Genomic DNA, 50,766 nt, shown 5'->3' on the forward strand with positions numbered 1-50,766 from the left:
ATCAATACTCATGTTAAATTATATAAATGAATTAAGTTTATGATTATATAAACTTGACATGTCGTTAATAACTTATCTTTGTAAGTATATAAAATAGAAACATTAATATTGTCTAAAGAAATATACTAAATATTTTAAATTAAAAATTCATCTGTAAGATATTAATTTAAATATTATTTAATATTTAATTTTATCTTCAAACATGAAAATGTTTATTAAAATATAAAATAATAAATTTTAAAAACTTTGATAATAATAATAATAAAACAATCAATTTATAAATAGTTTTAAAAAAAATTTCACGATTGAAACTTACATAAAGAGATTTGTTTTATTCTTGTAATAAAATTTTCATTATTCTAAAACATAAAAAATAAAATTAAAATATATATTTAATTTCTATTATTGAGACTCTTTTATAAATTAATTTACTTCAAAAACTTAAATTTTAATCCTTATACAAAAATTTTCTACGTTTTTGGTAAACGTAAAGCAAAAACCAGTTGGATGGACAGGGAAATCGTTTTTTTGGTGAACTCGGTTGAAACTGCGAGTCTACCGCCGAGTTTACGAGTCAGCGTTACCTCCCAAGTTATGCTGAACGACAGCGTTTCAACTCACCAATTAGGGTTACCCTTTTCGTGTGCAGGTCAAAACTCCCTCGAGTCCCTGGGACGTTCTGAACCTCCAAGCTTCGACTAGTTTGTGGGGAACATAGAGCTTACGAACAGAGCCTCCATTGTCTTCCTCGCATCCCAGATGAACAAACAGATCGCATCCCCTTCAGTGCCAGATTCAGTGCACAAACTGCGAGCATCAGCGCCATGGCCAGAAACCTTCTGCAAGCAAAACCTCCAAGCTTCAACTAGTTTGTGTGAAAACAGAGCTTCCTGTGGCAATGAATTTTTGCAAATAAAAACGACAACGTTTCACCTTCCAAATTGCAGTAGATTGTGCAATAGGGTCCTAACAGAACTCCTTTTCCTTATATAAAGATTTGGTAATACGTCCTACGTGGATTTTAAACTTCGTTATTATGTTTTGCTTAGTTATTTTGATTTTTTTAAAAATATTTTTTTTTACGAGTTTACAGGCCTTTCAGGAGTTTATTTATATTTTCAAGTTTAACGAACTTCATTATAACACTGTTAATAACCGAATAAGAATTAGAACATAATTTTTAAAAAAATATATATTTTAACGCATTATAATTTTTTTAAATAAATAAAACATTATATTTAGTTAAAAAAATTATCTTCATAGCATATTTGATTATTGATTAATAAATATTTTTATTTTTTTGCTATTATATTTTTATTTATTTTATATTTTTATCTTTTATCTTACAAATAAATGAATAAATTATCAATGTTAATATTTTTATTATGATTTTTTATAAGTAATTATATATATAATACACTTTCTTATATAATATATTAATTTTTTAAAAAGAATTATTTTCTAAAAGATAAAATATTTATTATCTTTAATACAAAAAAATTACTACTCAAAATTTTATTAGACTAACTTTATAATATTTGCTTATTAATTAAATTTTTATTTATAAAATAATTATTTAGATATATCTTATATTTTTTTTAACTATAGTATAAAGTCTATGATATATGTAAACTTTTTTTAATAATTTACTAATTATTATTATTATTATTATTATTATTATTATTAATTTATTTATTCATGAAATTAATAATAGTTCTATACGTTAATATATATGATTTTGGACAATAAATAATGAATTTTAAAATTTAAATATATATTTGTGTGGTTTCTTAAAAATTTATGTTTTTAATGTTTCATTTTTAATTTTTTTGTAGAAGTACAAATTTTTTTATTTATGATTAAAAAATATATTAAATTTTTTATAATTAACACTTATTTACTTTTTATCCATATTATCATAACACCATTAATAATAAAAATTAAAAATGTAACAGACTTAAATACTAAAATATAAATATTTTAAATATAATAAATAATTTATATATGAATATGAATTATAATAACATTTTAAAAAGTGCTTAAATAATATTTTAGTCCCAAAAATATTATATTTTTTAATTTTAAATCTTTAAAAATACAAAAAAAATATATTATTACAGTCCTTAACGAGAGACTAAAATTATGTATTTTTATTAAATATAAAACTAAAAAATTAATAAAATTTTATAGAGACTAAAATTTAAAACCATGATAATTTTTTAATTAAATTATTATTTAATTCTTAAAAAAAATTAAGGAATTTAAAACTCTTGGAAGTAAAAGATGAAATAGAGCTGCGAAAGAGTTTTTTGTGGTTTTTTCGTATTTGTGGAATGATATAAAGAAAAGCAGTCTTACTCCTATCCAAATTCCGAAGCTGTTCACTTCCTCGATTTCTCTTCTCTCTTCTTCCCCCCCCTCTCTCTCTCTCTCTCTCTCTCTCTCCCTCAGATACCTCACACGCTTACACAAGCTTTGGCTACTGCAACACTCGTGTTACTTCACAGACACTCTCCTCTGCTCCACTGAATCCAACATCACAATGGTAACAGCATAGCACGAGACAAAGCTTCATTTGGAACAAAAAATGGTGGTGGAAGAGCACAGCAATGTCAATGGGTGGCCACCGATTGGGGCTCCACTTAACGTCCACAAAGACGAGCATTGGACCAACTTCGACAGCTCCGTCAATGCTGTCTCCTTTGGCTTCGTCGCCACCGCCATTCTCATCTCCATGTTCCTCGTAATGGCCATTTTTGAGAGGTTTCTCAGACCCACTTCGCCGCCGCTATCGCCGTCCGGTCGCCGGAGCCCTCCGGACGCCGAGGCCCAGATCGGTTTCACGGGCAAGCTCGGTCACCCGTCACCCAAAGTGAGTAAATATTTAATAAAAAAGTTGTTTTTTCTATCATGGGTTTTGCCCTCATTTGCATTCCATTTTTAAAGCCTTTAACTTTTTGCTCTAAATATTGTTCTTTTTGTGTGTTTGTGTGTTTTACTTTTGGATTATTTCTCCTATCTTAATGGGGAATGCAGAGTGTTCTCTATTTTTTCCTTTTTGCTTCAAACCATGTTTTTTCACTTGTTTTTTGTTTTAATTTCTGAGAAAGTGATGATCATTTTACTCACATTAAAAAGTTTTGTTGCTTAATTTTGTTGTTTCTAGGTTGCTTCCCTGTTTTCAGTTTTGTTTTTTGCATGTGTTAAATATCATTCACATAAATTGCTTTTTCTGCTTGATCTCAGAATGCTTGTCATTACTACTAGTCTTGTTCATTTTTCTGATTAATCTCTGGGTTGTTTTATTCATGGTGTTTTTTGTGCTTATCTTTATCACCATCATCTGCAATATTTTCCTTATTTCCTTTAGAGTCTTTCTGGTATTGGCCTTCCGTTAGAGGTTTTCCTTGTGACTCTTCACTTCTTCAATTGTCCAAACTTTCAAATGTTTATGCATTTTCTTGATTTGGTAAAGTTATGTAATAATAGCTTGTTGTGGTTGTTAATCCCCCACTTCCCTTTTGAATAAAAGTCTGAATTTACACAGGCAAATCCAATTTTCTCTTTAATGGAAATTTAACTTAATAGCTCGAATTCAACCCCACCAGTGTTTTTCATTTGCACGTTCTGTCAATTATCTTAGTTATGATTTATGAGTGATCTGTATTGTCTCCTAAGTTTTATTAGGAGATGGCCCTCCATGGAAGCTTTCTACTGAACACTTGGTCCCTATTCATGAGCCTTAAATTTTATATGTACATATTTGTTATTAAAGTTGAGTCCCACATTGTCCTTGTTGTTCATCAGCTCCAGCACCTCCAATCTTTGATGACAAGGTGTGTGGCTGGTGTTTGTGATCTAAGACTGAGACATATGGTCAACGTTTATATGTTAATAGAGAAATAAAGTGACCACATGATATATTGTATTTTTATTCTACATATATATTCTCTTCTTGGCTCATACCACTTTAATGTAGTATCCTATGATGGACCAGTACCATGTAACAATTGTGTTGTCTACCTTGTGCCTTTCCTTTGGTGTAACACCCTGGGCCCACCTTCTTATCCAATCTCAGTTTAGTAGGAGGCCACAACTTGATTGGGACACTGTCTACATTGGATTTGTTTCTTTCACCTTTTTGAAAATTATTAATGATTCTCTAGCATTAGCCAATTAGGTTTAGAAGACAAAAGCTCCGTGATCAACTAATCCAGAATTTAATAGCGTATTTGTTTGGCATTTATATCACATTAAGGAATCTCAGTACGGTGTTAATGGAATATAGATGCAGAATATGGACTTGGAGAAAATGCTCCACACACTTTGGCTTCTGACAGGGATTCTTTTGATTGTTTATGGTAATGACAGTAGCCAGAGACCATGTTGGAATTTTCTTCTCTATTTCTCATTACCCAAATTATGAGATGTATATAAGTCAGCTTGACAGTTCTGTAACAAATCATGCCCGTAAGGAAATTGGATAAGAAAAGAATTTAACAGAAGGGTAGAAATATAACACGTGATTCTTGAATTATTAATCTAGTAGTAGTGACTTCAAGGTAAACTTTATGAGGTAAGGCTAACCTTTTAAAATTTAATTGTAAGTAAATTGTGAAAACTCTCAATATGCTCTATATGGGCAGAACATTGACTTTCAAGTTCAAAGGCATATATTATGCTTCATTTTCTGCGGATCCACGTATCTTGAAGTATGTTTATATCTAAGTGGTTGTCTTGCGTAAAATATATTATAGTCAAATATATGATATAAATGTTTTTGTTTTTTCATCTCTTTATTTCATTTAATCTGATATAGAGGTGACTGCCACTAGGAGTTTAGGAAAAGATTCCTTCTACCTTGTGAATCTTATACAGTGAATTCTAATCACTATGGAGACTGATGGGGTGTTTTCACTAGCTAGATCTTGGTTTGTAAGTTTAGTATCAGATGCAAAAAACTTCACACTAAAACTCTGTTCAATGATTGATTCTCTCAACAATGATAGTCAATTTGGGTGTCTCTTTGGTGTTTTACCTACAATTATTTTAGCCCCCCTTTGTTTTAGAGAAAAAGATTGTGGATGATACTGGTCAATCCACTTTCCCTGTGTGGACGCATCTTAGATCCATAACTGCTTACTCTGTCTGACATAGCGTGAAATGCTATTTGTAACTGATAGCGTCCTTTTCTTTCCATCGCACAGCTGTCATCAATTCATAACTAAATAATCTGATTGTTTCTTCAGCTAAAAATCAGTGATAATAGAGAGTATTTATCAATTTCTTTCTCCTTTCTGATATTTTACTGTCTTGCAACTTTTGGATGAGGTTCTCTTGATGAATTTGCTTTTTCTGTTGTAAAACCAAACTAGAAAATAGTAATGCAGCTGTTGCATTACTGGTTTTGTATACATAATGTGCATGAACTCGAGTTAGATGATTGCATACTCTACATTGCTTAGCCCTGAAAGATTTTGTGTTCATCAACAATATATTTTATTCTATCATGTGTAAGTTTGTCTCATGATGCTAAATGTAATGGTTGAGGGGCTTGAAAGTACTTACACAGAACTTATGGAATTTATAAAAATAATTTATGACTTCTACAAACTCTTTTTAACTTGTTTCAATAAATTTCGTAACCAAATTTATTATATAAGCTATCATATGATAAGAAGTTGTTGAATATGCATTATTTAAGCTATTTACCTATATGCATCAATAGACATAGAGCAAAGAAGAAGCATTCGTTGTCAAACATGTTTTAGTTTGATTTCTGGTCCATTTTCGTTGTAACAGTAGTGCAACTCTTTCAATCATCTTAGGTATGTTGAATCCCAGAATTTGATTAATCTATTGCAGACAGGAGATAACTTCATTTTTATTTAAATTATATATGATTTTCATCCTGGTTTTGTAATTTTTGCAGATGAGTGTATATGCCAGTGGGGTTTCAGTTCTGATGCCTGGAGATGAGATTCCTACATTCATTGCGCACCATGCGCCGTGTTGTCCAGAACGGATGTCATGGCCTTCTCATCAGCATGACACGTTACCTTGTTCCACTTCCAACACCATTCCTAACATCAATGAAGTCTGAGAGATCTTAATTCAGACCAAGTTATGCATAATTGCATTGCATCAAGGGCTTGATTCATTTTCTGTGAAGAATAGACTGTTTCTTGGGTTTGCTTTGCATCCATTTTTACCAAGAGGAATTCTCTTTAGTCTCTATAGTTTATATAACATGTAAATTAGGATTTAGTTTAGGCCAACCGGGTTGGCAATTAGATATCCTTCTTTGAAGTAAAAGGTCAATTTCTGTCCATATGTGCCTTCCTAATTCTTGTCCATGAAAAATGAGCTTTTGGGGAGGTTTTCTTGTGTAAATCAATTATCAATAGATTGAATATTGAGCCCATCAACTGGGTAAATCTTCTTTGAGCCTCCTCTAGCACATAATTTTTCTTTAATCTCCATATTATTGGTAAGATAGGATCATATCTCATTATGATTGATTATAGAAAGTAAGAAGCTGAAGAAAAACTATCCAATTCAATTAGGTAATATGTTACAAAGTGCGTTTAATGCACATTAAGGTGCCGGACAACTTCATATTCTCTCTCGTTTGGTGGTTAACATATAATTTAAAATAGAGTTATGATACATAATTATTTGTTATTAATTTTGATGAATTAATTTTTTTTATGAGTGCAATTGGAAGTTACGGTTTGATGTGTATAAGTAATAGATAGAATAATGTAAATTTTTTTTATAATCACGTATTGTAGAATGGTAGTTGTGACAGATAGAAGGATAATAATAACGAAAATAATAATTGAATAAAAAGATGTTCTGACTAATAAATGCTTTAAATTTTTTTCTCCTTTTTTTTTTTTGGTTTTTGTTTAATAACCACTGTCAAATTTAAATAAAGAACAATAATTTTTTTAGTTGTTTAGTCCTACATCGTTTGACAAATAAAATCAACATTAAGAACGAGTTTCAATATAAAAAAAGATTTTATATTGTGATTCAACAATGCAATTGTAATATCATTTTATAGAGTATGTAATAATACTTTTTCGGTAAATATATTTTTGATAGATTTAATAACATGAAATTATTTGATAATATATATATATATATATATATATATTTTTTAAATATATAATGTATAAAAACTAAATTTCATTAATTAAGGTTTTGAATGGTTGAAAAAGAACGTGTATATATCGTTATACCAAACTACTCGTGTCGGAACTTGAATCCCATTCAAAAATTGTTGAGAAAGAGAAAGTTAATACCATCCCAACTATAAAAACCTTTAAGATTTTGCGGGGGGAAAAAAAAAAGGATAAGAGTGTGTTAAATTTATTTATTTTTATTTGAAATTAAAGTTCTTAAAATTTTGTGGGTATTAAATTATGGGTTACGCTAACCTTTTTTTTTTTCTTGCAAGTATTGGTTAAAGAATAATCTTAAAATTTGAAGTAAAGTATATTTATAATTTTTTTAACCTTACGGCTCAATCCTTACCATTAAACTTAAGCATTTAAAAGTAATAATTTTAATTAAAAAATATACTATTATAATAAAAATATAAAAGTACAAGTTCATAACATTTTATTATTATTGATTACTTAATCCTAAAAATAATTAAGATTAATAATTTTTATAATTTTTAATTAATATCTTATGAATATTTATTAACAATTTTCTTAAATTATTAGGCAATTGTGCTGGACCTAACTTTCTTTAATCTGATAGAAAATTAGGAAAAAGGTGCATTAATAAAAAAAATTATTTTTCAGAAAGATTACACAATTAACTAATTTAAGTTAATGAATTAATACTACACTAGTTTAGTAGTTTTATTTAAAAATAAATTAACATATTTTAATAATTAAAAAAATAAATTTTATATATTTTAAATATTTATATATAAAATAAAAGTATTTTAAACAAAAAATTTTAAAAAATTATTTTGAGTTAATTTTAGCAATTACAAATATTATATATTAAAATGATAAAAATTAATAAAATTAAATAATTTTAAAATAATTGTTTTATTGTATAGTGTCAAATTTTTAAAGTTAAATATCAATAATCAATATATATTAATAATAATAAATTTAAGAAACAAGGTTTTAAAAAATAAAGATAAATTTATAAATATAAAAACAAGTATTCACAAAAAATTTAAAATTTATATAATATAATACGAAAAGATTAAACAAAAACTTTAATTTTTAAAATTTAAAATAAAATTAACAAAAATTTAAAAAAAAAAGGTAAAATAATTACAATAAAATTAATTTCATGAATGTTTCACTGTCTAAATAATATCTTATCAAAAAACTTTGTTGTTGCTTATTTGACTATATAAAAATTTAAAATAATATTAATTGTCATTATTTTATTAATATTTTTCTTTCATATAAAATATTGAAAAATGTTACTTAAGATTAATTATAAATAATAAATGATTAATTTTTTTATTAAAAATATAAATATTTATTGTATTTTTATATTTTACATTAGTGAATGATTTTTTTTCTTTACAAAATATATCACTTTTAAATGCTTAAAGTTAGTATTAAAAAATAATATTAACAAAATCTTAAAATATTTATACTATTTTTTGTTACTAAACATTTGTACTAGTTAGTTGGGTAATTTAAAAGTAAACAAAAATCTACCAACAAAGGGTAAATTATTAAGTTTAACAATTAATTTTAACAAAATATTATATTTCTTGATTTGTGTAAATTGTTTCTTAATGAACAAATAAAAAAAACAAAAATAGTTTTTCCTCATATTTTTTATAAATAACAGATAATTAATTTATTAATATTGATAAAAAGTAATTATGTATTATTAAATTAGTAGAATTCTCTTTGTTTATTGGATAATCCATTAATAGAAAGAAAGATACATCCATTTTGTAAGTCTCACAAACACTATGAGACGTGCAAATTTAAAGTGTATTTTTCTTTCTAATTGAAGATTTAATAAATGAAAAAGAATTTTTTTCTCTAGTATTAAATAGTTAAGTTAGTTAAACGACTAAGTATACTCACTTATATAATAAAGTTTTGTTAATCTCAATTTTTGATGGAATAATTTAAATATTTAAAAGCAAAATATTATTATAAAAATATATTTATTATATAAGCTATAAAATTATAATGAGTATTTTTTTCAATAATTTTTTTTTATTCTTAATTGTTGAATATCAGTCCTTGAAGTCAAATATAATATTTTTTTAGGTTAAATTAACCTGTTAGTCCTTATATTTTCTTTAAAATTTTAATTTGGTCTTAATAATTTATAATTTTTTAATTAAGTCCTTACAGTTTTAAAAAATTTTAATTACATTTTAATACAATTTTAATATTTAAAAGAACGCATACAAATTTTGAAAAAAATAGTTCTATTAATATTTGACTTCTCAAACATAATACTTTATAGAATAGAGGTCAATTTACTAATAAAAAATAACGATATTAATTACTACAAATTTAATTAAAAAAATAAACTACAATAATTGAATTAAAATATAAAAACTATAAAAACTAACAGATTAATTTAAACTTTTATATTAATTAATATTTTCATATTAATAAGGGATGAATACGTTATTAACCACGAACTTATAATAGACAAGAATATAAAAAATTATATATTGATGCACTTAATTATTTAATAAAAAAAAAACACCTGAGGAAGAATACATTAATGGATATGGAAAGGTATGTTATTCACTTATTCCTCTTCCACTACATTTCAATTTTCAAGAGTGACCCTTTTGAATTTCAGTGGAGGCAGATATTGACGAATCCCCAAAGCTCTGAAAAAGTGTTAAAATATGAATTCATTGTCCATCACACAGCCACTCTTCTATCAACATAACCATGATTGATAGTACATTAATTATTTGTCTCTTGCACTTTAGAAGAAGAAAAAACCATAAGAATGAGTCCAAAATGGCACCATAAACTATATTATCAGCATTACATTTCAATTGAAAACCATACAAAATGAGGACCACTGTCACTCATGTCACTATGTAAGACCACCCTTCCAACATGGCTTTTCCCTCCATTCTAAAATCAAATTCCATTCTATATGCTTTTCTTAACCATTCATTAAGAATACTAATAAGAATAGAAATAAAAATTAAAATAATTAACACTTATGAATTTTAAAATTAAAATAGATATTTTTTGCTGATAAATTATGCTATCAAAGTGGCGCATTGGGGCTAGCTAGCAGGCCTCGAGATGCAAAATCCATGTGCAATAGCATTACACTTGCTTTTATAAAAATAATTAAAAACAAAAACACTCGCTTTAGTTTTGTGCGGAACCCACAGACCAGGGAATAAAGTTTAGGAGGAAACCGGCGTGGAAAAAAAAAAGGGTAAAAAAATTAAAAATATCCCACCATAAATATGTTATTCGTATTTTAAAAGCATCAATAAAAAATATTAAATATATCTTATTAATATTTTTATTTTTTTTAAATATAATAAAAAATTATCAACAGAAATTAATTTAAGTAATCAAAGGTTCAATATTATTTCAGCAGAATTTTAAATTTTAATTTTTGTATATGTAAAAAAAATTTAATAATAAATTTACTAATTATATTTAAGTGCACGAGTTGAATCAGATTAAATTGAATAAAAAATTATTTTTTGATATTTTTTTAAATTTTTTTTTATACTTTCTTCTAATTTTTTATTTTAATAATTATAAAATTAAGTTGCTTTAAAATAAATAATAAGAATATCAAGCGTCAATCAAAGAATAATTTTATCTCATGATTGATTTTTCTGAGATTTTACGATAGTTGTTGATTTTATTGATTTTTCTATGGCATTCTGAAACAATTAGTGTTTCATCAGATAGACAATAGTAATATTTAAAAAATAATTTTGTTGACATTGATATTTAAGTTTGACTTTTAATAATTAAAAATGATTTTTTTCATTTTAAAAATATTTATTATATTTGATTGTGAATCAAATATAAATTATTTTTCATGTTAGCACAACTATTAAAAGAATTACCTTGTAGAAAATTCGATCTCGCAATCAACCAAAATATTTACGGTGCCACCAGCATAATTCATCATTTATGTGAGTTAATTTATAAAATCTTTATTTAAATTTTTATTATCATTTGAAGATGTCAAAATAAAACTAAATATATTTTAATTTTTTGTGAAAAACAAATAAATAAAGTTCACTTAGTATATAATATATTGCCTACTAAATAACAATAGATAAATTTTAAATTATATATATATATATATTTTTAAATTTAATATATTACATATATATATTATGAAATTGGGTGAGCCAAATTACTAAATTAAGTAACTTAAGTCAGGTTAATATTTTTTTATTAAGCACAAAAGTAATTTAACTTTATTTAATGCATGTTTAAATAGTAAAATAAGCAAGGACGCACATTTTAGACCGTACAAGACACTCTCGGTTGCTTCCAAACACGCACGTCAACTCCTTATGCTACTGTTATGAGCCTTATGACTAATTTTGACATTGCCATGAAAAATGTAACACTTATTTTTAATCATTTGAGATTTGACTACGCATTGATTAAAAAAAACCATCCCTATCATACACAAGGTTTCCAGCATTGCAGCTAAGTGTATATATATTCTTCTGTTATTTCAGTTTGTTAACCTGTTAAGTTAAATACGTGGTTTCTCTTCTATTTTAATATTTATATTTTTTTAGTGTTTTACTTTTTTAAGCATTAAATAGGTTGAAAAAAAGAAAAACAATATATGTTTGTGGTAATATATTTATTTTTAAAATGATTATATTCTTATGATCTAAATACAATAAAAACGTTGTATGTAATGTGATACATTCAACCAACATGTTAAGGATTTGAAAATTTTTTCTTTTTTAATTAGATATTGTCATATTAAAGTTAAAAATTAGATACATTGCTCTTTCAACAATGAAAATTCCATAAATAATATTTGTTCTTGTACTGTACGGGAAGGTACTTAGATGTATTACTGTTACCGTAGAGAGTGAATAAGTCATGTTCAGAGGAAACGCAATCTTTCCCAACCTACCAACTCATTATTCAGTGCGGTACAAGAAATCAATTTGCAGAATAGAGTGATCCAGGTACTCTCAAATTTAATTTTTTATTATTTATTTTTAAGAGTATATTAAATTTCAGTTTTCTAATAGTTTTTATCATTGCATTTATGCATCGTAATATCCACAAATTTATACTTTTTTATATTGTCTACGATTGAACTCTTTATAGGCATGTGTCTAAGTAATTACAAATCTTCTTCCCTTTTATTTTTATAAATTCACTTTATAAATATATTTTATGCTTTTAAGATTAAAAAAAATATGAAGTTAATTCAAATGCACTAATAAACTAAGTTTTTTTATAGTGTCAAGCAATCATAAATTGTTATATTAAAAAATATTAAATTATGAAATAGTTAATATAAAAAACTTATCTATGATATATTTTTATTAGTTAACAGTATAATTTTTTTATATTGATAATATGTTAAATTAAACTAAAATATATATATTAAGAGAATAAATTAAAAAAAGATAACTAGCACAAAAAAAATTTCAACTAAAAGTAGCCTCAAAGCTCTTATAGAAACATTGACTTGTAATATTTACACCCGAAGTGCATTAAGTCATTCTCAGATTGAAGAAAGTCCATTAATAATAATGAGTTATTAGTACTATGACTTGTCACTAAGCTCACCTATTCCACGGTGGCGCCACAAACCGCCACCACCAACCACCAACCACCCACCCACCCACCCAGCCCAACATTTTAAAAATCCTAGATAAAGATGAAGCATTCCAATGACACAAGTGGATTTTCCAGTGTCTCCCTAACAAAAGGCCATTTCCCCTCTCTCGCCTGAATTTCCTTTTTCCGGCCACCATTCTCCGGCGGGCCGGTTCTGACCCATGCAGGTGACTGGATGGTTTTTCTTGCAGATGGGCTCCGACCCAAGACAGACCTAGCTGCTCCCGTTCCGACACCGGTGGTCAGTGACCTTGTCCGCCGGAAGGAATTCTCGCCGGAAGCTCTCCGGCGACGAGTTCCAACACTGTCTATTTTCTGACCCATTTGGTCCCTGCACTGAACAAACTTCATAGACCCAACATTCTTTGTTCCATAGACCATTCTCTCTCTTCTGCTGCCATTTTCACTGGGAAAGGAGCGATTTTTCTGCATTTTGGCATGAGATTTTTCGATCCTTTTGCGGATTTTTTCTCTCTCTTCTCTCTTGTTGGTGATTGAAGTAGCTGTGGACATGGTTTCGCTCAAGCTCCAAGCTTTATCTTCAGCTTTGTAAATAGACAATATCTTCTTATCAACCTTGCCCAATTCTCTGAACTTCTCAAAGGTCGTGTTCTGGAATGGTTTTTGAGGTTTCGATTTGGCGATGGTTGTTGGGTTCCATTTGGGAGTTTCCGAGAGTACTTCCTTCACTTTCTCTTTTTCTATTGCTCTGTTGCAAGGTTTTGGATTATCTCGAGAAGTGAGAGGTTTTGGTGAATCATGGGATTTTCTTGACGATGGAAGTGAGGAATTTGAGGTAGTGTTGGTGCTCACACAACAACCCATAACCGTGTTGGAGTTTTTACACAATCTGAGAAACTTAGTGTTTGGTTTCCTTCAAAGAACTAACATTGTTGAAGGCGTGTTCAAAGGGCGTTGGGTGTCCTCAATGAGGTAGCTTTCCATTACAGAAATTGCACAGCAAATGTTAGTTAAGGAAGAGAGTGAATTGCTGGGGTCAAATGGTGTGCATTTATTGTGAGATCTCCACTGGTCACACGAGCAAATGTTAGGGACAAGTTAAACATTTTAATATGGATATAATATAATTTTTATACCAAAACCCTTTTTATCTCTATGTGACATTACTTATCTTATTATTGATTTTTTTAATTTTTTTAATTATAACAAAATTATATAATTCTCACGTACAAATAATATTTCTCTTTTAATACAAAAGACAAGAAAGAGTGAGGAAAAGTTAATTAAAATGCACATGAATTTGGATGGATGGATTCAGCCAAAAATTAATGGGACTTATTTTTTTAATGGATCTGGTAGGGGTGGCAACTGTGTTGTTTTATTTTGGTCCATGCTTTCGTAAAAGTGAATATACATATTGAAAAAAAATAATTAAAAATACCTGCTGTGGGTGATTGTTATATGGGGATTTGTGAACTATCACCTATGCCCCATCTGTCTTGTCTTGCCAGTTTTTATCAGGTAAGGCGAACGATCGGTCCAGTAATCCTGTATGTTAAATAACATTAATAATACGCGCATTTGAATATACTTTTTTTTTTAACAACTTTTTCTTATATATGATTGATAAACATTTTAAAATAATTAAATTAACTTAAGAAATAAATTTACAAAAAAAATAAATTTTTAAAAATATTAACTAGTTACAACTATATACAAAATTTATTATTTATTTAATGTGAATATCTAATTTTATCCAAATTTCATCTAAAATAATAAATACATAAATAATAAAAATACAATAAAAATTAGATGAGATTTTAAATTTTAAATCCATAAGTTGTTAAAATTTTAAATATGTAGATATGATTAATGGGTAGATTTTAAGAAAGGTGAATGAGATGTTTAAAAAAAGTGTCAGAGGTAGCCATTAGAAAAATAGAAAGATAAAATCTGTTTTTAAAAAATAAAAAATAAATAAATAATCTTATTAAATAGGACTTAAGGTTAAAATATTTGGCTATAAATAAAAAGTTTAAGGCTTTTGAAGATTGAATTTACACTTGTTTTTTTTTTTTTTATGAAAATTCAATATAAAGAATCAAACTTTCCTAGAGATTGAGACAAAGAGAAGAAAGTAGAAAGAATTTGAAAAACAAAAAGGAAGAGAATTTAAGGGAGCATAACGAGACAAAGAAGGAAAGAAAATAGAGAGAATTTGAGAGACAAAAAGAAAGAGAATTCAAAGGAGCATAACGAGACAAAGAGGAGAGGAAAAAAAGGAACTCACATAATCAATAACACTTTAAAGATTGAAGAAAGGAGCTTCACCCTAAACAACCACAGCTGATAAAAACAAGTAAGGACTTATTCATCATTTTTTATATTTTCGTATGCTTTTTCAATGTTTTCTTTGTAAGATTTCCATCTCTTTCGTTTTCTTCTTGCCTTCACCCTAGTTTTTATAAAACCTAAAAAAAATCCAAAAAAACCTATTGTAGGAAGTTAAATTTCAAAAATAAATTTTAAAATTAAATTAAATATAATAATTCAATTTTGTAGGAGGTTAAAAAATAAAAAAAATATAAAATTTAAATTTAAATTCAAATATTCAATTTTTAAAATTTAAAATATGATTTAAAAATTGTCAAAGTAGTTTCTAAATTTTTAGGAGAGAAAATAAAAAAGAAAAAAAAAATTGATTATTGATTATCAAAAAATAAGGGATCATAGAAAGTTAGATCCTTTATTAAAATAAAAATAAATAAACAAATAAATAATACGATCTAGAGTTTCAAAAAATGCCTATAGATAGGAAGTTTAAGTCTTCAGAAAGCGGAACACTTTTTTATGATGAAACAAAAGGAGAGAGAACTGATACCTTTTAGAAAGCACGAGAAAATTAAGAGTTTAGGAAATGAAGTGAGGGAAAAAAACTAAGAGAGAGAATTGAGAAAATTTGAGAATTCAAGAAAGGGAATATGACGAGATTAAGAGGAGAAATAAGAAAGTTACAAAAAAAAATATTCGAAGAAAACTAAGGATTCTCAAAACTCATGGAATCAATAATACGTTAGAGGTTGAAAGGAAGAGTTCCAACAAAAGAACCATAAGCTATCACGAGAGAGCCTATCACGAGAGAGCCGACAAAATAATTAAGGACTTATTTTATTTTTTTAATTCTTTTTCTTTTTGTATTGTGTTTCTTTTTTCTCTTCTTCTTACATTTTTATCCTCACTCGTCCATACAAAATTTATTTAAAAAAAATATAATCTCGTGAAACCCTAAAAATATTTTTCTTTTTTGCCTTTCCTTTTACTAAAAATATAATTTTATCAAACCCTAAAAAAGCTAATTTGTAAAAAACCCTCCCTTCTTTTTGTCCTAAAAATCATAAGGTTTATTTTTAATGCTAAAAAATCAATTTTTTTGCAAACCCAAAAAAGGAACGAATAATTTTTTTCTCCAAAAATTCCTGTTTCCAATGATAAACCCTAAAAATTTCTAACCCTAAAAAACTCTAATTTTTCTCCTAAAATTCATTATTTTGACCCAAAACATCCTAATTTCCTCCAATATCCTTTCTTTTTTTTAAAAAAAAGTCATCCTTTTTGTGAAACCCTAAAAAACTCTAATTTTTTTCTCAAAATCCTTTTTTTATCTTAAAAATCCCTTTTTGGCAAACCATAAAAAACTTAATCTTTTTTTGCTAACTTAGAAAAACCCTTTGAAAAATCCTAATTTTTTTTAAAACCCTTAATATTATTTTTTCACAATAAAAAAACAATTTCTTTATAATTCCCATAAAAAAAATAATTTCTAAATCAAGAAAGAGTTATTTTTCATTACGTCTATTTGCATTTATCCTTACTCTTTTTCATTTATTCCATATGTTATTCTTTATTTTCTCTTTGCATGTAAAAATTAAACTTTTGTTATAAAAAAAATATTTTAAATCTACGCAACGGTCAAATAATTTTGATAGAACAGTGAATTTACCTATCAAAATCTATTAAAATTGCTTGGTCATTGCGTGGATTTAAAATATTTTTCTACAATAAAGATTCAGTTTTTATATGCAAAGAGGACATAAAGAATAACATATGGAATAAATGAAAAAAAGCAAGGACAAATGCAAATAAAAGTAACAAAAAATAACTCATTCTTGATTTAGTTTTATTTTTTTTGTAGGATTTACAAAGCAATTGTGTCCTTTTTTTTTGTGAAAAATAATGATTTTTAAGGACTTTTAAAAAATTAGGGTTTAGGGTTTCTCAAAATGTTTTTTAAAAGGGATTTTTAAGAGTGAAAAAAAAATAGAGGATATTGGGAGAAAATTAGGGTTTGTTGGGGTTTTTTAAAAATAATGAATTTTAGGAGAGAAACTAGGATTTTTTAGGGTTTATCATTGAAAAAAGGAATTTTTGGAGAAGAAAAATTATGCCTTCCTTTTTTGGGTTTGCAAAAAGAATGACCTTTTAGTATTAAATAAAAAAACCTTATGATTTTTAGAACAAAAAGAATGGAGGATTTTTTACAAATTAGGTTTTTTAACGTTTGATAAAATTAAATTTTTATTAAAAGAAAAGAAAAAAAAAGTTTTAGGATTTTACGAGATTAATTTTTTTTTTTTTACTTTGTATGGATGAGTGAGAATAAAAAAGGCAAAAAGAAAAAAAGAAAGAAAGAAAGAAAGCATAAAGAAGAATTAAAAAAAGATAAGATAAGTCCATATTTGTTTTGCCAACTCTCTCGTGGTGGTTTAGGGTTCTGTTTTGGAGCTTTCTCTTTCAACTTATAACGTATTATCGACTCTGTGAGATTTGAAGATCCTTATTACTTTCTGAATATTTGTTTCTCTATAACTTTTTCCTTTTTTTTTTGGTCTCATTGTGCTCCATTTCTTGATTTTTCGCTCATTTTCTTATCTCCAAAATTCTCTCAATTCTCTCTCTCTCTTTTTTTTTTCTTTCTATTCATTTTTTAAACTCTTAATTTTTTTGTGCTCTCGAAAATGTGTCAATTCTCTTCTTGTTTCATCGTAAAAAAATATTTACTCTATGATGACTTAAGCTTTCTATTTATAGGTATTTTTTAAAATTCTACATCCTATTATTTATTTATTGTATATTTATTTTAATAAAGACTCTAACTTACTATGACCACTTATTTTTTGATAATTAATAATCAATTTTTTTTCATTCACTCTCTTAAAAATCTACAAACTATTTTGATTATTTCTAAATCAGATTTTAAATTTTAAAAATTGAAGATTTGAATTTGAATTTGAATTTGAATTTATTATTTTTATCTATTTTCTTAACTTCTTATAAAATTAAATCATTATATTTAATTTTTAATTTTATTTTTAAAAAGAATAAGATAAAATTAAGTATTTATAAATACTTTCATATTGTCTATCAACATAGTCTTAGCATCGACGTATAGATTTAAACAACATTTTAATTAAACGATGTTTAATTATTAATTTAAATAAAAAAACTGTATGTTTGAGTTTAAACAGCACAATTTCAGAAATTGTTCATTTAGCGTTTGGTAAACATAGCTGTTTTATCCTTAAAATGTATTTTGAAAGTTCAATAAAGTATATATTTATAAAATAGTTTTATTATACTCATCATTTTAAGAAAACGACTTTCAGAGCTGGAAAGGAGTAAAAGGACATAGCCACGCCTAATAATATTAAGTTTTAAAGATTTCAAATGAGAAAAACAACTACGTACGAATTCTCATACATAGTTATTTCATGGATTCTAATTTCTCGATTCGGTATTTTTGAGTTATAGAATTTCAAGAAGCTAAATATCATTTAAAATTTACCAGCGTCCACCAGAGTTAGAAACTTGTATTCCAAAATACTCATCAACACCCATTTGTTGGGCCAAAATTTCAAAGATAAAGGAGAATCAAGGGTTGGGTTGGGTGACAAATGAGGCTGAATAGGGTAGCTCATGGTAATCAAGTGATGTTCAAAGGGTTGTATTTTTGTTGGAAATATTCTAATACTCAAATTAATACAAATTTAATCAAAATAAGAATATAAGGTTTGAGCTAAAGCATTCCTTTTATATATATATATATACACACACACACACAAAAACACAATCCTTTGAATATCACTTAATTACCATGTGTCCTTAATACTATGACTGTTTAGTATAGTAGCGCGTCAAATACGTGTACAATAAATATGTATGATACATGTAATAAAATTGATAATGTACTAAAATGTTAAAATTGTCAAATAATAGAAAAATGCTTGTGTAACTATGGGTGTTTAGGGTTGTGCCTTAATCTTAGGTAAGCCTAGACTGTATTTTTTTTAAGATAGACAAATGACTTGTGACTCATATAGGGTTTTATGATCGTAGTTAGTATTAATCAAATATGAATAAAAACAATTAACTTATGACATAAAAATAGACAAATGCCCTGTGACTAAAAAATATTAAATGAAAATAAAATTAACCAAATATAAATTCAAATTAATAAGACATAAACAAGAACGATAATAAGTTTACTCATGTTTTCGAGGACAATTTCTCTCACAAAATTTGTATTTTTTTTCTTTATATTATATGTATTATTGCTTTACAAATTTATAAATACAGGTGTTGCTCCAAAACTTTAAAAATTCTAAGTTTATTACTGGTTAAGAAGTCTCACAATATCACAATTTTAATATTTGTATCCATTATATATATATATTCATACATTATCTACATTTAAATAGACTTAGAATATGATTTACTATTATGCATTTGTTTGGAAAATAAATAAAATATGAACATTATATAACACTAATATTAATGGTAAAAAAATAGTAACTTAGATAAATAAAACATTTTAAAAGAATTTCACGTTTTAGATATAAAATATGATAAATACAGGATACAGATATGGAACTTTTTTTATAAGGGAAAAAATTGAAAAATACTAAAATATGATATTTTGGATAAAATTACGAAAAATATAAAAATTGAGCTGAAAAACTGTCATAAGTGATTTTTGGTCTTTTAAATTTTTTATTATTTTTTAAAAAATTTCATTAGAAATTTTTTTAGTTTTTATATATTTTTTGAAAAATTATTATTGACAATGTTTGATGTATTATAATTTTTTATATTTAATCTCTAAATTTCTATACCTACACTAAAAATTATTATCAGATTTTTGAATCCCATATTTTTATATATTATAAAAAAAATTGATACTTTAATATATATTATTTTTAAATATCATATTTAAATAAAAAAAGCCATATGGACTCAGTTTAGTAATATTCTATCTATATATGCAAAAACTTACAAGTAATTTTTCATACCCAGACTCAGACTTATTTAACAAGTAAATTTCTTATTTATTATAAATAATTTTTTTGATGATTCATTAAGTTTGAATCTAATTACAAAAGCGAACCATATAGTTATAATAATAAAAGAGTCGTTCCCATTTTTCCTTTGATGAGTTGGAATATTACAAAATATAAAAACTAAACATGCAGCAAAATGAGCTATTCAACAAACGATAATTATTTTAATTTTTTCATTTTACTGACTTTTATATATAAAAAAATAACAAGAGGGAATAGTGTTATATGAGACACAAAAGAAAGAAAAAAGCAATGAAAACTTTTAAAATTAGAAACATTCGACAATGTAATCTCTTCACTAATTTGGAACTTTATTCTGTATTAAAGTATGGAAAGCAAGGATCACCGGTGAGTGTCCACCATAAAAGAAACCGTCGCGGTACAAGGTTGGTGGACCCCATTATTCTTCTTTGTCTTAATTTAAAAATATTCTCGTACTTTCAAATATAAAAATACATATTTTAAAAAATAAAAATAATTTATGCTGCTTCATCATATTTAAATATTTAAAACTAAATTCATAATATTAATTTTAGCTAATTTTAAATTAAATGGACACTTATTGAATAGAGAAATTGAACCAACGTTCATATTAGAAACAGTGCTGTTGTTGCTGTAGTAGTTGTTAGCTCTTGCTTTTGGAAAGAGAGTCAGAACAAAGCAGGACAGAGGGTGTGACTTTGGACCATTGCATTGCAATCATCTCTTCTTTTTCACTCTCACCACTTCATTTCAAGTTTATTTGCCTCTGACCGCTAAAGGGTATGTTTCTTCTCTCACAATTACCCTCATTCTTGTCAAAGTTTATGCCTTTGTCTTTCCCTGTTGCTTCAGTTTTCAATTTTGAGCTTAGTAGCGTTGTTTTGAGGCTTCTTCTCTGTCTGCCATCCTCAGAAGGCATTGGAAAAGGTGCTGAGTTGAAAAAAGATTCTTTGGAAGAAATGGGTTGTGCGAATTTGGAGTTGCATTTGCAAATTTCCATCGTGTCAGTGTTGATTTTTACTGGAACATTCTGTGTTGGTGACACTGACCCTCTTGATGGTACAGTTCAGGGTTCTCATTCTCCAGTTTTACTTCTAATTTTATGATGCTCTGGTTAATGTGTTATGTAAAAGCTTTCTGTTAATGTGTTTATGGTTCACACTTCACAGTTGCAGCAATCAATAGTTTGTATGTGGCTCTCGGCTCACCATCTCTTCAGGGGTGGAAATCAACAGGTGGTGATCCATGTTTGGAAGAGTGGCAAGGTGTGAGTTGTGTCTTCTCCAACATAACTGCATTGTATGCCCCTTTCACTCTCTTAAACTATTGTTATTGTTTAATCATGTCTTGTGTTGTTGATTTGTTGTTTTCCATTTTCTTAAAAAAGTGTGATGTTTGTTTGGTTTTTCTTAGGTTATTTAATTGATGAAGCTGAATGTGATTTTCTAAAATTTATATTTCGCTTGGCAGACGACTCGGAGGCATGAATTTAAGTGGAGAGCTGGGAAGTAATTTGGATTTCCCATCCATCATAGAATTGTAAGTGTTGTTTTTTCAAGATAAAGGGTAAATGTCATTAGCATGTCTTTCTTAACCTGAATTCAATATTATCTTTTGGAATATTTCTTTTGTAAATTAGATTGAATTAGTATATAATATTACATTTTTTTTTTCCTATTTGTCCAAATTCATCGGTGAATAGAGGAGTCAAATTTGTTTTGCTTATTAGGGGATATTATGGCCAAGTTTGGATAAGTTTATGGAGAAGTTCTTATAAGAGAAGAAATTAATATGAAAATGAAAAAAAAACTTCTCGAATAAGTTAAGAGCAATTTATACTCCTCAAGTTTTACAGAAGTTAAATGAAAGAACTTCTAAAAACTAGAGAAATATAGGTATTTTTAAGTTTTGGAAGGAACTTTATTTATTTTACTACTTAATTTTTTACTCCTATAAGTACTTATTGAAAAATTTATCCAAATTGAGCCTATAGCTCTTGACCAATAGAAGAAATAATATGCTTAGTTGTTATGGTTCCATTATTGTGTTATTATTTGCATGAAGCCTCATGGAGCTTTGTATTCTCCAATTGGGCAGGGATCTTAGCGACAACCACATTGGAGGGACCATTCCATCCACTTTGTCTCCTACCTTGAGGAACTTGTATGTTTTCTTGATCATCACTGATTTCATGTTTTGTTTAAATGTATTGACTAAATCATTTGTCCTATCCATAAATAGAAGCATCCTTATGAAAGTTTATGTTCTCTATTTACAAATGTAGGTCACTTTCAGCTAATCAGTTAACTGGAAGCATTCCAGATGCCTTGTCCTCATTAACTCAATTGTCAGACTTGTGAGTTTATAACATTTCCTCTTCTCAATACGAAGTTGTTACATTTTTCATAATCTGTTTCTTCATTTTGAAAGCGAATTTGTTGCCACCCTTAGGTCATTACAAAATAACCTTCTGAATGGACAAATCCCAAATGCGTTTCTACAGCTCACTGGTTTGATGAATATGTAAGAAAATTTTGTTAAATCACATTTATATCTAAGTGTCTTTATTTCATCCAATAAGACACAAATTCTGCACTTTGCTGTAGGGATTTGTCTGGCAACAACTTAAGTAGTCAACTTCCTCCCTCAATGGGGAACTTGTCATCCCTTACCACATTGTGAGTAAAACTTATAGTAACTAAGAGATTATATTTGCTTACTTGTTCAATTAATGCATGTTTTTATTTATTTTGCAGACACTTGCAAAACAATCACCTTGCTGGGACTCTTTTTGTCTTGGAGGACCTCCCTCTTCAGGATCTGTATATTTCTCTAAAACTATACACTCTTTACAAATGTAGAAATGAGTCAATGAACTATTGTCTCTACCTTGCAACAATTTAGGCATAGGAAATTTAGAGTTTGTTTTTAAGTTAAACTGTGAATTTATAATAATGTAGGAATATAGAGAACAACATATTCTCTGGGCCAATTCCTCCGAAGTTGTTGAGTATCCCTAATTTCAGGTAAGTTTTTAACTTTCTTGTTCTGTTCTAACGTAGTTTTTCTTTCTCTCTCTGGCTTAGTAAAAACTTTGCTCATTTCGAGGAGAAGTTACACTAAAAGTTTTTCTATTGTAGTTTACAAGAATTAGCAATAAAATACAGTGTAATGTATTACGATTATCCTTTTCCAGATTATCTTAGCATTTTTTTTTTTTGCTTTTTTTTTTTTTTTGGCATATAGCTTTCAGGTAAAATAAATTCATTCATAGCATCATTACCAGATCTCTCATGCAAGTTAGTTACAGTAGCATTTATTTTGCAGAAAAGATGGGAATCCATTCAATACTACTATTATTCCATCACCTCCAGCTGCTTCCCCTGCACCTGCTGCTATGGCTCCTTCTCCAGAAGAATCACCAGCAAAAGTGGCAAACAGTCCTTCTGCTACCATGAAAGCACCAATGTCTGCAATTTCTCGGAGGCCTTTCAAAGTTAAGAGAATAGTTTGGATTGGTGGTGCAGGATTTTTAATATTTATTGCATTAGTAGTTAGTCTTCTAATGTTGTGGTTCTATAAGATCCGGCCAGAGAACAAAAAGTATAAGAAACGTAACATGGGTGTGTACACAAGATCTTCACATAAACATACATTTAGTGACTCTCCTTTTGAAGCAACTAACGACGAAGAGAAAGGTAAATATGATCCATTATAGATATAGCCCTTATTGCTTTATAATGTAACTTTTTAAATATTTGCAATTTGAAATGACAAATCTGAGTAACCATCATTTGTATATGGAGTACCTAATACAAGAACGAATTTGATTCCAAAGTTGCCGGATGAACAAGAAATACATGTAAAATGAGTATCTGAAATTTCATAATGCAATAATGTTTGTGAATTAAACAATGCAGGATGGAGTTCCAAACTTCCACCCTTGCAGCCAGCACCACCACATCAGCTCCCAATCATTCCTGGAGAGAAGTTCATTCATCCAACTTTATCTACCAAAGTAACTGATAGACAATTTATAACAAGTTCTATCAAAATTTATACTATTGCATCACTTCAGCAGTACACAAATAGTTTTTCTCGTGAAAATTATATTGGGGAAGGGACACTCGGCCCTGTTTACACGGCTGAGCTCCCTGATGGAAAGGTATCATTCTTCTAGTCTATTTGTTTTTTTGGTTTTCTTAATATTTATTTCAGCTTAGTATGCAATGTTCATTACTTCGAAATTAGGTTCGGGCCACTCTAACTAGGCATTTCTTATTAGTATGATTAATGCTTTCAGTAATATGAATGATTGTGCTCTTACGTTTTTGCTGTTGGGAATTGGTGGGATATAAAAGGAGATTGTCTATGTTTTTCCAATTTCTGCACAAGTTTTTCTTTTATTGCTTGATTGACCTGATTGGTTACTACATTATTTTTCTAGTGTCACTTATTTAACTGGTGCTTCTAATTCTTATATCTTTCAAATACTTCTGTAGCTACTGGTAGTTAGGAAACTTAATGCGACTGCTTCCATGGGGCACAATCATGAACAGTTTCTCCAATTAGTGTCCAGTATCTCCAAAATTCAACATGCTAATATTGTGAAGCTTATGGGCTATTGTGCTGAGTATAGCCAGCGGCTACTTGTATACGAGTATTGCAGTAATGGGTCCCTACATGATGCATTGCATGCAGATGCTAAACTTCCAATTAAACTTTCATGGAATGATCGCATTCGAGTGTCACTTGATGCTGCAAGATCCTTAGAGTAAGTTTAGCAATTCCTCTCAAATCAATCACTCATTTGAATAGCTAGATAAACATAATATTGGTTAGTCACCAATGCTTGCCTTGTTCTGGATTATGGAGGTTGAATATAGCTTTTGTATGTTTTAAGTATTAATAATTATATCCTAGGTCTTGCAATTTGTACAATTCTGCAAGGAAGTTCTTAAGCATTTGATATGAAATTGAATCTCCCTCTTCATAAAGAGTTTATGTTTCATGCTGGGGGCACTAGATTAAGGCGTTGGTAATTTCTTGCATTTCTTGACAACCTTAAGTTTGGTGAACTTTGTTTTTCTCTCTTGTATTAGGTATCTGCATGAGCAGTGTCAGCCACCTATTGTGCACCAAAATTTTAGGTCTGCTAATGTTCTCCTAAATGACAAGTTGGAAGTGTGTGTCTCAGATTGTGGATTAAGTTCTTTATTGTCTTCAGGCTCTGCTGGTCAGGTAACTGTTTAGCTTTAATATCTTCACTCATTTTCAATTGATATCTAGTTTGAGGGTTTCATGGTTCTTTTGTGTTTCTTAAATATGTTCTGAACATTCTTGGAGTTCTACGAGCATGATGGAATGGAAGGCCTAAAATACAAGATTTACATATTTAAATACAGAAAAATGTGGTCATATATTTTATTTTCCAAAAATTAGGCTGTGAAAGGAACCTAGTTTTAAGAAGCAACAAGATGCACTTATGGCCCAATGAGGGTTGGCTCACCTGATGGGATCAAGTTGCATCGCCTAATCATTCAGGTTTGCCGGATATGTGATGTGACTCATTTGGTATTCATTGATGTCAGATCATACACGTTTTAAGTCATCACAAATGATACGAAGTGAATTGTATTACAACCTTTTCATAAATTACCAATTTCAATTTATCAATCCTGTATAAAGTTATTTACTTTATTTTTAAATTCTTAACAAAATAATTCGGGTTTTAATAAATAATATCTTGACAGTATAATACGTCCTATGAGTATAGGTTTGATATATGATTTAGATATGATAAGTAATAATTCTTAATCAGAAAACAAATAATTGGATAGTTTACAAGCTTTTGCTGTATTGGTTGGTCATCTACAGGTACCACAGTAAGTCCTTGTTGAGGCTTGCAGCATGCTCAAACCTTGGAATGGGTGAACCTCCCATTCCCCTTAGACTTTCATGTACCCAAGAACAAGGATGCAGTTATGGAATTTCCTTAGGAATAAAAGGATTCAATACATTGTTCATCCCTAACCTACTTTGCAGCTACATCATGGTGGCTGCAAGTAAATTTGATTATAAAATATTTTTACGGCAGCTATACCAAATGGATGATTGGCCTTTTTCTGTAAGATTTTTAAAGGATTCATAACTGAGTGACTTAGATTCCAATTCTCCCAGTACTCAAAATTCTATAAATTTAATTCTACAAACTAGGGTGTTTTGTGCTAGTAAGATGCCAGCAACTAGCAAGTACTCAGTTACAGACCTAAGATATGAGGTTGAATTTTCTGCTATCTTTTTAATCTTTGTTGCATTTGTGGCTAACATTGGTGGATTTGGTGCTTCTATTCTCAGTTGTCAGGAGGCCTTCCCACAGCAAATGGTTACAGTGCTCCAGAATTTGAGCACGGAAGTTACACACAGCAAAGTGATGTCTTTAGTTTTGGAGTTGTGATGCTAGAACTCCTCAGTGGTCGAAAACCGTATGACAGGTTAGCAATCCCATTAGTGAATTAGATACTTGAGTTCAATAAAGTAGTCTTCAAAGCATTGGATTTGACTGAGGCATCACTAATTACGTGTTTTTAGCTCTCGGCCTCATGGAGAGCAATTTTTGGTGAGATGGGCAGTCCCTCAACTCCATGACATAGATGCTTTGTCAAAAATGGTTGACCCCTCCTTAAATGGAGCATATCCTAAGAAATCCTTGTCTCGTTTTGCTGACATTATTTCTTCATGTATACAGGTAATTTCTGATTACTTTTCACGCCAAACACAAAAGGAAGAAAGTGATGTTAGGATCCTATGTTGTTTCGGGGTTCAATGCACCGATGCAATCTTTAATGATAAAAAATTGAAGCGTGGTTTGCATATTTACCTGGCCTTTCGTAGTTGAAATTGACATTCTTGTTTGTCTCGTTAAGTTGGACATGTGCAACCATGACACGAAGTATCCCTGTGTGCCAAGTATATGCTTGGTTCAACTTATTTTAGAAAAATAATTGTTTATTTTTGTTAGTTTTCTGAGAACTTTTTAAAAATAGGCAATTATTTCTCTGGAAATAATCGTTTCCAAACATGCACCAAGACTAAGACCTTTCAAGGAATATATGGTCTAGAATTAGAACTGTACCCCGAATCCTTGATATTGTCATCATTTCATGTGTTCTATTATACTGGTTGATGTAATTTTGTACTCTATGGCAAATATAATCAGTATCATTTTGGGGGTTGAATTTACATGTCCTAGTTGAACCTATCATTTATTTATCCTTTTTATCTGTTTTTCTTCCAGCATGAACCTGAATTTCGACCAGCAATGTCAGAAATTGTTCAGGATCTCTTGCGAATGATGTAGAGGATCATGCAGCCAGCTATTAATGAGATTATTAACTGCTAGCAAATAGTCAAAGAGAAGACAGGTTATGAGTACCAGATTTTCAGGACATATCCTTTCTTTTCCTATTTTTTTATAGTGAGATCAATTATTACGCTTCCTGACGTGATTTTATTGACTTAGGATTGTGTTATGTACACACACAAACGCAACACGCAGATTATTCACAGGAACATGCGTTTGTCATGAAAAGCAAAACTTAAATAATATATTTTTTGTATATATAGTGTGAGGAATATGTGTATTTTTCATTTTTGTATGATATTTTAGCAGGAATGTTTATATTTGTTAATAAACGTTTTGGGCACATCACATTTTTCCCTCGTATCTCAATCATATTCATAAGTAGCCAGAATGATGGTTAAAATTTTTAATATACAAAATGATGGTGAAAAGGGTGAAAGAAGAAAATTGTTCAAGATTTATAATGTGGGTCCATATATAAACTAGCAAAAGATGAACACAATAAAGCCCAACATATATAAAGCCACATAACGAAACTAGCCCAATCAAAATAATCTCAAGCAATAATCTGAAATCAAATCCTAATTACCAAATCAAAAATTTTAAAAAGTAACAATTGGAAGCAAATCAATTTACACCAAAACTTTTAATGAAGAAAATTCAACAGGAAAACTGACTAAACCCTAAAAATCAACTGAAATTGGAACGTCAGTCCAAAGCTAGAGTGGTTAATCTTAAATATATTTTGAATTAAACAAAAGCTTAGAGCTAAGCTGCAAAACTTTACATTTGTAGCCCACATATAAGGCATTGGATGACTTGCTATGCTCTTAATTTTTATTTATGTTGTAAGTTTGAATGTTCTTTACATTATTTTATGCAGGACTTGTGAGTATATACGTTGAATGTTTTGGGTGTTACATTTAATATGGGCCTTGAAACTACCATGTAACAAAATCATTTATTTGCTTTACTTCATTTGGGATTTGCGAGGTTATCATTAGTTAACCTCTTATTATTAAGTTTTTATCTTATAAAATATATTACTGTTCCATATATAATACTAAAAATCGAAATATTTTATTATCATTAATTAATTAGACCATGGTTCAATTACAATAAAGATTTTGTTAGTCTCGATCAAATATATATAAATAGAAAATTTTTATAAAAAAAATATATTTATTATATTAAAGTTATAAAAGTATAATTAAGATTTTTTTAATAAAATTTTACTAGTTATTTATCTTCTGATATTAGTTTATTACAATAAAGGGAACAAAGTTATTATGTCTTTATTAATTTAATAACCAAATTAAATTTAAAAATGTTATGAATGTAATATTTTTTTTTACAATTTTTTTAAAATCATTTACAGATAACTTACATTTTAAAAACGTCATAAATATATATTTTTTTCAACAAATGTTAGTGTGTTTTGTGCTCAACTTCTCGTTTTATGAACATACGGAGCAAATTTTTAATGCTCCTATTTCATGTAATTGTTTTTCTTTATTTATCAGTTTTAGTTTAATTATTTAAGAATAAAATTCCAAATTAAAAAAATAACCATACATACTAGATATCTTACTTTAAAGAGGAGGGAGTAAATGCTTCATGGGGTACTAAAAAAAATTATGTTACATAATACCTGATATTTGTAATAATAAAAATAAAATACTGCATTATAACTTTATTAATACATAACATTAATATGTTATTAATACATTGCATTATTTTTAATATAAGTATTCAGAATTTATGATAATATTTTATTTTTTATTAGACAAAAATCATACTAAAAGTTTATCTTAATACTTAACAATTTTTAATGATCGATAAATGATAATTTTTTTGTTTTGTAGTGAGTGCTCTTAATTAAAAGCTATTTATCAGAGTGGGAAGTGCTTGTTAGAATATGTTTCCAAGTTAAGCCCACAACACAACTACTATATATGGTCCTTATTAGCTGCTAAATATTGGTTTTGATTACTTGCTTCCATCTGCATTAATCATCTGCACAAGCTATGCTTTAAGTAATAATCAGTGTTGTCAACTTCCAATTACCAATGCTTTATTACCTTTTTAAAGGGTTAAATAAACTTAATTATGAAGATTGAAAAAGACAATGAAAACGACAACAAAAATATTACCAAAATACAAACCATGTTCTACCGCCACGTGCTTTATTCACTTTCAAATAGGAGAAAGATATAAGCCATTCTATATCACTTTGGTTGTTGCTTGGGTTCCCAAGTACTTACGTTTTCCTAATTCGGTGTGGGTCATTTTTATTTTTTTTTATGGATTTACATATAAATATATGTGAATTTATTAAGCAAAACTATTATTTAGTACGAACAATTTCATATGATTTATGCACAAAATAAAATGCATGGAAACGATTGATCAAATGTTAAATTTAAAGTTAAAATCAAATTCTCAACTTTTATGGAATTAGGATTTGACATGAATTCTACCCCAAACCCTAAATTCTTCTAATACAGTTTTCAAGCATTTTATGATAATTTTTTTACCAACATGCAATTTTTAAACACAAATTACTGTAAAACAATGTAAAAAAAATATAAATACTTACTTTAGTCTGAATATTATTATAAGCATCAATTATTTTAATTTTATAAAAAATTTACTCTGATTTTTTTATTTTTGAGGAGTTATTAATTTTATTCTATTTTTAATGTCATCTTATATTTTAAAAATTAAAATAAATACCGTTTTATAAAATTAATGATTCAAGTATTTTTTATAATGTTAAATACTATTAAAAAAGTTAATATTTATAATATGAGAGATTAAAATAAATATTTACTGTAAAATTCTTAGAGCCCTGTAGATTGCCTAGATGGGTAAATGGGGTGATTACAAACTATTAGCAGCGTGGACAATGAAACTGTGATGCTATAATTCTGAGGGTATTACCAAACATTCTCTTTGCACTTTAAAAAAATATCATAAGGTGAACCCCACCATCACATGAGTAATAATAAGCCATTGAAAATTGACAACCTGTATTTTTGTTACTTTCCTTCAAAAAATAAATGCCACTTTGTTTTGATTTTCCCCTACTTTATAATACTTTTAGAAAATAATTTTTTTTTCTTGTTTTCAATTAGGTTTTTTGGCTTTATAAACTTTAAAGTTCAAACAATACTTAGTTAACTAAGATGAGGGCAAATGTGAAATATCAAATATAAAAAAATGTATAAATTAAAAGTTGATATGCATCATAAATACTATTAAGATATGGTTTCATTTGTAATTGCAATATAGCTGAGCTATAATTGGACAAAAATGAAATTTAGGCTCTACATTTATTCGTTGTAAAATGTTGTTAAACCTAATAACGAATTCAACTTCGTTTTCGAAATTACTATTCCTATCTTCATAATAAATGTTTTGCATTCACAATTACATAAAATGAAAATAAAAAATAAAAAATTAGTACTTAATGTCTTAGTTAGATGCTGTAATTCTAGATTGGCGATATACACAATAAAATATAACACGTGAGAGTGAAATAAGTAAATTTTAATTATAAATGATGTTAAAATATTTAGTGATGCAATGATTTAAAATAGTTATACAATTATTAAATATTTTTTAATCTTAATCGTGTATATATATATATATGTATTATATAATTAATATATTTTTTATTTTTGTATATTCTATCATAAATAGTAAATATTAATAAAATAAGTCATATGTTTTTAAAAAGTTTCACAACTTTTAAAATTAATTGTGTAACTTTAGTAACTCATATATAATTATGTAGAATTCATTAGATATATATAGGAATTATACAATAAGAATTTTGAGTATAAAAGTGAAATAAATAAATATTAATTATTAAAACTAATCATAAATAATTAAAATTAAAATATCAAGTCATTCTAATTTGTAAAAATTTTCATATAACTATTATATAACTTCCAATTGTAATTTTTATGTACACTTATACAATTAATACTTTTTTATTTTTATTTTTATCATTGTATGTATAATTTGAGTGAGAGGAAAGGAAAGCAGCTATATTTTGACGTTTAGTAGGTTCGTTTTTTTGAATCTTACTATATATATATATACTTGATGGATTGGTAATAGAATTAATTAATTAATTATTCTGTAGTTTTATTTTGTTTTATAATTTACAATGACAAAAATAATGTGCTGAAGTCATGCTTTTGATTGTGATGTTTTATTTATGTTGTTTGATTGGGATGTTTGGATTAAATTTTTAAAAGATAGCTATTTATTAAAATCTAATTTTGAGTATTTGAGTTTTCTTCAACCTTTCTCTCAATCTCTCTCATTTTTTCTTTTGTCCCACCACTACGAGTAAGAGTCACTAATTAATTAAATGATTTGTTTTTCTAACATTTATTTAGGTACATATAATTAAAATTAATAAATAAATTTGATTAAAAATTATAATATTTAATATTATTATTATTATATTAAATTCTATAATATCTTATAATTTTTAATATATTTTTTATAAATTTGATGTCCTTAACATATATTAAAAAAGATCAATAAACAATTACTATTAAGAGCCACCTTAGAAAAAACATGCAGCCATGTGAAGATTTGGGTGCATGGCATTTATGGGCAATAGAAGTACTTAATATGTCACGTTAAGTTTCGCTCAAATAATGTCTCACGAAGAGCGATAAAAAATAATATGGTCATACATTTAATATTGACAACCTAAATGATAACATAAATCTTAAAAAACAACATGATGGCAAAATTTTTTTGGAAATAAAAATAAAAATAAAAAATAGCTATAAACTTTGTTATATTTATTTTATAAAAATGTGTATATTTTTCACTGTTTTCATTTTGTCCAACTCACATCTATAAGAACTCTACATACTTCATTGTCAAATTGTTATCTTGTATACTGTGATTATTATTATTATTATAAACTTACTTTTTTTTTTTTATATTACAAGTATTTCTTTTTTTTTTTTCATTTTATTACCGTTGATATATGCCCATCAATTAATTCAATGATAATAGTGTGGATACTGTCCAAATAACGAAAAATTAAAGCTGAAGAAAAAGGTTTAAGTTATAAGAAATCTCCAATTCCGTTGTCTGTTAAGTCATTTTCATGCCTTATATTTCCATCAATGCTCCCTTGGCAACTCTTTTAATTAGGTAGGTATACTCTTGATCAGGATAATGTAAATTGTGACATAAGAAAACTTCATATATAATATTAAAGTGAAAAATTCTTATTGTTGTTTCTAGAAAAGGTTTATTTTATCACTATTTTCGATCAAAAAATTTAACATGTTTAAAAAATATATAAGTAGGCATAGAGAATGGGAATTATTTGTCTTTCACATGTATTAGTTAATTTAATTAACATTATTTTTATAATATAAAATTCAAAAATTAACTTTACTTCCACCAAAGAAAGACGAATTACAGCCCCCATTGACACATAAAATATCAATAAGATAAAAGTAATTTAATTTAAACTTTTAGTAATATATTTTTTTATCTTATTTGACTCGTTGCATTTAACACTCTATAAAGAATTATATATATTTTATCTAATAATAAAACATGTATTAAAAAATATTTATAATGTTGTTAAAACAAATGCTTCAACGTACTTTTGACACAATTTTGTCAACATATTTTTTATTATTGAATAAGTTTTATAGAAGTAACAATTAAGAATGATTGTGAATATGTGATTTTACTTCATTTTAGTTTAGCTTGAAAGTATTTCCTTAACACTATACATTGCAACTTTTGCACCTTGAATATGTATTTATAGTATATTCATCACGTATTCAAACATATATTTAATTCATTTTGTGTACCTAACTAATTAGCTCAATCTAAACTATAAAAGAATACGAGTAATTTAAGTATTTAGTTAGTTCGAACCATAAAGAGTACTATCCAATTCAACACCTTAATTTTTTTCTTCATTTTTTATAAATATTATTAAAAAAATTATATATATATATATCGATAATTCGATCCTATTTAAAATGAATTTAATCAAGCTGGCTTAGGTCAATTTATTATTATTTTTATATAAACTCAACTCAATCGAATATCATTGGTTTTCAAGACCAATTATCCCTAATCACCCTAAATAACAAGAAGATTATCATCGTAATGTTTGAAAATAAAAATAAAATAAAGTAAAGTAAAAAAAATTACAAGGTCAAATTAGTAATTTCATATTAAAAAAAATCATGCTAGTGCACAAATTGAGCAATGCAACATCAGAAGGAGATGCAAAAGAGGGTTGTTACGTAATTGGCAATGCCAAACAGCTAATTGAAGGACATTTTAGTCTGAACCAAAAACACTGATCTGAACTGAACGCTGTAAGTGAAGTTCTTGGCAACAAGTAGCAGCTGCTGCTTTTTTTTTAATACAAAAAATAGTTTAAATATGTTTTTGTATTCATATTTTCCTGAATTTTTTATTTTAGTTCTTTTAAACAATATTTTTATTTTAGTTCTTATTTTTTTTAAAATAGCTTTTAGCTGTAATCAAAACAAAATTGACAGATCGAATTATCTTAATAGATGAAATTAGTATTAAAAACAATTTTTTTAAAAAATATAACTAAAATAAAAAAATTTAATAAAATGTGATAAAAAACGTATTTAGAAAAAATAAAATAAAATTGGACTTCATACCCACATAAAAATAAGAAAGTTGACAACGATAAATAAACATTAAACAATAATTGTAATAAAAGTTTCTTTCTGACTGTTGAATCTGAATTCTACTTCTGCTACTCTGTTTCTTCATTCTTATGTTGAGAGCATTTCCCATCTAAAACTGAAACATTAAATTATAGTTTGCATTTCCATATTCGACCCACTGCACATTTTCCCTTCTCCTATTCTATGTTTCTGTAGAATTAGACCCAATTCCTCAGTTCCCTTCATTTGTGGGGAAAGGAACTTCATTTCTGCATCAGAAGCTGATTTTGAACTTGCCCAACTACATTAATAATGGCAAACCCAGTTTACAAACTACGTATCCTTTTGTTGTTTTCCTTTTTCTTGGAATAACTTTTCTGTCTCAGAAAATGCATTCTGGTTCCACCCATTAAGTTATTGTTACCAGTGACTGAGTTTCTGCTGAAACTTTCAAATTGTTTTTTTTAAAATTCATTGTTGGAGGGGGCAACGTGGGGTGTAGGATTTGCACTTTGTTTGCTTTCTGGGAAAAAATGATGCAAATGTTGGAAACTCATCAGCAAATTGGAAGTTATGGAGTGAAGTTTAGATTTTTTTAAGCCGTTTTTTACCGTTTAGTGGTTGAGGATTTGCTAGAGAAGTTAATGAAACTTACAAGTTGCAGTTTTTCATATTTGTGTTGGTTATTTTTATTTATTTATTTATTTATTAATCGGGGTCTTTGACTCTGTGTGTTATATTTTAAAGTATGAGTTTGTTATTGACTGTGGAGTGTAGATGTTTGGGTATTTTGATAATGTGGTTTCCTAAGCCAATCAACTGTAGAGGAATTTGTGGCCCATTCAGGGAATGTAAACTGTTTGAAAATTGGAAGGAAGGCATGCCGCGTTTTCGTTACAGGAGGGGATGATCACAATGTTAATCTGTGGATGATTGGGAAACCAACTTCTTTAAGGGTCAGTTGATTTGTCTTTGTTATTTTAGCATTTTGGTTTCAATATGTTATTCACTGAAGGATTTATGTTATTGCATGTACCCAAACAATGCAAGTGAAAAAATTATTTACCAAAATTAGGATCTTCTAAAGCTACTTAGTGTTATTTTCCCATATGCATCACTTTTTGCCACAACATCTGCTGCACATTCTGTGGGATTCAAGGATTGTGTTGCCTGGTGGGTTTGTACTAAGTACGTTGGCACCATCCAGTGATATTGTGTCAGCAAGGTTGGCGCAACCAACACACGTAGATGCCAAAATTGTCTAATCACCAAAATAAGTTTTCTTAAAAGCCAATTCAATGATCATTAACCTAGCAAGCTCTGATGCCAACATTGTTTTTTGGCTGCATTTTAGCTGTGTAAAATAAGAATCAAACCAAGATGAATGAGCAGTGAAATGTGTATGACCTCGTATGTGCAAGCAGTGATAAGTGAAAAAAAACTTTCTCGAGAATAAACTGAACTTGAAGCCTGAAAGTTTAAGAACCTTGAAATCTGGGTATGGAATGCTGGGATTGATTTCTACAAGTTTTGGACCATCCTCACTTATTTCAATATAGTTATCTAGCCTTGATCTGTTACTACCTGATAATTCCAATGCCATTTTCTTCTTTCTTTTGCTGTCCCAGAATAATATGGAGCTTGGAAGTCATTCAAATCTGAAAATTTTCTGCTATACATAGATCATAATAATTTATTATCATCTGTACTTTTTACTCACATTGGATTCCCAATATGATGTGGGCTGGACTTTCTTATGGTAGCAGCAGAGCCATGTAGAACTTTGAACCTAACAATGCTATCTTACTATAAATATATGCAGAGTTTGAGTGGTCACACTAGTTCAGTAGAATCTGTGGCTTTTGACTCAGCAGAAGTATTGGTTCTTGCTGGAGCATCGTCAGGGGTTATAAAGCTTTGGGATTTGGAAGAAGCAAAGAGTACGTTACTTAGTGTATTCTGCAGTCATGTGTAATATATAATGTTGTTATTTATAGAGCATCGGAATTGTTTAGCTAGAAAAGTGAAAACCCTCTGATCATAAACATGGACCGCTATTTGATTTAAGAATTGAGTTATACTATCTACTTGCACGCATGAAATTATAAAGGCATCTAGGAGTACCATTATAAGTCCAAGTAAAGATTTTTAAATTGTTAGGTGCAATATAAGGTTTGTGTATTTTACAATTTTATCAGTAAACCCCTAATATATTTGCTATTATTCTTGAAGTATAGTGGTTCGCACTCTTACCGGACACAGATCTAATTGTACTGCTGTTGAGTTTCATCCGTTTGGTGAGTTTTTTGCATCTGGCTCCTCGGACAGTAATCTTAAGATTTGGGATATTCGGAAAAAAGGATGCATTCATACATACAAGGGTCATAGCCAGGGCATCAGTACAGTTAAATTCACTCCAGATGGCCGTTGGGTTGTTTCCGGTGGATTTGATAATATTGTGAAGGTAACAGCATGGAGTTTGTTGTGGTATAGCTTTTCCAATTATTTATAACTTTTAGCTGTTCTATAAATACACAGTGAATCTAACTTACCAATATACAGGTCTGGGATCTAACAGGTGGAAAGCTCTTGCATGACTTCAAGTTCCATGAAGGACCTGTTAGGTCCCTAGATTTCCATCCTCTTGAGTTTCTTCTTGCTACAAGTGAGTTAGTGTGCTTTAGATGTGAAGATCTTTCTTTCATAATTAGTGTGCACCGAATGAAAGTATGCTTAATAGTTGGTCAAACTTAATGGAAATATATGCAATGATTCTCTGTCAGGGACCATGGAAACATTCAAGCATCTTCGAAAACTCAATTAGGGATTATCTAGAATGCATTATGGTCTGGCCCCAATAAACGTTTTATGGGTGCCTGGCTGGTACCAGATCATGTTTTGCTAACAAGCCAAAATGTAGGCATGGGTCGAGAGGGCATTTTGGAAAAAGAAAGTTAAAAGAATTATTTTTGCCTAGGATGCAGTCTAAGAAAAATTTGTTTTCAGTGTAATTAACTAATATGTTTCTATGAAATTTATATATTTACACAAGCCTAAATCCATCTTTCTATTTTAGTAATTTTACATCCAAAGGTAATTATACTATTCAAACAAGACTCATTCTAACAAAATTACTTTATGTTAAACATTCCCAAACATAGAAATCATCCTTCAAAATGCAATTCTTTCTGATATAATTCTTCCACGCTACATTCTACCGAAAAAAAATATTACACCACTTATTCGAACATGCACATAGCCATCATATCCAATCACTATTGACAAGATGTCTTTGCGGCCACCACAATTACTATGATTCCATCTTCACCATGGTACTGAATTATCATTAATATTACTGCTCCTGAACTTTTCCAAGGTTTTGTAAGCATAATCCATTGTACAGAATGTTCTTGAATTTGATATGTAAATATAATTTTTGTCTTTGTTCATTGAATCACAATGTAACCTTGAAGGATGTAAACTGTTATTTTGACCAAAGCATTATGCTCAAATAATTTATTTAAGTTCAAAAAGAAAAAAATTCAGCAAAAGAGTAAGTGTTTACAAATTCATTTGCAGGTTCAGCTGACAAAACAGTGAAATTTTGGGATTTAGAAACCTTTGAACTGATTGGATCTACCAGACATGAGGTATATAAATTTGCTGAAGCTTTCTTCTTCTGTTTGAAAGGACTCAATTATATCCATTAATACTCATCAAGGTTAATATTTTTTTGTAACTTGATAGTGTTGCTGTATCTTGCTTTGTTAATCTACAGGTGCATAGTGTGTTAATATGTTTCACTTTTTATCTGTGATGTAGCTTTGTTGCCATTGTAGCATGGCCTTCTAATGTAAACCTGTACATTTATTTTCCCAGATACATGTGCATTTACATGGACATAGAATTTTATATAAAATAGTTAATTCTAATAAGTATACTTCAATTTTTATTAGGTTGCAGGGGTACGCTCAATAGCCTTTCATCCTGATGGACGGACCCTATTTGCTGGACTTGAGGATGGTTTGAAGGTACAGATTGTTTGTTTCAAACATTAGATTATAATAATAAAAACTCAAACATGATAAAGATATATAATGCTCATTTATTGTAGGTGTATTCATGGGAACCTGTTATATGTCATGATGCTGTTGACATGCTATGGACAACACTTGGTGACCTATGCATTCATGATGGGAAGCTTTTGGGTTGCTCGTGGTACAGTAATTCTGTTGGAGTATGGGTGTCAGATATTTCGGTAGGCTCACCATCACCTAGATTAATTATTATATTTATTTCACAATTTAGAATGAGTTGTGTTAATTACATTATACTTAGCTCAAAAAGACAAAGTATAATTAAAGAATTCCTACTTATGTGGCTGCTATTATTAGCTGTATGATGTTATTACTAGTTTTAAATGCAAGTTACCATTCTGCAGTGTTCATGCCTGTAATGAAAGTCGTGAGTACATGGTATCCATATTAGTCTGTGAACATTGTTAAACTAATTTTGTGATGCGTTTCCAATAACTTGTTCTCTGTTAGCTATCTTTCTGACTGTCATTCTTAATGCATCAGCTTATCAAGCCATATAGTGGTGGTGTAGAAACCAAGGAAAAAGAAAGCATGGAGCAGCAACTTAATCTGCAGGGAAGACAAAAGGAGAAAGCAGAGGTTGGTGTGGGACCAACTTCAGGGTTGTGCTGTATGTCTTCTGAAAATGAGTTAAAAGAGATAAAGAATATATATATTGACTGTAAGCCACAGACCTTTTTGTCTTCCCTTGATATTAGACATGGCTTTGTTAATTTTCTGAAAGAATTCAGTTTTCAAAAAAGTTTGTGCCATATAGCACATCTCACACTGAGCTCATTAATAGGTAAGATGCAACAATTGCACCAATGGATTGTTTTGGTGAAGAATCTATTGACAATTTAATTAAGGACAAAACTTAGGGTACAATTCCTTATGTGTTGTTGATGTTGTTTAGTAATCAAAATCAGAGTTTGACCTTAACAATCTGTGATAATAACATTAAATACAGATTTTTTATTGAAGAAATAAAGCTACAAGTTTAATTTGTAAACAACACTAACAGAACATAAAGAATAACACACAAGTTGTGTCCTTTAATTTATCTGGCTGAAGTTGAAAATTTAATTTTACAAGCAAATATGTGGTGAAGGTTTTGACTCGTGAATGCAGATTAAGATAAGGGCCCTTTTAAGTGAGCTTCTAAGGCAATAATGCTATATCCACCGTTGAATTTATTTAATAGGTATTTTAATCTTTACTCATGAAAGTCTAAAGGTGGGTGTGCCCTTACTCACCTTATTAGAGACCAACCCACTTTAGAGAAGTTTTTTTGGTAGGATTATGTACATTTTTCCATGCCAGTTTATTTGTAATTCTGATTACTGTCCCAAATGATGTATTCAAGAACATTTTTCTTTTTCTGCATATAAAGCTTCTGGAGGGAATCCTGTTATGTTACATAAATCCAGGTCATTGAATTCTCCAAAAATAGATCTCCCTGAGGAATCCAAAGAAATGCTAAACTGGAGTCCTGCAACAGGAGTTCATGCAAAACCAAATGAACAAGCATCTACAAAGTCTTACTTTGTGTCCAACATTATACCTCGGGACATTCCTGATGGTAAGGACTCAGTGACCTTTTCGAAGAGAAAACCTGGAATGTTGCTTAAGCCAGCTCATGTTCAGGGAGCATCAACCGGCATATTTGATGTTAATGGGTTTTCATCAGATTTGGATTCTGAAATATTTTGTGATACTGTAAGTAAATCTGATAGTGCAAAAGATCCTAACTTCCAAATGAAGCTTGGATCCCTGAATGAAGTCAGAGAATCTTGTGAAGATAAACATCCTATCAAGAGTGTTACAGAGATGTTTGGAAGGACTTTAACACTAGACAGACTTTCTGACCAAGAGAAATGTAAGTTTCTCTTTCTGTTAAACCACTGTGGGTCAAATGCAAGTCATTGGTGATTATATTTCTGAATCTAGAATGAGTAGTTCACTATAGAGAGAAACGTATGACATCTCAACTATCGATAAGAAAATAAAATAAAGGGGAAGAATTGACAAATCCATCATTTGTTATGCATGTGCAAGTACCATTTACATTTGTTATTCATGTGCAAGTACCATTTAATTTTTCATCGATGGTTGAGATTTCTCACTTTAGAGAAGCCAAAACTTTGATTTCTTTAATCTTATTTTGTTAGTTTGTGTCCACTTCAACCAAAAACGGTTTAATTGCCCATCATTCTCTTCTCTCTTCTTAGTTATAGCATGGACTTCCCCCCCTATATATACTTGAATAACAGTTTCTTGTTAAATCTGTGAAGATTTCAATGAAGGTCCATGTAAGTTTCTTTTTATATTAGAAAAAATTATGCTTGTTTTTTCTGACTTCGTTTTCCTTTTCAAAATAACAAAAAACTGTTGGCCAACATTCTCTGGACAGATAAAACTCTTCTACATGTTGCCAATTGATATTTTAGTTTCTACTCTTTTACAGAAGTTGGCATGGCATGTGTATTTGGTCTTTTGTATAGAAAAGTAATGTATGGACACTTATGATTAATATTTTATCTTTCAGGTGATCAATCCTCTCCTTACAGCAAAGGGATTAGTCCAGTTAAATATGTCAATGGAGGTTTGCGATAACTTCTCAAAGTTATTTTTTATACACTAAGGATTCCACTGGAAACTGAACATATTTAAATTCTGCTTTTGGCAGTTGCTGTTGTACAAGGAAGGACCCGTTCTCTGGTCGAGAGGTTTGAAAGAAGGGAAACAACACCCACCAATGAGGATCAAACTAATGTATCGCTCACCACAACAAATGACAATAGGGAAAAAATTCTCCAAGAAGATCAAACTATTATGTCCCCCATCCCCACCACAACATCTGAGAAGCGGGAAAAAATTCCTTTCAATGAAGATCAAAACAATATGCCTTCCATTTGCGACATAACATGTGAAGTAGACAAGTCTACTAACTTCTTGGTAAAACTCTTGCTTGAAAAAAGACAAACTTTATGGAATTATATACACTGTCATAATATCTTCACCGTAGCTTCATGTTTTAGTCAAAACATTATTTGTAGATACCTTATGAAGAAACTGAAAAGGCTCTGAAAGTGTACATGGCATCACAATTTTAGAAATTAGCTTGCACATGTTTTCTCTTGAACCTCTCCCTGTCCACCTCCTTGCCCTTGGCTATTTGGACCATTGATTAATTGCTATCACTATTCTTTTGGTATTGGTTTGCTCTAGAGTTATGGTGTCTTAACTATTAAAACCTATATATTGAAAGAATGTGGTTGTTCAAATTCAATCACACACTTCACCCTTTTTGGGGGCTGGGGGGCTTCGTCACGCACTCGTGTTTTTACAAATTGTTGCATTGGGTTCGTTGAACTACTCAAATATATCATGTTTTATGACATTGTCAGAAAGTTGAGCCTCAAGTTTCTGGAAGGGATTCAAACTCTGCAAATGAAGGGGAAATAATTGAAGGTCTGATGCAAACTCATGATGTAACATTAAGTAATCTTCGTTCACGTTTGACAAAATTACAGGTAGGTTTAGCTATTAGTTGATATTAAATTATTTTCTTTCAGACTAAACCTGTGTATAGTGTAGTAATTCTAGTATGTATTAATTTTAGCCATGAAACTTATAAGTGTTTGGCTATAGCCTATTTGCTGATGTGTAAATGTTCGTCTTTGTTTTTGCTATTTCTTAACTGGAATATAGGAATAAAATGATAAAAACTGGAATCATTCCTCTCACTGACTGGTTCTAACGTGCATTTGCAGGTAGTGCGGCATTTTTGGGAGCGGAATGATAGTAAAGGTGCCATCAGTGCTTTGAGGAAGCTGCCTGATCAATCTGTATGTTTTTTTAATTAAATGTCAACCTGTCACTCATTGGTTCTTTGCTTGTTCTGTATTTAATGTTTTGACAATTAATTTATGGTTTTGTTATTGAATATGAATCCTAAAAAAAAAATCATCTGTATGTAGGTTCAAGCTGATGTTATCGGTGTCCTTGTTGAGAAGATGGAGATTCTCACCTTAGATTTATTTTCTTATTTAATTCCTGTGCTCACAGGCTTGCTGGATAGCAAGATAGAAAGGTAGTTTTTTGTTAATGTGGTGTTAGGAAAATTCATGCTGAAAGTTGAAGTATCTAGGGCTTCATATTTGACCTCATCTAATGTTTCTTCTAATTTATAGGCCATGACCTCACAACTACTGTTTGAATTAGCATGTATTTTTCTTGTGATGGTGGCCTTCACAAAAAAAAAATGACAAACCGTATACATTTAACCTGTTCTTACTGTGCAGACATGTGAAGGTATCATTGGATATGCTACTAAAACTTGTAGCAGTTTTTGGTCCAACAATACGTTCAACCGTTTCGGCACCTCCTTCTGTTGGGATTGATCTACATGCAGAGCAAAGGTCCCCTCCATCGTCACCTAATGTTGCTTTCACTGTCTCTTGAAGTTTATATGTGAATGAACCTAATTTATGTAAAATCTTGAAAACAGGCGGGAATGCTCCAATCAATGCTTTATGCAACTGCAGAAGATTCAAATGATTCTTCCTATATTAATACGGTAACCATGTAGTCTTTGGTGTTGCCAACATATATGCACATTGAAATCAATGTTGCAGACTAATGGTTTTAAAATAGAAATCCAAAAAAGCTATTTCTGTGTCTTGAGCATGTCCTTTTATGGTAAGATTTGAATACCTTTGGAAAATAAGCGAAGTAGCGTATGAAAAAAAAAGAAAGCATGCTAAACAATGTGCATGCCCTTTGCGAAGATTATTCGTGTTTCTGTTTAATTGGTTCTGATTTTATTAAGCATTAATTCTTCTCAGCTTTATTATACAACTTGGTGTTATGATTCTTAGCCTATTTCTTTACATATCACTGTAACATTTCTTTTACAGAAACAGCAATCAAGAATCATGGTTTCTCACTCCCCCCCCCCCCGGTTTCTTTTTGTTGCAGGAGGGGTGGCTTATTGGCCAAGGCTGCCCAAGAGCTAAATTTGGTTCTTCAACAATCCTAGCTAAAGTTGCTCTTTTAAGAACTTCAGCCAACTTATGAATGAGTGATTTGGCTCAACATGGTATGGCAGGATCATGTACAAAACATGAAGAAAGCCTTCTTCATGTGGTGTTTTTCATCTGCAGCCACCTTCTTTTTATGATTTGCCCTAGTAGCGGTCGTCATCAGCTTCGTTAATGGCAGAGAATCATAACAAACATGTGGGTTAGCTGAATGATTTATTTGACCTTATGTTTAGATGCTTGAAGGTGGAAGCAGCCATCTAAGTTGTATCTTGGTCTTAAAGGCTTGTGTTCCTGACATATAACCTGTGCTGGTCTTCAACTTTTGTTTTTCTTCAATATGTTTCTTCTGCTTATTAGTGATATATCCTGCACGTTAAAACATGCAATGAAATGTATCAGTCCACTGTATTTAGTACCAGTGTAAAATCCTTGTATATGCAATATCCAATTAAATGGATCCTTTTTTCTATTTTTCTGGGTCCTAAGTGCTCAAGCTTCTTTTTAAATGGAGTGACCAGAACTTGCCATTATGATGATGATCACCGTACATTTAGGTCTTAAATGCTCAATTTATTTGAATCTCAGGCATGATGATCCTTGTGTAACTTACATCTTTACAAACATAATATATTTAATTTACTAATGCAGTTTGAATGGGTGGAAACTAGAAAGAGTTGACTGGGGAAAAATGAGACAATTTTATTCTTTTTCTTTGATTGTTGACAAAAAAATACGAAAATATTTGATGGAACAGGCATAAAAGAAATTTCTCCCTTCAAGTGGAGAGAAAATGATAGATGGAGAGAAAAGCTGATTTGTCTATTTATTGACTAGTACATAGTAATAAACGTTTTAAAAATGTATTAATTACACTAATTATTACAATAAAACAATATTATTGACTAAAATAATTTTATTTAAAAAGTACCGCATAGTTATGAGATAATCAATATTTAGATAAGGTATCAATTAACAGCAAATTAGGATATTGTTAAAGATAATTAATACGCTTTCAATATTTTAAAAAAATAAAATCAATCAAAAGTCTCATAACAGATACTATATGAGACGGCAAAATGATGAGATAACAAATAATAAAAATTAAACAAATTGAAAAAATATATAATCTTAAATAAAAAGGGAAAGGAAAATCTAAAAAAATTTGGAATACATAAATAGAAAAGGCAGGAAAAAAGAAAGACTCAAATACAAAACAAAAAGTATAAATCTGAACCAAAAAAATCTAATAAAGCTGAAAACGGTTGTTTAAAAAGTAAAAAAAATCAAATAATAATAATAATAATAATAATTAATATATATATATACTTGACTGTGCAGTTACAAAAACATCGAAAAAATAGGAAATAAAAGATTTAATGGACGGACGAAGTAGTTAAGTTGAATCGACGATGATCAAGTTTTTTCCATCACCCCCTCACACAAAAGCACATTAATGCACTCATCACTTCACATATTTTACCATTGCACTCTCCCACTTTTCATTCAGGGATTCACACACAATCACAAGTTCTCAAAACCAAAAACGTAGTTATGATCTCAAGCCAAAAAAACTCAATTTTCGGAAATAAAAAAAAATAAAAATCAAAGACGTTCATTCTTTGTTTTTGAAAGCTGAGCAAAAGAGTACTCAAGAGAGGAGCATTGCACAAAGTACTGGTATTCAAAATATTCTTTGCTCTTTAGACTTTGATTGATTCATTAGTCATTTGGTTTTAATATGATGAGTGCTTTTATACTGTTTTGAATTCGTATATTTTCAATCAGCAAGTGTGATGAATGCATCGAGGTCTTGAATAACTTGTGCAGAAAAATAAGATAATCTCTAAGTCCTCCATAGTATTGTAGTTGCTTGAATTAATCAATGGAATAAAAAAAATAATGGCGTGTTGGCTTTAGCTTTTGGAGAACAAAGTGAATCATGTCTAATATTAGACAACAAAAGAGGCTTGTAATTGTTGTGATTGTTATTATTATTATTATTGCTATTATTGTGTGAATTTTTTTTTTCTTGTTATCTTATTTAGACTATTTTTATGCTCAAAACTAAATTTTTTGTTGTTGTTTTAATAGTTACAATTTGTGTCATGTACATATCAATAAATAATAAAAAAAAATATCTTCCTAAAAATATTAACATATATTTAAAATTTTAAAAAAAATTGTTTCGAATCTATGCAATAGCTAATTGTTGAGTAAAATATTCACCGGATCATAATATCCGCCTAGAATATCTACTTTTAATATTATTTTGATCAGAATTTTTTCAATTAATTTTCTCAAAATAAACATATTTTCTCTCCAAATTAAAAAAAAAAGCCTTCTGTAAAAAATTCAAATTCAAGTAATGTCTCCTCTCCCAAAATAAAACCAATATATTTCACAAATAAAATGCAATAAAAATACAGCTTTTTAACTTTAAAAATTATTCTTGTTTTAAAATCTGAAAATATTCCATCTTAAAAAATCAAATATTATTTACCCAAAACAATAATTTTAAAATCTCAACTCAAATTTTTTATTTTCAAATAAAAAATCATCCTTCTCAATTTAAAAACATTTTTTTCTCAATTCAAAAATTCCTAATTGTGTATCTCCCGATATTAGTGATGTTAAAGGAGTTGTAGCAACTTAATTTCGTTTTTTGGACTTAGCCCCTTCTTTTATATATAAAAAAAAATCACTCTTTTAAATTTTTTTTTTGTTCAATTAGAATTATTCCAAAAATTGAAAAATATATTCTCTCTTCCAAATCTTAAGCACTCTTTTTAACAATAAGACAATCAAAATATTTTATTTTCTAAAAAATATTTGAATTTAAATTTTTTAAAATAATAAATTTATTTTAATTCTATGTAATAATTAATTAGTGTTGTTGAATAATTGATCTACCTTGAACAATTTTTGAATCATCCAAATTTTTTAAATAGTCATATACTAACTTGAACTTTGTTCAAAGGAGATGTAATTCTCTTTCTAATAAGCAATTTTTTTTTCAAAAAATTAGAAATAAAATTTTTCAAAAAATAAATAACAAAAAATATTTCCCCTTACAACTTTCTAAATAAATTTTTTTCAAAACATGTTTTTTCTAAGAATTAATCTTTCGTAAAATCAATTGAAGATATTCACTTTTAAAAAATTAAAAAGAACCTTAAAAAAAAATATATATATATATATATATATTAAAAAAATTCAATATTTATAATTTTTAATAAATTTGAGGTAATAACTAAAAATATTTGAAAAAAATTCCTATCCATTTTGTAGTTGTTTTAGGCTGGCTTTTGGGCCTAGTGCCTTCATTGTTGTTTTGCTGCCATTGTTCTTTGACCCAAAAACAAAGCTTCCATTGCCCTAACAAAAAAAGAAGAAAACAATAACAAAGAATTCTGCCGCATAACACCATACACAACTATTGCTCCCTCCCTCTCTCCTTCTGATAACCATTGTTCAGTTTTGAATGTTTTTGTGGCATTCATGCGATCGTGTTCCCTTCATCTTCGGTAACCACTTACCAACACAACACTTTCAACTTTTCAGTTTTCATCCAAACCAAACACAGTCTCTTTCATCTCTCAACAATGAGCATTCTGCAAGGGAAACGCAAGCGCCAAGACCTGGCATCAGCAGTGTCAGCATCACTGAGCAACGAGGATCGTGTGATCTACAACATCATTCGCGCCAAGAAAGAGTTAGGAATACACCACACTGACATCAAGCGAGAAACCAACATCCCCGAAACCATGCTGAAGAGAACCATCAAGTCCCTTCTTTCCAAGTCACTCATCAAAGAAGTTGTTAGCATCCAAAACAGGCAAAAGAAGTTGTTAATGGCGGTGGAGTTCCAACCCTCCAAGGAAATCACTGGTGGCGATTGGTACACCGAAGGAAAACTCGATACCCAGTTGATCGAAGCACTTTCTGATGTTTGCTTCAAGATCATTCTCCGTCAAAAAGTTGCCACGTGTGATGGAATCGTTGATTGGATCAGAACGGTGGCGAGTGGGGTGTTTCCTAACGGAGTTTCCGTGGAGCAAGTGGAACAGATTTTGAAGGTTTTGATTATGGAGAATAAGGTGCAAGAGGTGACCAGTACTGGCGTTGGCGATTTTGCTTCCGTTCCTGCTGGTCAAGTTTGTTATAGATTGATTAACAGAGCCAGTACCGGCAACGGTAACGTTAAGGTTGGTATTATGGTTTCTATTCCCTGTGGGGTTTGTCCAAATATAAAATTGTGTTCACCTGATGGTGTTATCAACCCAAAAACTTGTGATTATTATCAGAAATGGTTGGACTTCTAATTCATGTGTTCCACTTGTTTAGTTTTTATTCTTTTAAGGCCTTTCTTTTTTAATTTTATTGTCTTATCTAGGTAACCATTGTCCTTGTTGATTTCATTGTTGAATATATACTTCAAAGGTTTTTTTTTTTTTTTCAAATTTAACTTCTGGATTAAATTGAAAAGCTTTTTGGTGTGCCCATGTGCTTTTCCTCTGTTTCGTTACGTAGATTGATATCAAAGATGTATGATTAAATTGTCTTGGAACATATATTTTTTGGTATTGTTGGATTCCACTGTTTATGGGATAGGCTCCATTGGTTAATTTGCTCTGTTTAGTATTGATATGTACTAAAGTCTGTAAAAAGCTGTCCAAGCTAAGCGGAAGGGAAGAACGAAATGAATATTCTATCCTCAGCCTGTTATAAGTTGATTAGCAATAGAAAATTTTTTGATCTTTTCAAATTTTTATTCACTCAATTACGATAGTGTGTATTATTTTAAAAAAAAAATAGATTGAATAACTTAAAACTATGAGTATGAAATATTTATAGAGCTCTGCCCATCATAATGTTTAATTTAAAAATTAATAGAAACAATCTCTACATAAAATAAAAATTAAATTTTGTTAATGAAGATATAGATCATGTTCTTATTTTTATGTTCTTTAAAGATAAGAATTAAAATTAAATGAAATGCTAACAAAGTTTGTAAATTTTTAACTCAAAATACTTGTAAAAGGATATTGTGTGATTGTAAATTTTGGTCAATTTTTACCTCTCAATCATTTTTTCTCCGCTGTAGATAATAGAAATGATTTTTAAAAAATAAATAAATTAACATGACAATGGTTTTCTTTCTTTTTTTAAAAAACTAACATGTCATATTTCTCTCTTCTTTTTTTCGTTTGTTTCTTTATTTCATTGTAGAATTGGAAATTCAAACCTGAATACCATTTTGATGGGGTGATGATGATACAATTGTTAACTTTGTTATCTGATTATCCGTATTGAATGCATATTTTATACATGAGAAGAGTGTCACTATGTTGAAAAGAAATAGTGGCATGTAAGCAAAAAGAAAAAGAAAAAGAAATAGTGGCAATTTTGACGTATTATATATTTTATATCTAGTAATAAAATAATTGTTGACTGGTCGTAGAAAAAATTATAAAAATATAAGCTATAACTTTTTATGCTATATATATATATATATAATATTTTATTATTTTACTTTTAATATTATGATTATACTATAATATTTGGTATAGCTTTTTTAGGTGAAATAATCTTAATTTAAAAATTTTCTGTTCAATAAGTTTAAAAAGTAATTGCGTTTTTACAATAAAATGAACAAAAATATTTATTCTCTTTACTCTAATCATACTTTTTTTCTCTCACTTAATTTGATTATATAATCTCTAAAATATATAACAATTGCTTGTATCGAGCTGCGCGAGCGGGGACGAGGGATATTCTCCGCTCCCCGTCCATGCATTTTATGTTCTTCACTGTCCTCGGCCTTGGTCTCCGCCATAGAGAGAGACATTCATGCACCCTATGTTCTTTTCCGTCCTCGACCCTTGATCTCTGCCATTGGAAGATCTTTCTCCCCATCCCTACTTCCTCTCAAATTTTTGTAAATTTCTCTAAAAATACATAAAAAAATATTAAAAACTATAATTTCATACTATTATCATTTTTTAAAAAAGTTACTTTTTATAATTTTTTTTACTTAAATATTAGGTTACACAATATATAAAAATTAAATATTACACAATTTTTTTTAAACAAGCAACGTAACTACATACATAAAGATTACACTATAATAATAATAACAGATACCAAATTAGAAAATGAGTCAAGCACCAGGTTCTCTATAATAATCATGACTCGTTCCTTTAGCCAATTTAGCTCTTAATATAGGATCATTCAAGTCAGGTTTTTTGGTTATTAGGATAGGTGAATTCTTATAGATCCATCCTTCGAAAGAATCGGACATGATAATTTTTCATCATCCAGCTCGAATCAAACATTTTGAATGTATCCATAGAAAAAATGCATATGTTATCCACACATATAGAAAGATTCCATGTAAGAAAATAAACCTTATTTTCTTCTTCGAAGTTACAATTATCTTATTTGCAAAAAAATAATAATTAAGTTCTTTTATTATTAAGTAAACTTAAGTAAATGCTCAATACCCAAGTAGGCTTTCAAAGGAAGTGAAACAAACATAAAGATTACACTATAACATAATAATAATGATAACATTATAATATTTTATTAATTTAGAGCACAATAACACACTTCCTAATACATACAATTGACAAGTATATTCCCATGCTTACAATTGTCATTACTAAGCTATATATAATTTTTTTTATTTAAAAATTATTATAATTAGAAAATGTACAAAACACAGTTGAAAAGGAGAAATATAAAGGAGGGAGCAAAACAAAAAGAAGAAGAAGAAACAAACCTCAAGCAAAGAGTGGGAGGCAACGACAGCAAGAATGCGAACAGTGGCAGCGCAAATGCAAAGATCTAAGATTGAGTTTGAGAGACTGACAACAAGCTATCAGATTCAATCAGGTATGTGAGTAACTTAGAAAATGCAGAAGAAGAAGAACAACAACAATAAAAATAAGAAGAAATAAACCTGAAGCCACGAAATGAGAAGAGAGTGAAAGGAGCAAATAACAAACATAAAGGAAGACAGTGAGAATGAGAATAACGACGGCTTGAATGAATGCAAAGATCTGAACTTAACTTTCAGAGACAAAGGCTATTATAGAGCAACACATTCCCTCATATATGAGTATGAGACTTAAAGTTTTTTGATATTTTTTTTATTTTAAATAAGTATGTTACTATATTATCCTATATGTAGATATTTAATAAGGTTATTTAAGTATTTTTATATATGCTCAGAGATTCAGAGAACCTGTGGAATGGGAGAACTAGTTTCGTCCTCAAATTAGTCGCAAGGACTTTTCATCCCCATTCCTGTTCCAGAAAGGAAAATTTTTTCGCATTCGAAGCCCCATTCGGAGTAGTCCTTGCAAGGATTATTGCAGCTGGAGAT

General features: G+C 28.9%; 5 protein-coding genes across 7 annotated transcripts; 4 read left to right on the forward strand and 1 right to left on the reverse strand.

Moving 5' to 3' along the window:
* The first annotated feature begins 2,452 nt into the window (after nucleotides 1-2,452).
* On the forward strand, nucleotides 2,453-6,103 carry LOC113859249. Its single transcript, XM_027492058.1, has 2 exons — nucleotides 2,453-2,872; nucleotides 5,933-6,103. The coding sequence occupies exons 1-2, from the start codon at nucleotides 2,588-2,590 to the stop codon at nucleotides 6,101-6,103; spliced, it is 456 nt and encodes a 151-aa protein (XP_027347859.1). The 5' UTR covers nucleotides 2,453-2,587.
* A 6,769-nt stretch (nucleotides 6,104-12,872) lies between these two features.
* Nucleotides 12,873-13,667, reverse strand: LOC113859897. Its single transcript, XM_027492560.1, has one exon. It carries the CDS (start codon nucleotides 13,665-13,667, stop codon nucleotides 12,873-12,875), a length of 795 nt encoding a protein of 264 aa, XP_027348361.1.
* A 7,435-nt stretch (nucleotides 13,668-21,102) lies between these two features.
* Nucleotides 21,103-27,772, forward strand: LOC113858715 (protein STRUBBELIG-RECEPTOR FAMILY 3-like). 2 transcript variants are annotated; one of them, XM_027491451.1, is made up of 17 exons: nucleotides 21,103-21,238; nucleotides 21,349-21,478; nucleotides 21,650-21,718; nucleotides 22,277-22,342; nucleotides 22,464-22,535; nucleotides 22,631-22,702; nucleotides 22,786-22,857; nucleotides 22,936-23,001; nucleotides 23,140-23,205; nucleotides 23,507-23,877; nucleotides 24,100-24,344; nucleotides 24,682-24,953; nucleotides 25,282-25,420; nucleotides 26,537-26,673; nucleotides 26,771-26,927; nucleotides 27,477-27,603; nucleotides 27,702-27,772. In XM_027491451.1, the coding sequence occupies exons 1-16, from the start codon at nucleotides 21,139-21,141 to the stop codon at nucleotides 27,537-27,539; spliced, it is 2,097 nt and encodes a 698-aa protein (XP_027347252.1). In that variant the 5' UTR covers nucleotides 21,103-21,138; the 3' UTR covers nucleotides 27,540-27,603; nucleotides 27,702-27,772. The 2 variants fall into 2 exon arrangements, with proteins under 2 accessions (XP_027347252.1, XP_027347253.1); XM_027491452.1 differs by lacking the exons at nucleotides 25,282-25,420; nucleotides 27,477-27,603; nucleotides 27,702-27,772 and having other exon boundaries at nucleotides 26,771-26,890.
* A 6,585-nt stretch (nucleotides 27,773-34,357) lies between these two features.
* Nucleotides 34,358-43,775, forward strand: LOC113857773 (katanin p80 WD40 repeat-containing subunit B1 homolog). 2 transcript variants are annotated; one of them, XM_027489960.1, is made up of 17 exons: nucleotides 34,358-34,592; nucleotides 35,081-35,211; nucleotides 36,078-36,195; nucleotides 36,493-36,719; nucleotides 36,818-36,920; nucleotides 37,835-37,905; nucleotides 38,212-38,286; nucleotides 38,370-38,513; nucleotides 38,836-39,013; nucleotides 39,725-40,210; nucleotides 40,880-40,936; nucleotides 41,021-41,289; nucleotides 42,108-42,182; nucleotides 42,315-42,427; nucleotides 42,639-42,755; nucleotides 42,845-42,913; nucleotides 43,315-43,775. In XM_027489960.1, exons 1-17 carry the CDS (start codon nucleotides 34,568-34,570, stop codon nucleotides 43,373-43,375), a joined length of 2,319 nt encoding a protein of 772 aa, XP_027345761.1. In that variant the 5' UTR covers nucleotides 34,358-34,567; the 3' UTR covers nucleotides 43,376-43,775. The 2 variants fall into 2 exon arrangements, with proteins under 2 accessions (XP_027345761.1, XP_027345762.1); XM_027489961.1 differs by lacking the exon at nucleotides 40,880-40,936.
* Nucleotides 43,776-46,981: 3,206 nt separating this feature from the next.
* LOC113859898 (DNA-directed RNA polymerase III subunit RPC6-like) lies at nucleotides 46,982-47,701 on the forward strand. Its single transcript, XM_027492561.1, has one exon. The coding sequence runs from the start codon at nucleotides 46,982-46,984 to the stop codon at nucleotides 47,699-47,701; it is 720 nt and encodes a 239-aa protein (XP_027348362.1).
* The last annotated feature ends 3,065 nt before the right edge of the window (nucleotides 47,702-50,766 follow it).

The sequence above is a fragment of the Abrus precatorius genome, unplaced genomic scaffold, assembly GCF_003935025.1.
Source record: "Abrus precatorius isolate BTA unplaced genomic scaffold, Abrus_2018 Scaffold2, whole genome shotgun sequence".
NCBI lineage: Eukaryota > Viridiplantae > Streptophyta > Magnoliopsida > Fabales > Fabaceae > Abrus > Abrus precatorius.

Coding starts and splice junctions, on each gene's coding strand:
- LOC113859898 (XM_027492561.1), top strand. CDS start 46,982: ATGAGCATTCTGCAAGGGAAACGCAAGCGCCAAGACCTGGCATCAGCA.
- LOC113859249 (XM_027492058.1), top strand. CDS start 2,588: ATGGTGGTGGAAGAGCACAGCAATGTCAATGGGTGGCCACCGATTGGG. Junction 2,873..5,932: donor TCGGTCACCCGTCACCCAAA/GTGAGTAAATAT, acceptor TAATTTTTGCAG/ATGAGTGTATATGCCAGTGG.
- LOC113857773 (XM_027489960.1), top strand. CDS start 34,568: ATGGCAAACCCAGTTTACAAACTAC. Junction 37,906..38,211: donor TTGGATCTACCAGACATGAG/GTATATAAATTT, acceptor AATTTTTATTAG/GTTGCAGGGGTACGCTCAAT. Junction 42,428..42,638: donor CTGGATAGCAAGATAGAAAG/GTAGTTTTTTGT, acceptor CTTACTGTGCAG/ACATGTGAAGGTATCATTGG.
- LOC113859897 (XM_027492560.1), bottom strand. CDS start 13,667: ATGGGTTGTTGTGTGAGCACCAACACTACCTCAAATTCCTCACTTCCA.
- LOC113858715 (XM_027491451.1), top strand. CDS start 21,139: ATGGGTTGTGCGAATTTGGAGTTGCATTTGCAAATTTCCATCGTGTCA. Junction 22,343..22,463: donor TCTCCTACCTTGAGGAACTT/GTATGTTTTCTT, acceptor TTACAAATGTAG/GTCACTTTCAGCTAATCAGT. Junction 25,421..26,536: donor CTTCAGGCTCTGCTGGTCAG/GTAACTGTTTAG, acceptor TTCTATTCTCAG/TTGTCAGGAGGCCTTCCCAC.